General features: G+C 31.0%; 2 protein-coding genes across 2 annotated transcripts; one reads left to right on the forward strand and one right to left on the reverse strand.

The window, feature by feature from the left end:
* Positions 1-11577: 11577 nt before the first annotated feature.
* On the reverse strand, positions 11578-48293 carry LOC135123252 (zinc finger-containing ubiquitin peptidase 1-like). The gene is made up of 8 exons (XM_064047745.1): positions 48195-48293; positions 47839-48088; positions 47492-47791; positions 47245-47446; positions 30878-31323; positions 26317-26663; positions 12196-12419; positions 11578-12142 (listed from the first exon to the last, which is right to left on the reverse strand). Exons 2-8 carry the CDS (start codon positions 48081-48083, stop codon positions 12098-12100), a joined length of 1809 nt encoding a protein of 602 aa, XP_063903815.1. The 5' UTR covers positions 48084-48088; positions 48195-48293; the 3' UTR covers positions 11578-12097.
* Positions 48294-48350: 57 nt separating this feature from the next.
* LOC135123253 (mitochondrial 2-oxoglutarate/malate carrier protein) lies at positions 48351-49880 on the forward strand. The gene is made up of 4 exons (XM_064047746.1): positions 48351-48544; positions 48648-48949; positions 48998-49325; positions 49374-49880. The coding sequence occupies exons 1-4, from the start codon at positions 48480-48482 to the stop codon at positions 49600-49602; spliced, it is 924 nt and encodes a 307-aa protein (XP_063903816.1). The 5' UTR covers positions 48351-48479; the 3' UTR covers positions 49603-49880.
* The last annotated feature ends 11068 nt before the right edge of the window (positions 49881-60948 follow it).

Consider the following 60948-nt stretch of genomic DNA (forward strand, 5'->3'; position numbering starts at 1 on the left):
ACTTCTCAGTGTTCGAATTTCTGAATTTATCAATTTTTATTTCTTTACATTTTCACTTTTTTTTATTGTGATTTTTACATTTTGTAGATTTTTCAATTTCATTTTCGTTTTGTAAGTTTTCAAGTTCCTATTTTTAAAGTGTTTAAATTTTTCAGTTTTTCAATCTTTGAGTTTTTTTTTGTTTTTTGAATTTTCAATTTGTAATTTTTCGAGTTCTTAATTTTATATTTTACAATTTTTTGGTTTTTCAGCTTCTGCATTTATCAATTTTTCGATTTGTAATTTCCTCGATTTTTCACTTTTGTGATTTTTCAGTTTTGTAAATTTTTCAATTTGATCTTTATTTTGCAAGTTTTCGGGTTTCTAATTTTAAAATGTTTCAACTTTTCAATTTCTGCATTTTTCAATTTTTCAATCTCTGAGTTGTTGAGTTCTTATATGTTTCAATTTGTAATTTTTCGAGTTGGTTATTTTATATTATCTAATTTTCCGATTTTTCAACTTCTGAATTTATCAGTTTTTCGATTTTTTACTTTCTCGATTTTTAATTTTGGTTTTTCACTTATTTTTCGATTTCTCAATTTTTTATTTATTCAGTGGTACGATAAAATAAAGCTATTATTATTACGATTTTGCAATTTTTCAATTAGATTTATGTATTCATTTTTCAGTTTTTTGATTTTTCGCTTTCTCAGTTTTAAAATTTTTCGATATTTTAGTGCTTCGATTGTAGTTTTTCGTTTTACCAATTTTGAAGTTTCGAATTTGATAATTTTTATTTTTCAATTTTTCGATTTTTAAATTCATCGGTTTTTCAATTTTGCGATTTTTAATTTTATGATTTTTCAATTTTAAAATTTTGCTATTTTGCAGTTTTTAGATTTCGATTTTTGCAAGTTTTCGACGTCTGATTTTTAATTTTCTCCATTTTTGGTTTTCCAATTTTTCAATAAAAAGACAAATTTATTCAAACCGAAATTTTAAAGAATTGTGAACTTGGACATTTTGTATTATTTTATCTGTCGCTTCCGTTTTTAAATTTGTAACTTTTCGATGTTATATTTTACAATTTTTCGGTTTTTCAATTACCGAATTTATCAATTTTTTAATTTTTTAGTTTCTCGATTTTTAATTTTTGACTTTTTGTATATTTTTCGGTTTTTTAATTTTTCATTTATTCAGTTCTACGACAAAATAATTTTCCCAATTTTAAAATTTTTCGATATTTTAGTAATTCGATTGAACAATTTTTCGTTTTTCCAACTTTTTTAAGTTTTGGATTTGTGGATTTTTATTTTTTCAATTTTTCAATTTTTAAATTTATCGATTTTTAATTTTTTGATCTTTCGTTTATACTATTTTGCAATTTTTCTAGTATTCATTTATTAAATCTTTATCGATGTTTCGATTTTAGTTTTGAAATTTTTCGAATTTCCAGTTTCTCGATTTTTAATTTTGACTTTTCGTTTATTTTTAGATTTTTTAATTTTTCATTTCTTCTGATCCTTCACTTTCTTAATTTTAATTTTTTTCGATATTTTAGTGATTTGAACAATTTTCATTTTTTCAATTTTTTTAAGTTTTGAATTCGTCGATTTTTATTTTTTAATTTTTCGATTTTTAAATTTATGATTTTTTAATTATGCGATTTTGCCGTTTTCGAGTATTTATTTATTGGATCTTTGTATTTTTCAATTTTTTGATGCTTCGGTTTTAGTTTTGAAATTTTTCAAATTTTCAGTTTCTCGATTTTTAATTTGGCAATTTTTAGATATTTTAATTTTTCATTTTTTCGATTTTAGTTTTCTTATCTTTCCGACTGTCCAGCTGTTTCATTTTTTCGTTTAAAAATTTATGAAAGTAAAGACTGAAAATCGAAAAATTATAAAACTGAAAAATGAAAAAATTGAAAATTCGAGAAATTGCAAAACCGTAAAATCGAAAAAACCGAAAAATTGAAGAAATGAAAAACGAGATTTTTTAATTTTTTAATTTCCCATTTTTCGATAATTTCTCGAATTTTCATTTGTTTAATTTTACAGTTATTGTTCGATTTTTGTTTTTTGATTTTCAATGAAGTTATTATTATTATTATTAATGTAATTGTTCAATATTTCAATTAGATGTATCTATTATTTTTTGAGTTTTTTGATGTTTCAATTTCTCTGTTTTTAATTTTTAAATTTTTCGATATTTTAGTGACTCAATTTTACAGTTTTTCGTTTTTCCAATTTTTAAGTTTTTTGATTTTTAAATTCATTGATTTTTCATTTTTGTACATTTTTCAATTTGATCTTTATTTTGCAAGTTTTCGGGTTTTTAATTTTAAAATGGTTAAATTTTTTAACTTCTGAATTTTTCAGTTTTTCAATCTTTGAGTTATTTGTTTCTTAAATTTTTCGATTTGTAATTTTTCGAGTTCCTAATTTTATATTATCTAATTTTTCGATTTTTCAACTGGTGAATTGATCAATTATTGGATTTTTATCTTCCTAGGTGATGAATTTTTGGATTTTTCGTTTATTTTTCGATTGTTCAACTTTTCATTTTCCAATTTTTCGATTTTTTAATTTTCCGCTTCTTCAGTTTTTCGCTTTTTTATTTGCTAATTTCTTTTAATTTTGTATTTTTCGATTTTAATTTCGCCATTGCTTAATTTTATGATTTTTCAGTTTCGCGATTTTTCGTTTCTCGATCTTTAATTTTTTATTCCCTATTTTAATAGTACTCAATTTTACACTTTCGATTTTTTAAACTTCCTTCCTTTCTTCCATTTTACGATTTTGCAATTTTTTGATATTTCGATATTATAGTTTTGATATTTTTCGAGAATTCAGTTTTTCGTTTTTTATTTTTTTAATTTTTCGTTTAAAAATTTAAGAAACAAAATATTGAAAAATTGAAAAAATAAAAATTATACTAAAATTGAAAAACGCGAAAAGCGTAAAAATAAAAAAAAAAGAAAATTTGAAGAAACGAAAAACAAAATTTTTATTTCCAACTTTTAGTTTTTACAATTCTTATATATTTCAATTTCTCAATTTTTTAATTATGCGACTGTGCAATTTCTCGAATTTTCATTTTCTTCATTTTACAATTATTATTGTTCGATTTTTCTTTCTCAGTGAAGTTATTGTTATTAATACGATTTTGCAATACATATTTCAATTAGATTTATGTATTAATATTTAAGTTTTTTGATGTTTCAAATTCTCTGTTTTCAATTTTTACATTTTTCGATATTTTAGTGTTTCAATTTTACAATTTTCGTTTTTCCAATTTTTATAAGCTCTGAATTTGTCATTTTTTTATATTTTTTTCAATTTTTGATCTTTGCATTGTCAGTTTTTTGATTGTGATTTTTAAATTTTGCAGATTTTTAAATTTGATTTTCATTTTGTAAGTTTTCAAGTTCCTATTTTTAAAATATTTAAATTTTTCAGTTTTTCAATCTATGAGTTTTTTTCTTTCTTAAATTTTCAATTTGTAATAATTCGTTATTTTATATTATCTAAGTTTCCGATTTTTCAACTTCTGAATTTATCAGTTTTTCGATTTTTTACTTTCTCGATTTTTTATTTTGGTTTTTCACCTATTTTTCGATTTTTCAATTTTTCATTTATTCAGTTGTACGATAAAATAAAGCTATTATTATTACGATTTTGCAATTTTTCAATTAGATTTATGTATTCATTTTTCAGTTTTTTGATTTTTCGCTTTCTCAGTTTTAAAATTTTTCGATATTTTAGTGCTTCGATTGTAGTTTTTCGTTTTACCAATTTTGAAGTTTCGAATTTGATGATTTTTATTTTTCAATTTTTCGATTTTTAAATTCTTTGATTTTTCAATTTTGCGATTTTTAATTTTATGATTTTTCAGTTTTACGATTTTGCAGTTTTTCAGTTTTTAATCTTTTAGTTTTTCAAATTTAACAATTTTTCAATTTTTAAATTTTGCTATTTTGCAATTTTTAGATTTCGATTTTTGCAAGTTCTCGACGTCTGATTTTTAATTTTCTCGATTTTTGATTTTTCAATTTTTCAATAAAAAGACAAATTTATTCAAACCGAAATTTTAAAGAATTGTGAACTTGGACATTTTGTATAATTTTATCTGTCGCTTCCGTTTTTAAATTTGTAATTTTTCGGTTTTTCAATTACTGAATTTATCAATTTTTAATTTTTTTAGTTTCTCGATTTTTAATTTTTGACTTTTCCTATATTTTTCGGTTTTCTAATTTTTCATTTATTCAGTTATACGAAAAAATAATTTTTTTCAATTAGATTTATGTTATAATTTTTGAGTTTTTTGATTTTTCACCTTCCCAATTTCACAATTTTTCGATATTTTAGTAATTCGATTGAACAATTTTTCGTTTTTCCAAGTTTTTTAAGTTTTGAATTTGTGGATTTTTATTTTTTCTATTTTTCTATTTTTAAATTTATCGATTTTTAATTTTTTGATCTTTCGTTTATACTATTTTGCAATTTTTCCAGTATTTATTTATTAAATCTTTATCCATGTTTCGATTTTAGTTTTGAAATTTTTTGAATTTCCAGTTTCTCGATTTTTAATTTTGCAGTTTTCAGGTATTTTAATTTTTCCAATTTTTCGAGTTTAGTTCTTTTTTCGTTTAAAAATTTTAAAAAGTAAATACTGAAAATCGATAAATTATAAAACTGAAAAATGAAAAAATTGAAAAATCGAGAAATTGCAAAAAACGAAAAAGAAAATTTTTATTTTTGAACTTTTCATTTTTTTATAATTTCCCGAATTTTCTAAATACTTGAAAATTCGAAAAATTTTGCAGTTATTATTGGATTTTTGTGTTTTGAATTGCCATAAATTCATTTCAATTAAATTTATTTTTTCGTTTTTCCAATTTTTAAGTTTTGTCCATTTGTATCTTACAACTTTTAGATTTTTTGTTTTTCAGTTTTTTATTTTTAAATTTATCGATTTTTCATTTTTGTGATTTTTCAGTTTCGTACATTTTTCAATTTGAGTTTTTTTTGCAAGTTTTCGAATTTCTAATTTTAAAATGTTTCAATTTTTCAACTTCTCAATTTTTAGTTTTTCAATCTTTTGTTTTTAAATTTTTCAGTTTATAATTTTTCCACTTCTTAATTTTATATTATCCAATTTTTCGATTTCTCAGCTTCTGAATTTATCAATTTTTCAATTCTTAACTTCCTCAATTTTGAATTTTTGGATTTTGCGTTTCATATTTTTAGATTATTCCACTTTTTAATTTTTCGATTTTTGACTTCTTTAATGTCGCGCTTTTTAATTTGCAATTTTTTTTAATTCTTCAATTTTTGGATTGTATCATTTTTATTAGATTTTGAAAATTTCATTTTTCAGATATTTTAAATTATGAATTTTTCGATTTTTCGTTTGTCGATCTTTACTGTTTGACTTTTCCCCGTTCCGTTTTTTTATTCGCAATTTTTCTAGTTCTCAATTTTACATTTTTCGATTTTTTAAAGTTCCTTCGTTTCTTCCATTTTACCATTTTGCAATGTTTGGATACTTCGATTTTACAGTTTTGATAGTTTTACGAGTTTTTAGTTTCTCCTATTTTAATTATTCGTTTAAAAATTTAAGAAACAAAATATTGAAAAATTGAAGAAACGAAAAATAAATTTTTATTTTCCAACTCTTGGTTTTTACAGTTCTTAAATATTTAAATTTTTCGGTTTTTTAATATACAATTTTTCAATTTCTCGAATTTTCATTTGGTTAATTTTACAATTATACAATTCGAATTAGATTTATGTATTAATATGTTTGAATTACTCTGTTTTCATTATTAAATTTTTCGATATTTTATACTAGTGTTTCAATTTTACAATTTTCGTTTTTCCAACTTTTAAGCTTTGAATTTGTCATTTTTTTTTATTTTAGCAATTCGTAAATTTTCTACTTCTCAGTGTTCCAATTTCTGAATTTATCAATTTTTATTTCTTTACATTTTCCCTTTTTTTATTGTGATTTTTAAATTTTGTAGATTTTTCAATTTCATTTTCGTTTTGTAAGTTTTCAAGTTCCTATTTTTAAAGTGTTTAAATTTTTCAATTTTTCAATCTTTGAGTTTTTTTTTGTTTTTTAAATTTTCAGTTTGTAATTTTTCGAGTTCTTAATTTTATATTTTACAATTTTTTGGTTTTTCAGCTTCTGCATTTATCAATTTTTCGATTTGTAATTTCCTCGATTTTTCACTTTTGTGATTTTTCAGTTTTGTAAATTTTTCAATTTGACCTTTATTTTGCAAGTTTTCGGGTTTCTAATTTTAAAATGTTTCAACTTTTCAATTTCTGCATTTTTCAATTTTTCAATCTCTGAGTTGTTGAGTTCTTATATGTTTCAATTTGTAATTTTTCGAGTTGGTTATTTTATATTATCTAATTTTCCGATTTTTCAACTTCTGAATTTATCAGTTTTTCGATTTTTTACTTTCTCGATTTTTTATTTTGGTTTTTCACCTATTTTTCGATTTTTCAATTTTTCATTTATTCAGTTGTACGATAAAATAAAGCTATTATTATTACGATTTTGCAATTTTTCAATTAGATTTATGTATTCATTTTTCAGTTTTTTGATTTTTCGCTTTCTCAGTTTTAAAATTTTTCGATATTTTAGTGCTTCGATTGTAGTTTTTCGTTTTACCAATTTTGAAGTTTCGAATTTGATAATTTTTATTTTTCAATTTTTCGATTTTTAAATTCATCGGTTTTTCAATTTTGCGATTTTTAATTTTATGATTTTTCAATTTTAAAATTTTGCTATTTTGCAGTTTTTAGATTTCGATTTTTGCAAGTTTTCGACGTCTGATTTTTAATTTTCTCGATTTTTGGTTTTCCAATTTTTCAATAAAAAGACAAATTTATTCAAACCGAAATTTTAAAGAATTGTGAACTTGGACATTTTGTATTATTTTATCTGTCGCTTCCGTTTTTAAATTTGTAACTTTTCGATGTTATATTTTACAATTTTTCGGTTTTTCAATTACTGAATTTATCAATTTTTTAATTTTTTAGTTTCTCGATTTTTAATTTTTGACTTTTTGTATATTTTTCGGTTTTTTAATTTTTCATTTATTCAGTTCTACGACAAAATAATTTTCCCAATTTTAAAATTTTTCGATATTTTAGTAATTCGATTGAACAATTTTTCGTTTTTCCAACTTTTTTAAGTTTTGGATTTGTGGATTTTTATTTTTTCAATTTTTCAATTTTTAAATTTATCGATTTCTAATTTTTTGATCTTTCGTTTATACTATTTTGCAATTTTTCTAGTATTCATTTATTAAATCTTTATCGATGTTTCGATTTTAGTTTTGAAATTTTTCGAATTTCCAGTTTCTCGATTTTTAATTTTGACTTTTCGTTTATTTTTAGATTTTTTAATTTTTCATTTCTTCTGATCCTTCACTTTCTTAATTTTAATTTTTTTCGATATTTTAGTGATTTGAACAATTTTCATTTTTTCAATTTTTTTAAGTTTTGAATTCGTCGATTTTTATTTTTTAATTTTTCGATTTTTAAAGTTATGACTTTTTAATTATACGATTTTGCCGTTTTCGAGTATTTATTTATTGGATCTTTGTATTTTTCAATTTTTTGATGCTTCGGTTTTAGTTTTGAAATTTTTCAAATTTTCAGTTTCTGGATTTTTAATTTGGCAATTTTTAGATATTTTAATTTTTCATTTTTTCGATTTTAGTTTTCTTATCTTTCCGACTGTCCAGCTGCTTCATTTTTTCGTTTAAAAATTTATGAAAGTAAAGACTGAAAATTGAAAAATTATAAAACTGAAAAATGAAAAAATTGAAAATTCGAGAAATTGCAAAACCGTAAAATTGAAAAAACCAAAAAATTTTTCGATAATTTCTCGAATTTTCATTTGTTCAATTTTACAGTTATTGTTTTTTGATTTTCGATGAAGTTATTATAATTATTATTAATACAATTTTTCAATACATATTTCAATTAGATGACTTATTTTTTGAGTTTTTTGATGTTTCAGTTTCTCTGTTTTCAATTTTTAAGTTTTTCAATATTTTAGTGACTCAATTTTACAGTTTTTCGTTTTTCCAATTTTTAAGTTTTTTAGTTTTTTTATTTTTAAATTTATCGATTTTTCATTTTTGTGATTTTTCAGTTGTGTACATTTTTCAATTTTGGATTTTTCGTTTATTTTTCGATTGTTCAACTTTTAAATTTGCTATTTTTTTTTAATTTTTAACTTTTCAAATATTTTAAATTTTGAATTTTTCGATTTTAATTTCGCCATTGCTTAATTTTATGATTTTTCAGTTTCGCGATTTTCCGTTTCCCGATCTTTAATTTTTTATTCCCTATTTTAATAGTACTCAATTTTACACTTTCGATTTTTTAAACTTCCTTCCTTTCTTCCATTTTACGATTTTGCAATTTTTGGATATTTCGATTTTATAGTTTTGATATTTTTTGAGGTTTCAGTTTTTCGTTTTTTAATTTTTCGTTTAAAAATTTAAGAAACAAAATACTGAAAAATTGAAAAAATAAAAATTATACTAAAATTGAAAAACCGGAAAAGCGTAAAACAAAAATGAAAATTTGAAGAAACGAAAAACAAAATCTTTATTTCCAACTTTTAGTTTTTACAATTCTTATATATTTCAATTTTTTAATTATGTTTTTTTCTTATTTTATTAATTTCACCAATTTTCATTTTCTTCATTTTACAATTATTGTTCGATTTTTGTTTCTCAGTGAAGTTATTGTTATTAATACGATTTTGCAATACATATTTCAATTAGATTTATGTATTAATATTTAAGTTTTTTGATGTTTCAATTTCTCTATTTTTAATTTTTTTAATTTTCGTTTTTCCAATTTTTATAAGCTTTGAATTTGTCATTTTTTTTTATTTTTTAGCAATTCGTAAATTTTCTACTTCTCAGTATCCCAATTTTTGAATTTATCGATTTTTATTTTTTTCAATTTTTGATCTTTACATTATCATTTTTTTGATTGTGATTTTTAAATTTTGTAGATTTTTCAATTTGATTTTCATTTTGTAAGTTTTCTAGTTTATATTTTTAAAAAGTTTAAATTTTTCAGTTTTCCAATCTTTGAGTTTTTTTTGTTTCTTAAATTTTCAATTTGTAATTTTTCGAGTTCTTAATTTTATATTTTACAATTTTTTGGTTTTTCAGCTTCTGCATTTATCAATTTTTCGATTTTTAATTTCCTAGATTTTGAATTTTTGTATTTTTCGTTTCTTATTTTTCAACTGTTTAACTTTCGAATTTTTCGATTTTTTAATTTTCCGCTTCTTCAATGTGTCGCTTTTTTATTTGCTAATTTCTTTTAATTTTTCAATTTTTGGAATTTACCATTTTGATTAGATTTTTAATTTTTCACTTTTCAGATATTTTAAATTTTACATTTTTCGATTTTTTTTATTCTTTCGTTTCTTCCATTTCACGATTTTGCAATTTTTGGATGTTTCGATTTAAAAGTTTTCATATTTTTCGAGTTTTCAGTTTCTCGTTTATTATTTTTTTAATTTTTCGTGAAAAAATTTAAGAAACAAAATCTTGAAAAATAGAAAAATTATAAATTATAATTAAAGTGAGAAATTCCAAAACCCTAAAATTTAAAAAATCGAAAAATTGAAAAAACGAAAAAAAAAATTTTTTATTTTTTAACTTTTAGTTATTACAATTCTGAGATATTTCAATTTTCCAATTTCATAATTATGCGATTTTGTAATGTTTTGAATTTTTATTTGTTTAATTTTTCAGTTATTGTTTCTCGATTTTTGATAAAGTTATTATTATTAATAATACAATTTTGGAATATATCAATCAGGTTTATGTATTAATACTTGAGTTTTTTGATGATCCAATTTCACCTTTTAAATTTTTAAATTTTTCCATATTCTTACAATTTCCGTTTTTCTAATTTTTAAGTTTTGAATTTGCCGATTTTTTTATTTTACCAGTTCGTAAATTTTCTAGTTCTCATCTTCAACCTTTGAATTAGTCGATTTTTACTTTTTCAATTTCTTTAAAATGTTTCAATTTATCAACTTTTGAGTTTTTTAGTTTCTTAAATTTTTGAATTTGTAATTTTTCGAGTTATTACTTTTATCTTTTACAATTTTTCCTTCCTGGATTTTAAATTTTTGGATTTTTCGTTCCTTATTTTTTGATTGTTCAACTTTTCAATTTACAAATTTTCCGATTTTTTAATTTTCCGGTTTAATTTTTCGATTTTTTAGTAACTAATTCTCTCAACAATTATTCAATTTTTGGGTTAAAAACTGAAGAAACGAAACATGAAAAATGAAAAATTGTAAAATTAAGAATTTAAAAATGGAGAAATTGTAAAATTGTAAAATTAAATAAATCCAAAAATTGAAGAAAAACTAAATATGTATTTTTCAAGTGCTCGTTTTTAGATATGTATGTATTTTTGGACTTTTCGATTTTTCATTTTCCAGTTTTAATCTTTTAATTTAACATTTTTTCGGTTTTTTGTTTTTAAAATTTTTGGATTTGCAATTTTCCTGTTTCTCAATACACTTTTGGATTTTTAAATTTTTCATTTATTTAATTCTACAACAAAATAAAATTGTTAATGTTATTACGATTTTGCAAATCGGTTTATGTACTAATTTTTGAGTTTTTTAATTTTAAATTTTTCGATGCTACAGTTTTGCGATTTTACAATTTTTTAGTTTTGAATTTCTTGATTTTTCAGTGTTATCAGTTTGTAAATTTTTGAATTTGTCGACTTTATTTTTTCAATTTCTCGATTTTCACTTTTTCAATTTTAAAATTTTCAGATTTTCCATTTTTGCGATTTTTCAAGTTTACGATTTTGCAATTTTGTAAAAGTAAAAAACTTTCAAAACGAACGCCCCGGTTTTCATTTCAAATCCGAAATAACGGGTGTTTAATTTAAAAATCACTCCAAGTAGGCGTTGGAATTACATTTGACACAAACGGCATGTCTGTTCTTATATTATATAACATCCATTTGGCAGAAACATAACCTGCTGCATATGTTATAAGAACAGACATACCGTTTCTATCAAATGATATTCCAACGCCTACTCTAAGTGATTTTTCAATTCAACATCCGCCATTTAAATATCGTGTGATCAAAAAGTTTTTAGATTTAGAGTTGGCTTTGGAAATATTTGTCATGTCTTTGATTAAACTTTGATTTTGACATTTGCATTTTAATCAAAAACATGACAAATATTTCCACGGTCAACTATAGTCTAAAAACTTTTTGATCTCTCGTTATTTAATTGATTGAGTTGCGAATACAATATTAATCTTCTCACATCTGCTTACAGATGGCGCTACTAGATTTTTTGTAACATTAAAAGATCCCACTTCTTATTCCGTATTAAATTAAATTCAAGCAATCCTATAATTTGGTGCATCTATTTACAGGATTACTTCTCACTTGGTTTAAATTCAGATCGATGGGTTTCACAATATACCATATGGAACTTCGCCACCCTAACAAAACAAGCTGGAAGGGACCGATTTCGGCAAATAATACAAACACCTTCAATGAATCTTTAATAAACCATGACTTTCTCTTACTTTGTACATTTGTAATGAGGTGTATATAGGTAAAATTCAAAGGTGATAATATTAAATAACAACAAAACGTAACCTACGACTAGTATGACAAAAAAGTAATAAATAAAAGAGCAACAAGCACTTCGACAAAACTACAACAGTGTCAAAAAAACCCAAGAAAAAAACAATTCCCTAAAGCTCTTAGTCAAAATAGTTTCATCAACTGTTAACAGTAATATCAACTTTTGTTTCAATATTGTTCAAGAATCACTCGATTTGCGTCAAGGTGAGCTCTACCAACCTCAAAACAAAAAAAAATAGAATCTATGCCCACCCTTACCTACTTATTGACATCTCGAGGCCATGAGATCAAAAAATAAAACGCTGTAACAGTGGCAAGAATCACACAAGTTCCCCCATATTGTAATTTTTTTTAATATGAACAGCAGAGGTGGTGAAAAGTGGATATATTTATTTATTGGTTACTTTCGGAGACGTTCAACCTCACCGGTCCTGCGGTATTCGGGTGCCCCTCAAAATTTTACTTTGCTGCGGAAAGTCAGGTTAAGTTATTTTTCGAACAAATTCACAAAAATATTTACCTGATACTGTTGATCTGAGTCGATGGTTCCGACGACCGCCACGATCTGGTACTGGCGCGCTTTCATCGCCGCTTCGCTCTTCCGGAGGAGGCGCAGCGCCACCGCCGAGCTGTTGGTGTCGCCGAACTGCGCCATCTGCTGGGGCGAGTGGCTGGGGTCGAGGACGAGGAGGATGAGCCCGCCGTCGCGGTGGACCTCGATGCCCATGATGGTGCGGCTGTGGCCTGCGTTCAAAACGTATTGAATTAGTGGCGAAAGCGAGCTCGTTTTTGTTGTGTGACGTCACAACCATTTTCAAGTGTGGCAACTGCTTACAAAAAAATTTATTAAATTATTTACATTTCGAACTGCATTGTTTTAATATCCTTTATTAATTATACATTACCGACTGCAGTTTTATGGTTCAAGGAGAAACGTTGACTTTTTTTCAAGTGAGTATCGGTTTTTAATAAATAAAATGGCAAGCAGGTGAGTGAATGCCCTGACCTAAATTGACTCTTTTTCATTGAGTGTTGTTTTACTTATTTTTAATTTTACTTAAACTAGATAACTTGATAAGTAAAAATAGGAAATCACTTTTCTATTATCTGTTTTTGTAATTATCAAACAAAAAAATGTGTGTGTGGCTTTGTTCACGTAATATATGCAAAATAAGGTCACACCGATACGTTTTATGTTAACACAACGTAAAGTTCACTGATTAAAAAATATAAATGCGAAACAGTATCGAAGTCTACTAGTCCAGCACGTAGCACCGGTCAAATTCCTTACGATAATTAAAAGTAAACAAAATTTTATTATAGCAAAAAAATATGAACTTCGCCTCAAACATATTACAATTTCCGCTATTCGCTAAAAATGTCATGAAAGTGTTGAACGTCTATGCAAATGGAAATTAATTACAAACAAGTTATGAAAATGGATTGCTTTTCGCAGTACAAAGTGTAATTATCGCCCGAGTAACGACAGTTATAATGCATATAATAAGTTGGCTAAATTTACATTCACAATTTTTTTTAAAGTGAAATTTTTCCAATGGTCCTCTCTTCACCAAATTTCGACCAATTTTTGACATTTCCGAAACTTAACTAAATTAATTTTCTTGTAGATTTCGAGCTCTAGAACTCACTTCCGGTCTTGTTTTTTTGATAACTCCAACTGTTTATGCGGAATCGACCGTTGAAATATCGAAATTTTTAGAAATCTTCAAAAATTCCCATTTCGTACCGATTTATTCGAAAATGTTGCTCGGTGACCACCAACACGCTATATTTTTGGAATCAGCATGTCGAGATCTACGTCCCTGAATTTTTTCACATTTTTTAGACAACTTTTTTAAAATTGAAATTTTTCGGTATATCAGTTTTAGTATTTTTCAATTTTTCGATTTTTAAAATTTTTTATTTTGCCATTTTTCAACTTTTCGATTTCATGAGTTCTCGAGATTCCAATGTTTCGATTTTTCAGTTTCTCAAATTTTCAAATTTTTGACTACTCGATTTCCCAATTTTTCGATTTGTCATTTTTTCAATTTTGAGCCTTCCTGAATTTTCGATTTCTCAATTTTTCGATTAATCGATTTTTATTTTCATTTTGCGATTGCTAAATTTTCCGATTTTTCGATTTTTCATTTTTTCGATTTCTCAATGTTTTAATTTTTCAGTTTTTCTGTTTCATTTTTCAATTTCTTGGTTTTTTGATTTTGCTATTTCCCAATTTTTCAACATCGACTTTTCGATTTTTTCATTTCGTGCTTTCTCGACTTTTCAATGTTTCAATTTATCCACTTCTCGATTTCTCAATATTTCGATTTTCAGTTTTGGATTTCAATTTTTCAATTTTGGATTTATCAAAATTATTTTTCAATTTTCATTTTTACACTAAATAAAATAAGTCAGTGAAATGGAGAAATAAGGTGGGTGGGGCTAAATTTAGGTTACTTCCAGTTTTATGAGCAAGCAGTAGCCCCGCCCATCCACCCTTTTTTAATAGAAGATATATCATCTACCAAAATCAATCTTATCTGAACAAGTACTAGCCCCGCCCACCCGCCCTCTATATTCTTGGAAGGTATGTCATCTGCCAAAATCAGTCTTATCTTAACAATTTCTAGCCCCGCCCACCCACCCTCTATATTCTTGGAAGATGTGTCATTTGCCATAATCACTCTTATCTTAGCAATTACTATCCCTCCCCCCCTCCATTCTTATTCTAACGACTAATTTTTAGTACTGTTCATTATAAGATCTTTCATTTCATACAGATCGAATAAAATCAATCACTGAAAAGGAGAAAGGGTGGGTGGGCGGGGCTACTAATTGTGTTCTTTTGTCGAGTAGGAGTGGAAACTAATAGAATAGAATCTACGATGTGAAAAAAGTAAAAAAATTTAACCATTTCTGAAAATATATAAGAACCACAAAGTACATTCTTGAAACAATTGGTTGAAAATGTTAAAAGTGCCAAAATCAATCTTATCTTATCAAATAGTAGCCCCGCCCACCCGCCCTCTATTTTCTTGGAAGGTATGTTATTTGCCAAATCAGTCTTGTCTTAGCAAGTACTAGCTGCGCTCACCCCCCTCTTCTCATTCTAACGACTAATTTTATTTCTGTTCAGGATAAGAGCATTCATTTCATTCGGATAAAAACAGTCACTGAAAAGGAGACAAGGTGGGTGGGCGGGGCTAATTATGTTGTTGTGTCGAGAGGGAGTGGAAACTAATAATTAATAGAATCTCGGATGTGAAAAAAGTAAAAAAAAAACCCTAATCGTAACTTTTTTTGTTTTAGTATTTGCTATAAAATTTATTTCTTATTTCGTGCACCTGACCTGATCTAACTTCTCTATTGTCCCAAATAAACTAATTTTAAATATTTGTGTAGATATATAACAATTACAAAGTACTTTCTTGAAACAATTGTATTTTGTGAAACAAAAATTGACAATAATTGTCTTTTTTATTTACAAAATTTTCATAGCGATTGATTTTGACGAAACTGTAAAAATTGATGTACATATTTCAATTAGTGATTTTGGAAAAACGGTAGGAATTTCAGAAGAAACGAAGCCGAAAATGAGTTCTGGATATCGAAATCTCAAAGAAAATGTTTTTATTTAATTTTCGGATACATGTCGTTGAAAAATGGTCGAAAATGTCAAAAGTGCCAAAATCAATATTTTCTTATCAAATTTTCAAAAATTCGCATTTAGTACCGATTCTTTCGAAAATGTTGCTCGGTGACTATCAACACGCTATATTTTTGGAATCAGCATGTCGAGATCTACGTCCCTGAATTTTTTCACAATTTTTAGACAACTTTTTCAAAACTGAAATTTTTCCAATGGTCCCCCCTTCTTCAAATTTCGGTCAATTTTTGACATTTTCGAAACTTAACTAAACACATTTTCTTGTAGATTTCGAGCTCTAGAACTCACTTTCGGTCTCGTTTCTTTGATAACTGCAACCGTTTTTCCGGAATCGACGGTCGAAATATCGAAATTTTTAGAAATTCTCAAAAATTCGCATTTGGTAGTGATTCTTTCGAAAATGTTGCTCGGTGACCATCAACACGCAATGTTTTTGGAATCAGCATGTCGAGATCTACGTCCCTGAATTTTTTCACAATTTTCAGACAACTTTTTTAAAAGTGAAATTTTTCCAATGGTCCCCCCTTCTTCAAATTTCGGTCAATTTTTGACATTTTCGAAACTTAACTAAATGCATTTTCTTGTAGATTTCGAGCTCTAGAACTCACTTTCGGTCTCGTTTCTTTGATAACTGCAACCGTTTTTCCGGAATCGACCCTCGAAATATCGAAATTTTTAGAAATTCTCAAAAATTCGCATTTCGTGGTGATTCTTTCGAAAATGTTGCTCGGTAACCATCAACACGCTGTTTTTGGAATCAGCATGTCGAGATTTACGTCCCTGAATTTTTTCACAATTTTTAGACAACTTTTTTAAAACCGAAATTTTTCCAATGGTCCCCCCTTCTTCAAATTTCGGTCAATTTTTGACATTTTCGAAACTTAACTAAATACATTTTCTTGTAGATTTCGAGCTCTAGAACTCACTTTCGGATTCGTTTCTTTGATAACTGCAACCGTTTTTCCGGAATCGACCGTCGAAATATCGAAATTTTTAGAAATTCTCAAAAATTCCCATTTCGTAGTGATTCTTTCGAAAATGTTGCTCGGTGACCATCAACACGCTATGTTTTTGGAATCAGCATGTCGAGATCTACGTCCCTGACTGTTTTCACAATTTTTAGACAACTTTTTTAAAATTGAAATTTTTCGGTATGTCAGTTTTAGTATTTTTCAATTTTCCGATTTTTAAAATTTTTTATTTTGCCATTTTTCAACTTTTCGATTTCATGAGTTCTCGAGATTCCAATGTTTCGATTTTTCAGTTTCTCAATTTTTCAAATTTTTGACTACTCGATTTCCCAATTTTTCGATTTGTCATTTTTTCAATTTTGAGCTTTCCTGAATTTTCGATTTCTCAATTTTTCGATTAATCGATTTTCGATCGTTTTCCATTTTTAATTTTCCGATTTTTCGATTTTGGGCTAATTTCCCGACTTTTCGATTTCTCAATGTTTTAAATTTTCAGTTTTTCTATATTTCATTTTTCAATTTTTTGGTTTTTTGATTTTGCTATTTCCCAATTTTTCAACATCGACTTTTCGATTTTTTCATTTCGTGGTTTCTCGACTTTTCAATGTTTCAATTTATCCACTTCTCGATTTCTCAATATTTCGATTTTCAGTGTTGCAATTCAATTTTTCAATTTTTGATTTATCAAAATTATTTTTCAATTTTCATTTTTACACTAAATAAAATAAGTCAGTGAAATGGAGAAATAAGGTGGGTGGGGCTAAATTTAGGTTACTTCCAGTTTTATGAGCAAGCAGTAACCCCGCCCACCCACCCCTTCTTCGTTCCAGTGACTACTCTTAAAATTGTTCGGTACTAGGATGGCAAGTTTTAGTCCCGCCCATCCACCCTTTTTTTTATAGAAGATATGTCATCTACCAAAATCAATCTTATCTGAACAAGTACTAGCCCCGCCCACCCACCCTCTATATTGTTGGAAGATGTGTCATTTGCCATAATCACTCTTATCTTAGCAATTACTATCCCTCCCTCCCTCCATTCTCATTCTAACGACTAATTTTTAGTGCTGTTCATTAGAAGATCTTTCATTTCATACAGATCGAATAAAATCAATCACTGAAAAGGAGAAAGGGTGGGTGGGCGGGGCTACTAATTGTGTTCTTTTGTCGAGTAGGAGTGGAAACTAATAGAGTAGAATCTACGATGTGTAAAAAGTAAAAAACTTTAACCATTTCTGCAAATATATAAGAACCACAAAGTCCATTCTTGAAACAATTGGTTGAAAATGTTAAAAGTGCCAAAATCAATCTTATCTTATCAAATAGTAGCCCCGCCCACCCGCCCTCTATTTTCTTGGAAGGTATGTTATTTACCAAATCAGTCTTGTCTTAGCAAGTACTAGCTGCGCTCACCCCCCTCTTCTCATTCTAACGACTAATTTTATTTCTGTTCAGGGTAAGAGCATTCATTTCATTCGGATAGAAACAGTCACTGAAAAGGAGACAGGGTGGGTGGGCGGGGCTAATTATGTTGTTCCGTCGAGAGGGAGTGGAAACTAATAGTTAGTAGAATCTCGGATGTGGAAAAAGTAAAAAAAAAAAAAAAAACGCTAATCGTAACTTTTTTTGTTTTAGTATTTGCGATAAAATTTATTTCTTATTTCGTGCACCTGACCTGATCTAACTTCTCTATTGTCCTAAATAAACTAATTTTAAATGTTTGTGTAGATATACAGGCTGACTGCGAAATACATGCAAAAAAAAAAATGGGCAATAGCTCACAATATCATTATGCCACTGGCAAAAATTCACGGTCCTAAGTGGTAGCAGTGTCAGTTGAAATAAAATGTAAATTGTTATACGCGCCGCTGGTAATGTTTCGTGACCTACATAATTACTGCAATGAATGGGCAGGCGACTCGGAATAAGAACCAAAAAAGTAACTTTATCAGGCACTTTTTTAATCGCAACGTGAAAAACACGAAAAGGGCCAGTCATTATCGAGCGGTCGTTGAAATCGGTGTATGGTCCAGTTTTCCAATGCAGAGTGTGTCGATATGGTGGTACAGCATCTCCGAGATCATGTTACCTTCAACCTCAAATTTACGATCGTGGTCGTGATGGGGCAGAAAGGAGAATTTGGATTTTCGCAGTTTGTAGTGCATCCTACATTAAAAGAACACGGCCACATCCGTACCATGTTGACAAACTGCACGGTTTGGAGTCCACTGATTGTCCACGTTGTGTAACTCACTTTTTGTCCGATGGCACTCCACATAGTCGTCAACAAGTACGATTTCAAGAGACGGTTTTCGGGAAAGGTGTATTGGTTGGATGAAACAATTCGTTTGTGGAAATCAACAGTGTCCAGAAATTATCGAAGAGCTTCAACAAGTGAAAGTGGCAGCCGATACTCCGGTGTTTTTCTGCCTATCAACAAACCTCTTGCGACGCTCTGACGCCTGTATTGCTAGTCAAGAACAACATTTTCAACATTTCTTGTAAAAAGGTAGTAGCATTCTAAGTTGCTCTTATTTCTGTTCCAATAAACAATGTAAAATCGTTGTGACAAGGACCAAACATCCGTCAGAATCAAAATTACCAAAAAACTTTCACACTGACCTTTAACGATGAATGAGTAAATGAATGAACGAATGATAAGCAGCAAAAAGTCGGTTTTACTTTTAATTGAAACTGAAAGTGTTTGGGTCGTTTTTAGTCGAACGTTTTTCCAACTCTGTTTACAAGGTGGCTCAGTGCCTTCGTGTCGAGGGTGGTTCATGGGGGTTTTGCCCCATTCGATTTTTAATTTGTTTTTTTCTATATTTCGGCTCTACTAGGGTAGGGGATGCCGTGGTTAAAATATTTGCACATATTTCGCAGTCACCCTGTATAACAATTACAAAGTACTTTCTTGAAACAATTGTATTTTGTGAAACAAAAATTGATAATAATTGTCTTTTTTATCTACAAAATTTTCATAGCGATTGATTTTGACGAAACTGTAAAAATTGACATATTTCAGTTAGTGATTTTGGAAAAACGGTAGGAATTTCAGAAGAAACGAAGCCGAAAATGACTTCTGGATATCGAAATCTCCAAAGAAAATGTTTTTATTTAATTTTCGGATACATGTCGTTGAAAAATGGCCGAAAATGTCAAAAGTGCCAAAATCAGTATTTTCTTATCAAATTTTCAAAAATTCGCATTTCGTACCGATTCTTTCGAAAATGTTGCTCGGTGACCATCAACACGCTATGTTTTTGGAATCAGCATGTCGAGATCTACGTCCCTGAATTTTTTCACAATTTTTAGACAACTTTTTTAAAAGTGAAATTTTTCCAATGGTCCTCCATTCATCAAATTTCGGTCAATTTTTGCATTTTCGAAACTTTACTAAATAGATTTTCTTGCAGATTTCGAGCTCAACTCACTTCCGGCTTCGTTTCTTTGATAACTGCAACCGTTTTTCCGGAATCAACCGTCGAAATATCGAAATTTTTAGAAATTTCCAAAAATTTTCCAAAAAACTGGTTAAAATTGGTTTAATCGACCGAAAATTGGTGTCAAATTGTAGATGATCTTCAGCTAGTTACCATTATGAAATCGCTGCCACGAAATCTGGTCCAGTAAACACGAAAAGTGAATTCAAAATTTCCAAAAATTTTCCAAAAAAGTAGTTAAAATCGGTTTAATCGAACCAAAATTGGTGTCGAATTGTAGATAATCTTCCGCTGGTTACGATTCTGAAATCGCCGCCACGAAATCTGGACCAATAAACACGAAAAGTGAATTAAAAATTTACAAATTTTCCAAAAATGTGGTTAAAATTGGTTTAAGCGACCGAAAATTTTCAAAAATTTGCATTTCGTACCGGTTCTTTCGAAAATGTTGCTCCGTGACCATCAACACGCTATATTTTCGGAATCACTATGTCGAGATCAACGTCCCTGAATTTTTTCACAATTTTTAGACAACTTTTTTAAAAGTGAAATTTTTCTAATGGTCCCCCCTTCTTCAAATTTCGGTCAATTTTTTACATTTTCGACACTTAACTAAATACATTTTCTTGTAGATTTCGAGCTCTAGAACTCATTTTCGATCTCGTTTCTTCGGCAGCTGCGAGCGTTTTTCAGCAATCGTCCCTCGAAATATCGAAATTTTTAGGAATTTTCAAAAATTCGCATTTCGTGCCGATTCTTTCGAAAATGTTGCTCGGTCACTATCAACACGCTATATTTCTGGAAGCAGCATGTCGAGATCTACGTCCCTGAATTTTTTCACAATTTTTAGACAACTTTTTTAAAATTGAAAATTTTCGGTATGTCAGTTCTAGTATTTTTCAATTTTTCGATTTTTAAAATTTTTTATTTTGCCATTTTTCAACTTTTCGATTTCATGAGTCCTCGAGATTCCAATGTTTCGATTTTTCAGTTTCTCAATTTTTCAAATTTTTGACTACTCGATTTCCCAATTTTTCGATTTGTCATTTTTTCAATTTTGAGCCTTCCTAAATTTTCGATTTTTCATTTTTTCGATTTTCAGTTTTGCAATTCAATTTTTCAATTTTCAAATTTAGGTTACTTCCAGTTTTACGAGCAAGCAGTAGCCCCGCCCACCCACCCCTTCTTCGTTCCAGTGACTACTCTTAATATTGTTCGGTACTAGGATAGCAAGTTTTAGCCCCGCCCATCTACCCTTTTTTTTATAGAAGATATGTCATCTACCAAAATCAATCTTATCTGAACAAGTACTAGCCCCGCCCACCCGCCCTCTATATTCTTGGAAGGTATGTCATTTGCCAAAATCAGTCTTATCTTAACAATTACTAGCCCCGCCCACCCACCCTCTATATTCTTGGAAGATGTGTCATTTGCCATAATCACTCTTATCTTAGCAATTACTATCCCTCCCCCCTCCATTCTCATTCTAACGACTAATTTTTAGTACTGTTTATTATAAGATCTTTCATTTCATACAGATCAAATAAAATCAATCACTGAAAAGGAGAAAGGGTGGGTGGGCGGGGCTACTAATTGTGTTCTTTTGTCGAGTAGGAGTGGAAACTAATAGAATAGAATCTACGATGTGAAAAAAGTAAAAAAATTTAACCATTTCTGAAAATATATAAGAACCACAAAGTACTTGAAACAATTGGTTGAAAATGTTAAAAGTGCCAAAATCAATCTTATCTTATCAAATAGTAGCCCCGCCCACCCGCCCTCTATTTTCTTGGAAGGTATGTTATTTGCCAAATCAGTCTTGTCTTAGCAAGTACTAGCTGCGCTCACCCCCCTCTTCTCATTCTAACGACTAATTTTATTTCTGTTCAGGATAAGAGCATTCATTTCATTCGGATAAAAACAGTCACTGAAAAGGAGACAGGGTGGGTGGGCGGGGCTAATTATGTTGTTCTGTCGAGAGGGAGTGGAAACTAATAATTAATAGAATCTCGGATGTGAAAAAAGTAAAAAAAAAAAAACGCTAATCGTAACTGTTTTTGTTTTAGTATTTGCTACAAAATTTATTTCTTATTTCGTGCACCTGACCTGATCTAACTTCTCTATTGTCCCAAATAAACTAATTTTAAATATTTGTGTAGATATATAACAATTACAAAGTACTTTCTTGAAACAATTGTATTTTGTGAAACAAAAATTGACAATAATTGTCTTTTTTATTTACAAAATTTTCATTGCGATTGATTTTGACGAAACTGTAAAAATTGATGTACATATTTCAATTAGTGATTTTGGAAAAACGGTAGGAATTTCAGAAGAAGCGAAGCCGAAAATGACTTCCGGATATCGAAATCTCCAAAGAAAATGTTTTGATTTAATTTTCGGATACATGTAGTTGAAAAATGGTCGAAAATGTCAAAAGTGCCAAAATCAGTATTTTCTTATCAAATTTTCAAAAATTCGCATTTCGTACCGATTCTTTCGAAAATGTTGCTCCGTGACCATCAGCACGCTATATTTTTGGAATCAGCACGTCGAGATCTACGTCCCTAAATTTTTTCACAATTTTTTGACAACTTTTTTAAAAGTGAAATGTTTCCAATGGTCCCCCCTTCTTCAAATTTCGGTGAATTTTTGACATTTTCGAAACTTAACTAAACACATTTTCTTATAGATTTCGAGCTGTAGAGCTCACTACCGGCGTCGTTTCTTTGATAACTGCAACCGTTCTTCCAGAATCGACAGTCAAAATATCGAAATTTTTAGAAATTTTCAAAAATTCGCGTTTCGTACCGATTCTTTCGAAAATGTTGCTCGGTGACCATCAACACGCTATATTTTTGGAATCAGCACGTCGAGATCTACGTCCCTGAATTTTTTCACAATTTTTAGACATCTTTTTCAAAACTGAAATTTTTCCAATGGTCCCCCTTCTTCAAATTTCGGTCAATTTTTGACATTTTCGAAACTTAACTAAACACATTTTCTTGTAGATTTCGAGCTCTAGAACTCACTTTCGGTCTCGTTTCTTTGATAACTGCAACCGTTTTCCCGGAATCGACCATCGAAATATCGAAATTTTTAGAAATTCTCAAAAATTCGCATTTCGTAGTGATTCTTTCGAAAATGTTGCTCGGTGACCATCAACACGCTATATTTTTGGAATCAGCACGTCGAGATCTACGTCCCTGAATTTTTTCACAATTTTTAGACAACTTTTTTAAAAGTGAAATTTTTCCAATGGTCCCCCTTTCTTCAAATTTCGGTTAATTTTTGACATTTTCGAAACTTAACTAAATACATTTTCTTGCAGATTTCGAGCTCTAGAACTCACTTTCGGCTTCGTTTCTTTGATAACTCCAACCGTTTATCCGGAATCGACCGTTGAAATATTGAAATTTCTAAAAATTTTCAAAAATTCGCATTTCGTACCTTTTCTTTCGAAAATGTTACTCTGTGACCATCAACACGCTATATTTTCGGAATCACTATGTCAAGATCTACGTCCTTGAATTCTTTCACAATTTTTAGACAACTTTTTTAAAAGTGAAATTTTTCCTTCAAATTTCGGTCAATTTTTGACATTTTCGAAACTTAACTAAACACATTTTCTTATGGATTTTGACCTCTAGAGTTCACTTCCGGTCTCGTTTCTGTGATAACTCCAACCGTTTTTCCGGAATCCACCGTTGAAATATCGACATTTTTAGAAATTTTCGAAAATTCGCAATTCGTACCGATTCTTTCGAAAATGTTGCTCTAGAACGCACTTTCGGCCTCAATTCTTTTGATAACTGCAACCGTTTATCCGGAATTGACCGTTGAAATATCGAAATTTTTAGAAATTTTCAAAAATTCGCATTTCGTACCGATTCTTTCGAAAATGTTGCTCCGTGACCATCAGCACGCTATATTTTTGGAATCAGCACGTCGAGATCTACGTCCCTAAATTTTTTCACAATTTTTTGACAACTTTTTTAAAAGTGAAATGTTTCCAATGGTCCCCCCTTCTTCAAATTTCGGTGAATTTTTGACATTTTCGAAACTTAACTAAACACATTTTCTTATAGATTTCGAGCTGTAGAGCTCACTACCGGCGTCGTTTCTTTGATAACTGCAACCGTTCTTCCAGAATCGACAGTCAAAATATCGAAATTTTTAGAAATTTTCAAAAATTCGCGTTTCGTACCGATTCTTTCGAAAATGTTGCTCGGTGACCATCAACACGCTATATTTTTGGAATCAGCACGTCGAGATCTACGTCCCTGAATTTTTTCACAATTTTTAGACATCTTTTTCAAAACTGAAATTTTTCCAATGGTCCCCCCTTCTTCAAATTTCGGTCAATTTTTGACATTTTCGAAACTTAACTAAACACATTTTCTTGTAGATTTCGAGCTCTAGAACTCACTTTCGGTCTCGTTTCTTTGATAACTGCAACCGTTTTCCCGGAATCGACCATCGAAATATCGAAATTTTTAGAAATTCTCAAAAATTCGCATTTCGTAGTGATTCTTTCGAAAATGTTGCTCGGTGACCATCAACACGCTATATTTTTGGAATCAGCACGTCGAGATCTACGTCCCTGAATTTTTTCACAATTTTTAGACAACTTTTTTAAAAGTGAAATTTTTCCAATGGTCCCCCTTTCTTCAAATTTCGGTTAATTTTTGACATTTTCGAAACTTAACTAAATACATTTTCTTGCAGATTTCGAGCTCTAGAACTCACTTTCGGCTTCGTTTCTTTGATAACTCCAACCGTTTATCCGGAATCGACCGTTGAAATATTGAAATTTCTAAAAATTTTCAAAAATTCGCATTTCGTACCTTTTCTTTCGAAAATGTTACTCTGTGACCATCAACACGCTATATTTTCGGAATCACTATGTCAAGATCTACGTCCTTGAATTCTTTCACAATTTTTAGACAACTTTTTTAAAAGTGAAATTTTTCCTTCAAATTTCGGTCAATTTTTGACATTTTCGAAACTTAACTAAACACATTTTCTTATGGATTTTGACCTCTAGAGTTCACTTCCGGTCTCGTTTCTGTGATAACTCCAACCGTTTTTCCGGAATCCACCGTTGAAATATCGACATTTTTAGAAATTTTCGAAAATTCGCAATTCGTACCGATTCTTTCGAAAATGTTGCTCTAGAACGCACTTTCGGCCTCAATTCTTTTGATAACTGCAACCGTTTATCCGGAATTGACCGTTGAAATATCGAAATTTTTAGAAATTTTCAAAAATTCGCATTTCGTACCGATTCTTTCGAAAATGTTGCTCCGTGACCATCAGCACGCTATATTTTTGGAATCAGCACGTCGAGATCTACGTCCCTAAATTTTTTCACAATTTTTTGACAACTTTTTTAAAAGTGAAATGTTTCCAATGGTCCCCCCTTCTTCAAATTTCGGTGAATTTTTGACATTTTCGAAACTTAACTAAACACATTTTCTTATAGATTTCGAGCTGTAGAGCTCACTACCGGCGTCGTTTCTTTGATAACTGCAACCGTTCTTCCAGAATCGACAGTCAAAATATCGAAATTTTTAGAAATTTTCAAAAATTCGCGTTTCGTACCGATTCTTTCGAAAATGTTGCTCGGTGACCATCAACACGCTATATTTTTGGAATCAGCACGTCGAGATCTACGTCCCTGAATTTTTTCACAATTTTTAGACATCTTTTTCAAAACTGAAATTTTTCCAATGGTCCCCCCTTCTTCAAATTTCGGTCAATTTTTGACATTTTCGAAACTTAACTAAACACATTTTCTTGTAGATTTCGAGCTCTAGAACTCACTTTCAGTCTCGTTTCTTTGATAACTGCAACCGTTTTTCCGGAATCGACCGTCGAAATATCGAAATTTTTAGAAATTCTCAAAAATTCGCATTTCGTAGTGATTCTTTCGAAAATGTAGCTCGGTGACCATCAACACGCTATGCTTTTGGAATCAGCATGTCGAGATCTACGTCCCTGAATTTTTTCACAATTTTTAGACAACTTTTTTAAAAGTGAAATTTTTCCAATGGTCCCCCCTTCTTCAAATTTCGGTCAATTTTTGACATTTTCGAAACTTAACTAAATACATTTTCTTGTAGATTTCGAGCTCTAGAACTCACTTTCGGTCTCGTTTCTTTGATAATTGCAACCGTTTTTACGGAATCGACCGTCGAAATATCGAAATTTTTAGAAATTCTCAAAAATTCGCATTTCGTAGTGATTCTTTCGAAAATGTTGCTCGGTGACCATCAACACGCTATATTTCTAGAATCAGCATGTCGAGATCTACGTCCCTGAATTTTTTCACAATTTTTAGACAACTTTTTTAAAAGTGAAATTTTTCCAATGGTCCCCCCTTCTTCAAATTTCGGTCAATTTTTGACATTTTTTAAACTTTCGTTTCTTTGATAACTCCAATAGTTTTTCCTGAATTGTTCGTTGAAATATCGAAATTTTTAGAAATTTTCAAAAATTCCCGTTTCGTAAAGATTGTTTCGAAAATATTACTCACTAGTGAGCCCATAAACCCACCTTGATGCTGCAAATACAGCGGCGGCGTGAACTCCCCACCCACGCTGTTCTCAAAATACTTCAAAACCCAATTAAACAACTCCGGGTGGCTGCCTCCAGGTCCCGTCGGCCTATGAAAATCCACCAGTTGACATTTAATTCTGAGGAACGACAACAGCGTCACCACTTCCGTGGCCCCGATCCACTTCCTGGTGTTCACCAGCCGGCAGCCCAGCTGCTCGGAACCCTGGATATCGAACCCTTGCGCCCACGCCTGCTCTATGAGGCTCTGGAGGCGGGATATGCTCGGAACGGAACTGCGCGGCGGCTTCTGGCCCTGCCATAGTTTGTACAACCTCTCGTTATACCTGCCGGGAAAAAAACGAGAATAGTATAGTATAAAAGTATCCAATCATTTAAAATCGTAAAGCCCAACATTTCATCTACTTCTTTATATTATCAAAATACACGGAGTATCCGAAACAAACTAGGCCAACTTTCAATTTCGGTTTTAGATTTAACTTATGACATTATTTGCATCACAGAGACTTGGTTACAAGACTCTATTTCTGATTCCGAAATTTTCCCTCCTCACTTATACACAATTTTTAGATGTGACCGTAATTATAATGCATTGAACTTGTCCAGAGGAGGTGGTGTTTTGCTTGCTTTGAGAACCCATATATCTGTGACAATTGTTGATTTAAGTCAATTACGGAATGATCTAGATATGATTGAAATTGTAGGTTGTAAATGTTTTTTAAATGGTACCTTTTTACACATTTTTGTTGTTTATTTTTGTAGAACTCCATCACTTAATGAGTTGTTAAGGTTTTGTGAATATTTTGAAGATAACTTTAATACAAATGAAAATTTCTTATTACTGGGTGACTTTAACGTTCCAGAATTCATAATAAACAATGATAATATTCTTGTTAATACTCTTAATAATTTTTGTAAATTTTTAAATTTAGAGCAATACAATGTTATTAAAAATAGAAACAGCAGGCTACTAGATCTTGTTTTTGCTAATGTTGATTGTTCTGTCAAACACGATGATTCCCCTTTAATTGTAGAGGACAGCTACCACCCTGCTCTCTCTATTGTGGTTAACATAACTAACACTACATTTAATAGCTTCCCCACTAATAATTCACCTAATACTAGTGTATATAACTTTAAAAAAGCCAGGTTTCACTTCCTCTATCATGATCTGTGTAACATTGATTGGACAGTTTTAAATACTTCTGATGACATTAATATTCTAACCGAGCGTTTTTATGACATTTTATATCAAGTTTTGGATAAGCATGTTCCAGTATATCATAATCATCAAGATAAATTACAGTATCCACCTTGGTTCGATCTCTCTATTATTAAAAATATTAAATTTAAATCTTATTATCACAAAAAATTTGAACAGTCACTTAACGAATTTTACTACTCTAAATTTAAATATTACCGTAAGATTATTAAAAACCAAATAAAATCTGCTTACAAAAAATATACTGACTCTATGCAAACAAATATTTCCAAAGATCCTAAAATATTTTGGTCTTATGTTAAATCAAAAAAAGGTCTTACAAGAATTCCGGGTAAGATGGCTTACAATGATAATAATATCTGGTTGACCGAGCTTCACTCGGCTCGTTTGGTAGTATTAGATCAGCAGATTAGGACAGATAAATATGCGTATAGTATGCATTTTGAAGTACACGCGCTAGTTAAAAATACACATTAAAAAAGAAATTCCATAAGCAGTCTTTGTTTTAAATAGTGATAAGTGACATGTAGAGATTAAAGAATGGAAAACTGGAATTATTGCTTGACATTTTTATTAAAATCTCATTTGTTACCCAAGTTCTCTCTCTGTCGTTCTCTTTTTTTCCTAGTTCTCTCTCTCGACTCTAGAAAAAGGTCACAACCACTGTCTTACTGCCAGAATGGTTTCGCCTCTGATGTGATTAACATACTGAGTTACCGTGCTCTTTTGCGTTATTTCTAATTTCTCAATCTCAACCCTGCTCCCGAAGATGCCACTTACGAAAGTGTGCGAAAAGTTGAGCCCAAAAACTGAAATAATACGGTACCATCCCGGAAAACGATCACATATTGACCCTGACCGTCGAACCTCTGAAATGAATGCTTGACAACATAACCTTAACTCAACGCACTTTCGTGTGCCTTTTATCCGCTCACTGTTTAGTTTTCCGTAAATTTTGTCACCTCAGAGGGTGAATTTTAACGTCCTCTATACAGTGGAGTATGTTTCGGTACGTACAATTGAAGATAAAAAGGTACGTCAAACGTACTGTCAGACTGTCACCCAAACTTCTCTTATAAAACAATCTCGTGTTCGTGTAGTGTCATCCGATGTTACCTAGCAACGAATATAATTCACTGCCTGAAAATTGCTGAAAATGTATGAAGCTGTAATTTTCAGAAGTTAAAACTATGATGAATCGATTTCTTGACCCAAAAAACCCCCAACCTGTAAATTTCATCGAAATCGTTAGAGCCGTTTTTGAGAAACCCATTATATATATAGATATATATTTATATATATATATACAAACTTTGCTCGTTTAATAGTATAAGATATTAAATTCACTTAATGACATAGTTAATGCATTCGCTATGTATTTTCAGACTTCTTACACTTCGTCGCAAAATTCATCGTCACAAAAATTTACAACTGGAGTTCACTCTCTTCCCATAAATATCAGTAAAATCACTGATAAAGACATCTTGTCTGCTTTACGTAATATTAAAAATTCTTTTACAGCAGGGCCAGATCAAATACCAAGCTTTCTATTACGTGACTGTGCAGGTTTGTTTGTCCAGCCTCTGTCAATAATCTTTAATGTTGCTCTTAGTACTGGTACTTTTCCCTCAAAATGGAAAACCTCTAAAGTTACCCCGATATTTAAATCAGGTGAAAAATCGAATGTCAGTAATTATCGACCAATATCCATAATTTCAAACTTCGCTAAAATCTTTGAGATAGTTCTGTACTCGCATATCTATTTTCATATTCAGAATTACATAACACCTCAACAGCATGGTTTTATGAGTAAACGCTCCACTGAAACAAATCTCACATGTTTTTCACAATTTCTTTCAGAGGCACTTGACAATCAGTCCCAAGTTGACACTGTTTACACAGACTTTGCAAAGGCCTTCGACCGAATTGATCACAGGTTATTATTGTTAAAGTTAGAATCGTACGGTTTTTCTGGTAAATTTTTGGAACTTATAAGATCATACTTAAGTGATAGATTGCAATACGTTTTTTACAATGGTTTTTCATCATTCTTCTTTAAGGCAGTATCCGGTGTTCCCCAGGGCTCCAATCTTGGGCCCCTACTTTTTTCTGTTTTTATCAATGATCTCCCTGATTCACTGAATTGTCACATTCTATTATATGCAGATGATGCTAAGCTTTTTTGTATTATAAATGATCTTAATGATGCTTTGCAACTTCAGGAGGATTTACATAAACTTACAATTTGGTGTTCTAATAATAACTTCTTCTTGAATATTAGTAAATGTAAAATTGTGTCATTTGGTAATAAAAAATCTCTTATTGTATTTGATTACACAATAAATGGAGAACACGTCACCAGGTGTGATGTTGTAAAAGATTTGGGAATTTATTTTGATTCTCGGCTCTCTTTTCGGTTCCATATTGATGAAGTAGTAAAACATTCACTATCTTTGCTTGGATTTATAATTAGACAATGGCGTGACTTCACTTCTACTGAACCTATGAAAATGCTGTTTAATACGTACATTATATCACGCTTACAGTATGGTTGCCTAATTTGGTATCAAATCTATTATTGCTATATTAATGTCATCGAATCAGTTAAAAAAAAATTTCTTAAATATTTATGGTTTAAAAAATATGGCACCTACCCTGCTAGAGGATGTGACAATTTGATACTTCAAAGAGAGTTTAATATACCGTCTTTACATGCTAGAAGAGAAGTTAGTGCTGTAATGTTTCTTTTTAAAATCGTCAATTATAAAATTGACTGCAGTGAACTTTTGGCCAAAATCTTCTTTTATGTACCACGTGTAAATAACAGACACTCTTTACCTTGGCATCTATCCACCGCTCGCACAAATATTTTGGTAAAAAGCCCGATTAATGTTATGTGTAGTAATTTTAACAACAAACTGAGAGATTGTGACATTTTTTAATATAAATCTAAAAGATCTTAAGTATTTAGCTTTAAGTATCTTCGCAAGAGAGTAATTATTAATTATCACTTATGTTTAGAATTATTATTATTATTATTAATATTATTATTTTTTTTACTTTATCTTATCTTTTTCGTCTGTTTTCTACTTGCTAAGTAACTCTTAATTTAGACTTATTATTCAGGTATTCGGTATATTTATTTGTATTTATTTATTTACTTTTCTTTTTTTTGTATTGATAATATACTTTCGTTTGTATCAATTGCTCTGTAATAGGTTCATATGAGCTGTTGGGCAATAAACATATTATTATTATTATTATTATTATTAAAAATTCTCTTTTGAACACATAGACTAGAAGTCTTAAAACACCTACCCGGTGTGGGTCAGCAGGCTCGAGATCAGCATCTGCGTGTTCCTGTAGCCGCACCCCCATCCCCTGTCGCCGTACGAGGAGGCGTAGTGGTCGACGCACGTGCACAGCAGCGTGCGGACCACGTTGGGGGCGTTGCTGCTCATCGCGCGCACCCTCGGCACTATGCTTCTCGTGACCGAGCTGCCGTCGTCGATGCCGCAGCTCTCGGCGGCGCGCAAATCCAGCGTCCGCTCGTAGTAGTCGGCGACGCTCATCTCGCCGGCGTAGACCGCCCGCTGCATGTTGGTCACCGACTGCTCGCGGAAGTTACCCTGATTGTCCATTCCGTACTGGGCCCTCAGCATCTCGAACTCGCGCTGTTCGCGCTCGCGCAACGCCGCTCGCTCCGCCGGCTGCGGAGAGCCGGCCGGGAAGTGGCTCTCGACGTGGCGGGCGGCGCTCTCGCTCTGGAACAAAAACACAAACAAATTAAATCAGAGTCATCGACTTGTGTCAAGCTAAAAACACTAGCGTTTACGGAATTGTCATATTTGTTCCCATTGTTTAAATTATTTTTTTATTAAGACTATAGTTTCTGATACTTTTAAAGAGAATAAAAAAATACTTTATTGCGATTTTTTGTGAACATCTGGACTGTTAAAAAATTGCAAGAAAAGAATATATATATTTTTTAAATATGTTCGATATTTTAGGTCTATATTACCGAAGTTTCTAAAAAATCTTACGTAATTAATTGTGAAATTAATTTAACCTTGACTTTTTCGCAGCAAATTAAAAATATGTAAATTTGGATTATTACACCAAAAGTCAAAATTTAGACAGAACTTTCCTCCACCTGAAATTTCTTAAAAAACATACATTATGTATACAAGTTAAAATAATGACGTACGTGGACTGGTAAACTACTGATAAAGAAGCATGCTGTGGATTTGTTTCAAATGAGTTTTTAAAGAAACATACATCCTTATTATGAATACAATTTTGTGGCATGTCATCAACTTTTTGGCAAAGAGAAGAGAAACGACAACAAAACGCAGCAAAAAGTGGCGAAACTAAAGACTAATAAAAAACGATAAAAACCGTGATTAAATATGGAACAAAAAAAGGTGCCACAACACGACGAAATAAGCAACCAAAAAAATAAAAAAACTCACCAAAAAGACGACTAAAAGGGCAAAAAAGGCGACAAAGAGGCAAAAAATGGTATCAAAGCGGTCCATAAAAACGCAACAAAACTACTAAAATGCTAATAAAAAAAATGGGGCAAAAAATGCGATAAAAAATTAAAAACCACTCTCAAAAAAAAAAAAAAATAAAAAGAGACAAAAAATGGTTCATAACAGGTGAGAATAAAGGGGGTCAAAAGGCGACAAAAATGATTAAAAAACAATATAAAAAGTAGGACTAGTATACAGTTACAGTGTAACAGAAAAAAATAAGATTTCACATTCTTAAAAAAAAAACATTTGGCGACCCCGAGAAAGTTTTAATTTTTAAAAAAGGCAGTTGGTACCCCCGAGAAGGTTTTACATTTTTAAAAAAGACATTTGAGGCCCCCGAGAAGATTTTACATAAAAAAAAGACATTTGGCGCCCCCGAGAAAGTTTTACATTTTTAAAAAAGACAGTTGGAATCCACAAGGTTTCACATTCCTTAAAAAAATACATTAGGGGCCCCCGAGAAGGTTTTACATTTTCAAAAAAGACAGTTGGAACCCCTGAGAAGGTTTCATATTTTTTAAAAAAGACATTTGGCGCCCTTGAGAAGGTTTTACATTTTTTTACATTAAAAAAAAAGAGAGTTGGGACCCCCGTGAAGGTTTCACATTATAAAAAACACATTTGGGGGCCCCGAGAAGGTTTTATATTTTTAAAAAAGACAATTGGGACCCCCGAGAAGGTTTCACATTCCTTACAAAAAATACATTTGGGGCCCCCGAGAAGGTTTTACGTTTTTAAAAAAGACAGTTGGTACTCCCGAGAAAGTTTTACATTTTTAAAAAAGACAGTTGGCAACCCCGACAAGGTTTCACATTCTTTAAAAAAATACATTTGGGGCCCATTTAAAAAAGACATTTGAGGCCCCCGAGAAGATTTTACATTGAAAAAAAAAAAGACATTTGGCGCTCCCGAGAACGTTTGACATTTTTAAAAAAGACAGTTGAGACCCCCGAGAAGGTTTCAGATTATAAAAGACACATTTGGGGCTCCCGAGAAGGTTTTACATTTTTAAAAAAGACAATTGGGACCCCCGATAAGGTTTCGCATTCCTTAAAAAAAGACATTTGGGCCCCCCGAGAAGGTTTTACATTTTTAAAAAAGACAGTTGGAATCCCTGAGAAGGTTTCATATTTAAAAAAAAAAAGACATTTGGCGCCCTTGAGAAGGTTTTACATTTTTTTACATACAAAAAAAAAGAGAGTTGGGACCCCCGAGAAGGTTTCACATTATAAAAAATACATTTGGGGCCCCCGAGAAGGTTTCACATTCCTTATAAAAAATACATTTGGGGCCCTCGGGAAGGTTTTACGTTTTTAAAAAAGACAGTTGGTACCCCCGAGAAGGTTTTACATTTTTAAAAAAGACAGTTGGGATCCCCGACAAGGTTTCACATTCCTTAAAAAAATACATTTGGGGCCCATTTAAAAAAGACATTTGAGGCCCCCGAGAAGATTTTACATTGAAAAAAAAAAAAAGACATCTGGCGCTCCCGAGAAGGTTTTACATTTTTAAAAAAGACAGTTGGGACCCCCGAGAAGGTTTCAGATTATAAAAGACACATTTGGGGCTCCCGAGAAAGTTTTATAGTTTTAAAAAAGACAGTTAGAACCCCTGAGAAGGTTTCATATTAAAAAAAAAGACATTTGGCGCCCTTGAGAAAGTCTTACATTTTTTACATACAAAAAAAAAGAGTGAGTTGGGACCCCCGAGAAGGTTTCACATTATAAAAAACACATTTGCGGTCCCCGAGAAAGTTTTACATATTTAAAAAAAGACAATTGGGACTCCCGATAAGGTTTCACATTCCTTAAAAAAATACATTTGGGGCCCCCGAGACGGTTTTACGTTTTAAAAAAAGACAGTTGGTACCCCCGAGAAGATTTCACATTTAAAAAAGACATTTGAGGCCCCCGAGAAGATATTACATTGAAAAAAAAAAAAGACATTTGGCGGTCCCGAGAAGGTTTTACATTTTTAAAAAAGACAGTTGGGACCCCCGAGAAGGTTTCAGATTATAAAAGACACATTTGGGGCTCCCGAGAAGGTTTTACATTTTTAAAAAAGACAGTTGGAACCCCTAAGAAGGTTTCATATTTTTAAAAAAAGACATTTAGCGCCCTTGAGAACGTTTTACATTTTTAAATAAAGAGGGGCATATATAAGAGTTAAATCAAGTAAACATAGAATTCTTTGAAATGACGTCATCAAATTGTTGGTAGGGATGATTAGCAAAATTTTGGTTACCATTTAACCATGTACATGATATTTCTAATATATACTAAGTGACATGGAAAGCAGAACACCCAGTAATAGTAAGAATATTTTAATAATTTTTTGTATAAATTTGTATTAGTGTAAGATAAATAAATGATCAGTTTTTCTGCCGTATCCGTAGTAGTAGTACTTGTCAAGATGAGACTGATTTTGGCAAATCACATATTCGCTACAAAAATAAAGGGTGGGTGAGCGGGGTTAGTATCTGCCACGATAATTAAGACGATCTCTACTGAAAAAATAATTAAAAAACGGGAGTTTTTTTCCTCCGAACACTTCAAAAATTAGCCATTGTTTATGAATTTAGATTTGTAGAAGTTATTTTCGGTTCCATTTCTTCGAAAATTCCAACAATTTTACCAGAAATGATCAAATGAAAAAATGTCAATTTCCGAGGCAAAAACTCAGTATCAAACAAAATTTTTCAAAAATTTCTGTTTTTTTAAATAAAAAAATTCTTTGAGTATTTTTAACCAACTTTTCAAAACTCTCAAATTTTCAGTACCTTTCTCCGCCGTATACATTTTTTTAGCGTTTTTCGAGCATGGATCGGAAATTACTCAGACATTTTCTTGTAGATTTCAACTGGTTCTTGTAGATTACAACTTTTGAGTTTCATATTATTATCTTCAAAATTCCAAATCATTTTTCCAAAAATGATAAAATGAAAAATGACAATTTTCAAGATGTATATTTGAAAAATTTCATGAATCACTTCAAATTTTGATCATTTACTTCTATTGCCGTATTAACCACGTATATCAAAAATTATAAAAAAAATGCTTACTATTACTGGGTGTTCTGATTTTCATATCACTGAGTATACATACATACAAAATTTAACAACAATCGGTAGAGCAGTTTAGAAGATTACGTGTCTAATAAAAGTGGATACAGACACCAGACAGACAGACAAACCGACAGAAACAGTAGACTATTTTTTTGTACTCTAGGGATCATGAAACGTCGAGAAAATATAAAAGTGGCCATTCGTCCGATGGACTCGATTACTGTACTTCCTTAGCTAACGCTCGAGAAGTAAAAAGATGACTAAAAGGGAAAAAAGGCAACAAAATGTAATAAGAAACGCACAAAAGATATTAAAAAAAAGGTTATAAAAAAATTGAAGGAAAAAAATAATATAGGTAATGTACATTTAATTTTCCGACAAAAAACACGATAAAAAAGGTGCTTAAAAAAACAAGACGACAAAAAAAAGAGAACATACCAAGGGGGCGACCAAAAATAGCGACAAAAAAACACAAAAAATTCGATAACCAAAAGGGCAAAAAGGCAATTTTATTAATGCGAATAAAAGTTCATAAAAATGCGATAAAACGTCGATAACGATAAAAGTTGATGTAGGTAATGCACATTTAATTTTCCAGAAAGCACCCAGAATATGAGAAAATTGTGACAAAAAGTCTATAAAAAAATACTATAAGAAAAGTCAATAAGAACCGCGACAAAAATACTCAAAAAAGACGATTATTAAAATCACTGCAAAAAACTAAAAGGGCAAAAAAGGTGACAAAAAAGTCCACAAAAATGCGACAAAATAAGGTTCATAAAAACGCTACAAATTACTAAAAAGAGATTAAAAAAGAGGCAAAAAATACTTAAAAAAAGATTATTAAAAATGAAATAAAAAATAATGTGTGTATGGTTACTTTTCCAGAAAACATACAGAAAACAAATTAAAAAATGCGATAAAAAAAGTGATAAAAAAGGACCAAAAACGGCGACCTAAAAAAAATAAAAAATGAAGAACAAAACAACAAAAAAAAAAAGACCAAAAAATTGGTCGAAGGTAATTTCAACAGAACTTTCCTCGCCTCTGAAGTGCAGCCAAATAAATCCCACTTTTTCGAAAAATTTAATTTTGTTTTTGCAATTTTGATTTTCTCATATCCTCTATAAAGTAAAATTTAGTGCTGTAAATAATGATCCCACAGCTTTTTTGACTCGAATTTTTCAGTTCTTCAATTACCCATTTTTTTGTTTCATTTTTTCGAATTGAGTTTCTCGAGTTTACAATTTTTAATTTTTCCAATTTCAATTTTTCGTTTCAGTTTTTTATGTTCTTTATTTTTACAATTTTTCGATGTTCTGATTTTATAATTTTTCGTTTTTTCAATTTTTCGTTTCGTCAATTTCATTTCTTCGGATTTTCGAAAAAAAAAAAAAACTAGAAAATACAAGTTATTCTACGTGGCTTACATTAGCAGTTATAGTCCAAAATTATTGAATAATATAATTGAGACTATGTTTTTTATTATAATATCTCTTGTTCTTTGTGCCAAAAAATTGTTGAATGAAAACTATGTACATAAAGAAAAAAAATAATAAAGATTAAGCCCCACCCACCCGCCCCGATGTCAACTGTGATGAGTTTTTCATTCCAAATCAGATCGAGAGGCGGAGTTTAACTGTAACATTAAAATTTCTCTTCAAAATTTTACCCTTTAAAAAACATATTTCGTATGGTAATTCCTTGTACAGAAATGAGGATTTTGCAACTAAGGTCCACGGTGAATACAAGATTCATCACAATTGGGAAGGGGTGGGTGAGGGGGCTTATATTTTGTCCATTTTTTCTTAATATCGAAGTCTTTCTTCCCAGCAAGAAATTGAAAACATGTTAAATATCCATTGTTGTTGAAAGAAAACTCTATATATAAAAAAAAAAGATAAATCCCACCCACCCGCCCCGATCTCAATTGCAATGAATTTTTTATTCGTTTTTAGACCGAGGGGCGGAATTTAATTGTAACATCAATATTTCTCTAAAAAAAATACCATTTTCAACATCTTTTAAGTTTCTTGTTGTGAAAAGAAGGCCACCGGTATCATAAAAAAGGCAAACAAATCTGTCAAATTAAACAAAGCATAATCAGGTCATTATAAGTACGGTAAAAACGGGCGTTACAAATCGAATACCTGCAAAATCAAAAAAACGAAATATGTATTGTAAAATACGAAATACTGGAAATTAAAAAATTTGAAAAAACGGATAATTGAGAAATCCAAAAATTGCAAAATTTGAAAACTTGAAAATTGGAAAATAGCCAAAAACACTAACAATACAATTACAAAAAGGGCAAAAAGTTAATAAAAATGCGATAAATCGTCCATAACGACAAAAATTAATGTAGGTAATGTATATTTAATTTTCCAAAAAGCAGCATACGAGAAAACCGCGACAAAATGACAATAAAGGACCAAAAAAACGCGCAAAAAAACACAAAAATAAAACAACCACATAAAGATCAACATAGAAAGTCCATAGGAAACGCGACAAAAATAGTAAAAAAGGCGATTATTAAATAATGAGACAAAAATACGATAATAACCACGATAAAAAAGGTGTTTAAAAAAGGGGACAAAAAACGACCAAAAAGCGACAAAGAAACCACTGCAAAAAACATAAAAGCAAAATGGCAAAAAAGTAATGAAAAAGGTGCTAAAGAAAAGCAACAAAATACTCCACAATTATACAAATAACAGATGAATCCTCAAAAATTGTATTTTAGGGCCCAAAAAGCGACTAAAGAGATAAAAAAATGAACATTAAACAACAAAAAGACAAACAACGTAAAAAAAAGATAAAAAAATAGAACGAAAAAGGACAAGAAAAAGCCAAAAATGTGACAAAGATAGCTACAAAAAAGCCAATAAAAATGCGACAAAAAACTAGACAAAAAAAGGTGATAAAAATGGGAACAAAAAAAACTACTAAAAAAAAGCCAATAAAAAATAACCAAGACACAAAAAATACCAAATAAGGGACAAAAATGAGAAAAAAAAAATTAGACAAAAATATGAAATACACCGCAGATGTATGGATTTAGCCTGCAAAATTTTAAGATGATGTCATTAAATTGTTATTTTTTATCATCAATACAATATTCCAAAAATATGTATAAAATTTCGCAAGAAAATAAAATACTTTTTCGTAATTTAGGGATTATGAAACGTCGACAAAACTTGAAATTAACCATTCGTCAAATGGACTCCATTACGAGGAGAGTGGAAATACCATATGATCGAAAAAAACCTCCTCCAGTAGGCCGTGCAATTTATATTTAAAGTCATCATGTTGGCATTGCAGCTATTTGACGCTTTATTTGACAGTTATTTAACAGCATCTGTCAAACTGCACAAGGAACGTGTTGGTGTTGCCAACATTATTACTTTAAAAATAAATTGCACGGCCTACTAGACGAGCTTCATTGCGGAACAGAGGATAAATTAGTCCAAGTTCCAAAGTAACAGGTTCGTTAGTTAACGAACTTATTTATTTAATTTACTTGTCAAAGAATCTATGTTTCACAAAAAAATAAGTAGTTCTATTTTGAAGAAAATTTTAAATTTCTGCAATAAAGTCGAGAAATGGGAAAATCAAAAAATAGAAAAATTGAACATCTAAAATTTAAAAAATCGAAAAATTGATGAATTGAGAAATGGAAAAATCGAAATATTGAAAAATCTAAAATATAAAAATTGAGGAATCGAAATCTGTACTGAAAAATCCCAAAACTGAAATATCGAAGAACTGATAAATCAAAAAATAAAAAAAAAAGAAAACTGAAGAATCGGAAGTTTTAAAAATCCCAAAATTGAAACAAATTGAGAAATCGAAAACCAGAAAAATGAATAATTCAAAAACTGGAAAACTGAGAAGTGGAAAAAACGAAATATCGAAAACTCAAAAAATAGAAAAATTGAAAAGTCGAAAACTCAAAAAATTGAAAAATTGTCAAACTGAAATATTGGAAAATTGAGAAATCGAAAAATATAGAGACACTGAACATTTGAAATTTTGAAAAATAGAAAAACTGAAGAATCGAGACATCGAAAAGTCGAAACATCCAAAAATCGGGAATTGAGAAAATAAAAAATCGAAAAGTCGAAAACTCGAAAAAATGAAAATTTAGAAACGCCAAAAATTGAAAAATCGAAAAACTGAAGAAGTAAAAAACTGGAAAATCAAGAAGGTGAAATCGAAAAGTCGAGAAATGGGAAAATCAAAAGAAAAATCTAAAACTGAAATATGGGAAAATTGAGTAATCGAAAAATTAAAAAATCGACAAATCAAAAATTCGAAAATGTATCCCAAAACTGAAATATCGAAGAACTGATAAATCAAAAAATTAAAAAAAAAGAAAACTGAAGAATCGGAAGTTTTAAAAATTCCAAAATTGAAACAAATTGAGAAATCGAAAACCAGAAAAATTGAATAATTCAAAAACTGGAAAACTGAGAAGTCGAAAAAACGAAATATCAAAAACTCAAAAAATAGAAAAATTGAAAAGTCGAAAACTCGCAAAAACTGAAAAATTGTCAAACTGAAATATTGGAAAATTGAGAAATCGAAAAATATAGACACTGAACATTTGAAATTTTGAAAAATAGAAAAACTGAAGAATCGAGACATCGAAAAGTCGAAAAATTCAAAATTTAAAAAAATTGGAAAGTTGAATGAAAAGCCAGAAAAATCGAAACATCCAAAAATCGAGAATTGAGAAAATAAAAAATCGAAAAGTCGAAAACTCGAAAAAGTGAAAATTTAGAAACGCCAAAAATTGAAAAATCGAAAAACTGAAGAAGTAAAAAACTGGAAAATCAAGAAGGTGAAATCGAAAAGTCGAGAAATGGGAAAATCAAAAGAAAAATCTAAAACTGAAATATGGGAAAATTCAGTAATCGACAAATCAAAAATTCGAAAAACCGAAAAACTGAAACATCTGAAAGTTAAAAACCCGAAAAATTGAAAAATTGAAGACCGAAAAATAGAAAATCGAGAAATTGAAAAATCTAAAACACAAAAAATTGAAGAATCGAGAGGTTAAAAATCCCAAAACTGAAGAATTGGGAAACCGCAAAATCGAAATTCTAAAATATCGAGAAATTGAAAAACAGAAAAACCCGAATTTATATTTAAAGTCATCATGTTGGCATTGCAGCTATTTAACCCTATATTTGACAGTTATTTACCCGCATCTGTCAAACTGCACTAGGAACGTGTTGGTGTTGCCAACATTATTATTTTAAAAACTAGCTGACCCCGTGAACTTCGTTTCACCTACAATTTAATTATGAATCTGCAAAACCGAATGCTTTGAAATCTTGCAGATGTTTTAAACATATGATAAGCATAATAAATTTTTATTCAAAATAATACTTACTTCCTCCAAAAAATTGATGACGTCAGCCCACAATTTTGACAAATGAATCCTATCTAAAATGTCCAAAATAGGATGAGACTATACTTGTGATTTCCATTCATAATTTTTGGTTTTGCTTATAGGGGGTGTCTCAAAAAAGTTCATCACTGAGTCAATTTATTTTATTGATTGAATCAAGAATTGCAAAACTGAATTTTGAAATATTGCAGACGTTTTGAAGTTACTGTTTGACATGGTAGGTTTTTAATCAAAATATATCTGTTTATCAAGCCTAAAAACTTGATGACGTCATCTCAAGATTTTGCCGAACAAATCCTATCTAAAATGTGCAAAACATCATCAGTATATTTTCGTAATTTATCATTGCATGCATATTTTTTAGATTTGCTTTTACAGTGACTCAAAAAATATATGGATCAGTCAATTTATTTTAGTGAATAACTCAAGAGTTGCAAAAATGAATACTTTGAGATCTTGCAGACGTTTTAAAGTTATTGTAAGCATGGTAAATTTTTAAGAATATTTATTTATTCCCCCCAAAAAAATAGATGGAACGGCCCACTCGATTTTCACAGGTAATTTTGGGAATTCAATACAGTTATTTTTAGTATTACATTGCACCAATCCAAGGTGGTACACGTGTTGATCGTAAATGTTGATTAGGTCATCACAAAATTGTGTGAAGAAAAGACTCAACTCGAAAATGCTGAATATGTTTCATTACACTTTTGGTGCGAAGGACGTTCTGTCGAAACAACGTTCGATCAAATTTTTGACAATGGTTGATATAAATAAAACTCAGTAGATGCTCATACTCTAAATACGAAGTGTCTACTCGAATATCAAATCAAAATATTTCTAGTTTTTCTAGATGATGCTAATACTTCAGTAGGTAACAGTTGATGCTCAAGTAGTATCTCGATACAAGAAAAACGGAAAACAGTGACAGTGTTCAACCATCAAGGCAAAAATCGAGTCACCAAAATATAAGTTAGTATGGGGTAGACACCTTGAGTTGGGAATCTCTATGATCAGTGTTAGAAAGAACGCACTGCACAATTTATGCATAAATAAAAGCTAATTATATTACGACTTCAGTTTTAATTTATCGAATTCCGTGATTCCTTCACTCGACAATGTTTAAATTTTGGGAAAATTTTCGAAACGATTGAAGTCGGTTGATCAAAGCTATACATTTGCATGATATAAATTAATAAATTTTAAACATAATTAATATCACTTATAATGTTTAAATATGATAAGCATAAATATATATGATAATTAAACCGAAACTCGTTCTAAAAGCCCGAAATTATTAAAAACAAATCAATTTGTTTAAACATTGTTAAATTATCCCCGAAAATGTGCATTTTCCCGGCCAAAATATGAAAAATAATTTTTGCAATCTCATCGTGACGTACGATGACGTCACTGTCACCTGAGCTACCTGTCCGAAGGTCACGTTTCGCGGTCCTTTGTGTTCAGTATTAATTTCTGTTTGATGGCGGCAAGATCGTCGCTTCATTTTGGCGTAAAAGTGGGGCGTTTTAGCGAATTTCTACTTTATTATTAATAAATATTGCGGAAAGTATGTTGTGTTAGTGTTGTGAACACGAACGAAAATGGATATTTTTCCGAAAAGGACCGAAAACAGGGTAAGTACGATTTCAGTTTTAATTTATTGGGTTCGGTGATTCGTTTACTCGACAATGTGGGAATATTTTGGAAACGATTGAAACTGGTTGATCAAAGCTATACATTTTCACGATATAAATCAATAAATTTTAAACATAATTATTATCATTTATAATGTTTAAATATGATGAGCATCAATATACGATAATTAAACCGAAACTCGTTTTCCTACAAACCCGAATTTATTAAAAACAAATCAATTTGTTTAAACAGTGTTAAATTATCCCCGAAAATGCCCATTTTCTCGGTCAAAATATGAAAAATAAATTTTGCAGTGTCATGCTGACGTACGATGACGTCAATGTCACGTGAGCTACCTGTATAAAGGTCACGTTTTGCGGTCCTTTGTGTTCAGTATTAATTTCTGTTTGATGGCGGCAAGATCGTCGCTTCATTTTGGCGTAAAAGTGGAGCGTTTTAGCGAATTTCTACTTTATTATTAATAAATATTCGGAAAATATGTTGTGTTAGTGCTGTGAACGCGAACGAAAATGGATATTTTTCCGAAAAGGACCAAAAACGAGGTAAGTACGACTTCAGTTTTAATTTATCGGATTCCGTGATTCGTTTATTCGACAATGTTTAAGTTTTGGAAAAATTTTCGAAACGATTGAAGTTGGTGGGTCAAAGCTATACATTTTCGCGATATAATTAAATAAAATTTAAACATAATTAATATAATTCATAATGTTTAAATATGATAACTATTAATATATGATAATTAAACCGAAAACCATTTTCCTAAAAACACGAGGTTAGCAAAAACGAATTAGTTTGTTTAAACATTGTTAAATTAGCCCCGAAAATGTACAATGTACAAAGGTCACATTTTTCGGTCCTCTGCGTTTACTTTTGATTTTGGTTTGGTGGTAGCAACATCAGAGTCCGTTTTGGCTTAAAAGTAGGGCTCTTTTCACGAATTTCTAATTTATTAGTAACAAATAATAGTGAAAATGTGTTGTATTAGTACTGTGAACACGAACGAAAATGGATATTTTTCTGAAAAGGACCGAAAACAGGTTAAGTTCGAGTTCAGTTTTAATTTATCGGATTCCGTGATTCGTTCGGTCGACTATGTTTAAATTTTGGGAAAATTTTCTAAACGATTGAAATCAGTTGATCAAAGCTATACATTTTCACGATATAAATAAATAAATTTTAAACATAATTAATATCATTTATAATGTTTAAATATGATAAGCATAAATATATATATTAATTAAACCGAAACACGTTGTCCTAAAAGCCCGAAATTATTAAAAACAAATCAATTTGTTTAAACGTTGTTAAATTATCCCCGAAAATGTGCATTTTCCCGGTCAAAATATGAAAAATAATTTTTGCAGTCTCATGGTGACGTACGATGACGTCAATGTCGCGTGAGCTACCTGTATAAAGGTCACGTTTTACGATCCTTTCTGTTCAGTATTAATTTCTGTTTGATGGCGGCAAGATCGTCGCGTCATTTTGGCGTAAAAGTCAGGGCCTAAATTAATGTGCACTTCTACACATATTGTGCAGTTCAAAAATGCATTTGTGCAGCTGGAAATTGCAATTTGTGCAGAAACTTTTTCACATTATTAATACATATTTTTACTTCCCGAGCGTAAGTTAATAGTACTACCAGTAGTAGTAGTATAGAGGACAGAAGGGGGATTAAAGGTGATTGTGCAGTTGTGCAGTTGGAAATTTTCCTTAATTTAGGCACTGGTAAAAGTGGAGCGTTTTAGCGAATTTCAATTTTATTGTTAATACATATTAAGGAAAATTTGTTGTGTTAAGTGCTGTGAACACGGACGAAAATGAATATTTTTCCGAAAAAGACCGAAAACAGGGTAAGTACGACTTCAGTTTTAATTTATCGGATTCCGTGATTCGTTTGGTCGACAATGTTTACATTTTGGATATATTTTCGAAACGATTGAAGTTGGTGGGTCAAAGCTATACATTTTCGCGATATAATTAAATAAAATTTAAACATAATTAATAGAATTCATAATGTTCAAATATGATAACTATCAATATATGATAATTAAACCGAAATCCATCTTCCTAAGAATACGAGGTTAGCAAAAACAAATTAATTTGTTTAAACATTGTTAAATTAACCCCGAAAATGTACAATTTCTGATCTAAAATATGAAAAATAATTTTTGCAATCTCATCGTGACGTACAATGACGTCACTGTCACGTGAGCTGATAAACGGTCAATTTTTCCATCCTCTGTGTTGAGTTTTGATTCCGGTCTGGTAGCAGCAACACTGGATCTCCGTTTTGGCTTAAAATAGCACGTGTTCGCGAATTTCTAATTTATTGTTAATAAATATTAGCGAAGATGTTTTGTGTTACGTGCTGTGAACACGAAGGAAAGTGGATATTTTTCCAAAAATGCCCGATTTTTTTTTAAATATGTTGTTAATAACATGCATTCAGGACTGATAAAGTACGGCTTTGGAATATACAAAGTGCAGCGTTCATAATTCACAAAATACGGTGTCCTTCACCCATGCTATCAAACCCTAGTCCTCTCTTTTAATGGCAAGACGCACTCCAGACCTCCTCGTATTGTTTGGTTCTTGCTGGACAACAGCAACGAGCGAGCAAAGTCATCGCTCTTTGTTGGCAAACGTGGAGAAATTTGTATATTGTAACTTTTGTAATTGAAGCATTTTGTACTGTATATTGTATGTGTTACTAACTTAACTTGGGTCTTGCCAATTTAGCTCCAGTGGTGCAAATGCTTTGTTTTCACGGTGCATTTGCTTGGGTTTTAATTTTGCAACAGTGCATTCTTTGGTTCCGAGACTGAATTCTCCATGTCGTCAGACGCTTTGGCCTGGGGGGTTCTTTTGGCCCTTAGATGCTGGGTTGCATCGTTCTTTGAGAATGAGGTAAGACGACCTTGGATTTATGCGGCTGCGTTCTCCCTTGGGCGTGTGAGCGCTGCGACCAATAGATTTCGTCCCGAGTTCCATCGGTGTGCTTGCTTGGGTTTTCATTTTGCAACATTCTCAATTTTTGGTGCAATTTCTTCCGATGGTGTATTGGGTACTAACTTTGCATTTGTATTGTATCTGAATTGTATCTGTATCTGTAGTGTATTCTGTATTGTAGCTAGATTGTAGGTACCTGTATTGTATTTCCGTTGTATTGTACTGTATAACGTTCTATCCCTCATTAACAATTCCTAGCCCTCTCCTTCCCTAGCGAGATCTGCTCCAGACCTTCCCGTGGTTCTTGCTGAGCATCAACTATCGAGGACAGAAAATTCAAATTCAAAACCAGCAAAGTTTCACAAAAATCATGAAAATCGCTCGTTGGTGGCCAACGTGGAGCAAAAGAGACTTTTCTAACTCAACTAACTTTGTTAACTCTATATTCTTAAGGAAACAAAAATATAAATATATTACATTTAATTTATCATTTATAAGGACAAATAGTCATTTGGCACGCCGATGCTCATTTTTAGATTAAATGCTCACAAAACGCGTAAATGTTCAATTTGTGTCCGGGGAGATACAATGTTTGCAAGTAGATACACAGTACATCGGGTAGATGCTCAGGTAATAATGAAGTAGGTATTTCGTACTTCGAATATGAGTATCTACTCAGTTTTATTCATACCGTCCAATGTCTTGCTTCAATGTTTGATTATGATGTTGATTATGAGCACAACGCTGATCAACTGATTGACTTTGATTGACTTCGTGGACTTATGTCAGCTTGTCGTCTTCTCGGCATTGTAATGAACTTCATAAAACGACACAGAATTATTTTCACAGTCAATCAAATCTGTAAATTTTGTCTTGAGAATTTTAAAATATTGAAAACTTCAAATTAAATCCTCGAATAACGGTAAAGTTTGAAGTTTTGTCGAAACCAACAAACTGAACATAGGTAAATAGAATGGCAGATCAAAATTAATAAGACACTTTCGCAATGCGTAACTAAATTCACTTTAACTAAGACTTTTCTTAAAATAAACGACGTTTTTTTTACGAAAAAACAAAGAACGATTTGAAATGCAATAATACTTTTTTCACAATCGCACGGAAGAGATAGTTTTGTATGACACGTCAGTTGGGCGACAGATCCGTCAGGAACGCCAACTATTCAAATTCATTCGAAGTGGCGATTCCCATGCAAAATTTTTAATTTTTTTTTATCTTTTAGCCGTCTCATTTTTTATAAATTTTCTTACATATAAACCTTGTCCTGACAATAAGGAACACGTAAAAAAAAGAATCGCAGCCGTTCTGAAGTTATGAGCGTACATACATTTCAGCGATTCATTTTTATTAATATAGATAAATTGCGCGGCCTACTAGACGAACTTTTTTTCGATCATATGGCACTTCGAGAAGAATACACCAATAAAACGCCGCAGTAAACGTAATAACGTCACACAGATGGTAACTAACAGTGAAAAGTTGGAAAATTACAAAAAAATTAATAGCTTTTTCAAAAGATAAATTAGTCCAAGTTTCAAAGTAGCAGGTTCGTTAGTTTACGAACTTCTTTATTTAATTTACTTGTCAAAGAAGAGAGACACAACATCGACGGCTATCTTTCACAAAAAATAAATATTGAAGAAAATTTTAAGTTTCTGCAATAATTTCCCTCTCGTTTTATTCGAGTCATTAAAATCCCCCAAATAGGTACGGAAGACCGCGCTTTCGAGTATTGACGTTTTTCATGAACGCCACAAAAACCGTTAAATACGACAACTACATAAGTAGAGCGGCACTTGTCCACAAAAAACAACTCAATAGCGCTTATTCACTTGAAACATTTTTTGCCCAACTCCCTCATTACCTACACAACGTCCTATTGATTTTCCCATTGTAACCCATGGTCATTGACTTACATTGATCCGTTGCCGTTGACGTTTTGCCAAAAAAATGTGGGTTACTATACTGATAAGTCAAAGAACCCCAACACAAACAACCAAAGCCCATTACCTTATTAACCGCAACGAATAAAACTTACATTACTTTCGTTGTCAAGATTAATCCCACACACCGGACACGCGTGTGTGGCGGGACTCGCCGGAGACAGCACGTCTCTGTGCTCAATATTGACATGCAGCTCCAAATCCGGAGCCGAATTGAACGACTTCACACACAGCGGACACGCGAAGACCTCGCCGGTCGTCCCCCCGACGGACGGCGACGTCAGATCGAAGTGTCTCCTGGAAGTCCAAAATTACGCGGGACCCCAAACCGAACGGTCGTACCTATTCACGTGCTCCTCCAACTCATTCGGACTCGTACTCGTGTAGCTGCACATCGGACACTGCAGCTTCGGCGCGGAACTCTTCAACTTCAAGGCTAGACTGGACCGCAGGGGCGAGCCCTGACCGTGGCTGGAATTCTTCGGACTCAATTCGCCGCCCCCGTTCACTTTCGGGGACAAGTTAATGTTATTAATGTTACTCTTACTGCCGCTATTGATGTTGTTGACGTGGTTGGAGTGGCCGGGTAGAGACGGGACGTTCCAGTTGTGGCTGCTCTCCCCGTTGATGCCGTTGTACTCGCTGCAAGCAAACCGGGTAGAGAACGCGGGTCGCCTCGGGGGGCCTACCTCGGACTGACGTCGTCGATGAAGGTCATGTTGGACTCCGACTCGGGGGTCAGGTAGTCCAAGTGGGCCTGGTTGACGTGCAGGATGAGCTCGGCGGGCGAAACCGCCGACAGTTCGCAAAAGGGGCACACGGCATTGCCGTCCACGTGCGCTGTGCGTGTGTGGGTCCTGAATTCGTCCTCGCTCAGCCCCTCCAAGCCGCAGATCTCGCAGGAATAGAAGAAATCAGGGATGTTGCTCGCCATCCTGTCTGTGCGAAAATTTTGAGGTTATTTTGGCGGCGGACGCGGAAACTCGCGGGGATTGTAGCTGAAACGGCGGATTTGCGTGTGAGTGTGTGTTGTCAGCCCCCTTACCTGCTTTCCCTGCGATTCTACCCCGATTTTCCGACCCTTACCACTCATTTGACAGTTTGATTAGTGACCTACTTCTGCAACCCGCATAGCAAATCTGCATAATGGATTGCCTACGTTGGTACGATTGCCCCACCACAAGATGAAGGAAAGGTGGATTTTGATGACCTTTATAACCTCTACACCGACAAATCGTAAATATTCGCTGTGATTTTACTCAAATACGCTCACTTACAAGTCATTTTCTGGTGACACTTTAACGCGGCGGGTCGCAGTGAAGGTACAACGATGACTGACACCAAGGAAAAAACGATGCCAAAATACGTAAAGTTCCTCTTCGGGGGCTCGGCGGGGTAAGTCTCGCTTATTTCGGGGCTAATTTTACCAAAATCGGCCCAAAATTCACTTTTAGTGACATCAAGTTGGCACTACCAACCCGCCATTTTTGAATTTCAGCATGGGGGCCACTCTGTTCGTGCAGCCGTTGGACTTGGTCAAAAACCGGATGCAACTGGCGGCCACGCAACAAGAACGAGCCACGAGTGTCCAAGTTATTAAAAAAATCATCACGAATGAGGGGGTTACGGCCATGTATACGGGGCTGTCAGCGGGATTGCTCCGGCAAGCCACTTACACAACGACGCGACTGGGGGTTTACTCGTGGCTGTTCGAGACGTTCTCACAGGAAGGCAAGCCCCCGAGCTTCCTGGCCAAAGCGGCCTTGGGGATGGCAGCCGGAATGGTCGGAGCGTTCGTAGGTACTCGCTCCCTCTAAACACCAATTGTTTGCTAACTTCGCCCCCTAGGCACCCCTGCCGAAGTGTCGCTCATTCGCATGACCGCCGACGGGCGCCTCCCCGCCAACGAAAGACGCAACTACAAAAACGTCTTCGATGCGCTTTTGAGGATAACGAAGGAGGAAGGGCTGCTCACGCTATGGAGGGGCGCCATACCCACCATGGGTCGCGCCATGGTAGTGAACGCGGCCCAACTCGCCACATATTCCCAAGCCAAACAAATACTTTTAAACACAGGGTTCTTTAGGGACGGGATTTTGCTGCATTTCTGCGCCTCCATGATTTCCGGGTTGGTGACAACAGCGGCTTCCATGCCGGTGGATATCGCCAAAACTAGGTACGTCATGGCCTGAACTCACCCATCAAACTAAAACCACCGTTTCAGGATCCAGAACATGAAAACCATCGATGGTAAGCCAGAGTATAAGGGCGCGGTGGATGTTCTAGTCAAAGTCGTGAAAAACGAAGGGCCGTTCGCGTTGTGGAAGGGCTTCACTCCATACTACTTCAGACTGGGGCCGCATACAGTCCTCACTTTTATTTTCCTGGAGCAGATGAATGGGGCGTACAATAGAATCGTACTAGGGAAGTCTGGAACAGGAGGGCAGTTATAGGAAGGGTTGAATGGGTGGAAATAACTACGCTTATCTATATATTTTTCCTTCATTTTATTTTATTTTTTTTTTAAGTAAGGTTTTATTTACATATCGCTGCACTTTAGTAATAATGCACAAAAAACGTCGCCAATAATGTGTCAGGTCATTATGTAATGGAATTTTTAAAATAAACTGGAACCTTGGCCAATTTTCGCCATTTCCTAGTCACGTGTATGTTAATTTTCCAGTGGGAATGGTGTAATGTGGACCATCAATAAAACAAAATTATTTAAAAACTGGTTGATTTTTTTATTTCGTGGAGTTAACAAATGATTTCGTAACAATTGTTGATCGACGTTACGTCATGTGATAAATATTTTTCCACAATGAGATAATAGGTATCAAATCACGAATTGGTGATAATAGTATTAATAAAAAGTAAACAAACAGTTTAGTTTTGATCACGAAATCAACTTATCGAGTTATCGATATCCTCATGGACGTACTCACTTAATTTTGATTTAACTAATGATTTACACATTCCGTGTAGTCCTAAATCAAAGTTTACTTTATTTTTAGACGAGTTACCAAGGCATAGTTTACAAATAATGTATTTTTTATTGGTTAAACGTGCACATATGCGAGTTTTACTATTGTTGTTATCAACAACAAAAACAAAATTAAAAATTGTTTAGAGAAATTAAATTAGAACAAATGCTGCATATGCAACCAATGATACACCGAACTCTAAGTCCGATTTAATTTCATCGCGATCTTGTTACCTTTGGAATCTTATTAAACGTCAAGAATTGCCAGTGGCGTAACCGGAAGGGTTTTTTGGGGTTCGCGTTGTGACTATATTTCTTTCAGTTTTGAGATTTCGACAGAACTTCCCTCGCCCTTGAATTAAACTACAACAAATCCCGCTTCTTTGGAAAATTCTAAAAAACTCTTGCGTATTTTGAAATCGGAATGTCAATAAATCGACAAATCAAAAAATTGAAAAATCGAAAATTAGAAACATCAAAAAATTGAGACACATTAAAAATTTGAAAAATTGAAGAACTGAAAAGTCAAGAAATTGAAAAATCTAGAATATAAACAATCGAAAAATTGAAGAAACGAAACGAAAATTAGTAAAATGGAAGAATCTAAAATTTATAAAGTCGAAAAATGTAAAAATTGAGGAATCGAAATATTTACTAAAAATCCCAAAATTGAAACTGCAAAAACCTGAATCGGAAAATTCAAAAACAGAGATTTAAAAAAATCGGGAAAATTGAAAAATCGAAAACCTGAGAATCTGAAAAATTGGAAAATCGAGAGGTCGAGAAATCTAAATACGTATCGAAAAGTTGGACAATAAATCAAAAAATAGCAAAAGACAAAAAATCGAAAATTAAAGAAATCGGAAAGTTGAAAAAGCAAAGCCTGAAAAATCGAAAAACTGAAGAAGTAAAAAACTAAAAAATCAAGAAGGTGAAATCGAAACATCGAAAAGTCGACAAATCAAAAAATAGAAAAATCTAAAACTGAAAAATCGTAAAACTAAATCTTGGAAAATTGAGAAATCGAAAAACTGAAGAACTGAAAAATAGAAAAATCGAGAAATCGAAATATGTACTGAGAAATCTCAAAACTGAAAATCGAAGAACTGATAAATCGAAAAATTAAAAAAAAAATGAAGAATTGAAAAATTTTAAAATCCCTAAACTGCAACTTCGAAAAATTGAGAAATCGAAATTCTAAAAAATGGAGAAATTGAAAAATTGAAAACCAGAAAAACTGAAAAGTCGAAAAAACGAAATATTGAAAAGTCAAAAAATATAGAAAGAAAAATCGAAAATTCGAAACACTGAAAAATCGTTACCTGAAATTTCCGAAAATTGAAAAATTGAAAAATAGACATTGAAAATTTGAAAATTTTAAAACTCGAAAAATGAGAAAATCAAAAAATCGAAAAGTCGAAAACTCGAAAAAGTGAAAATTTAGAAAGGCCAAAAATTTGAAAAATCGAAAAATTGAGAAATCAAAAATCTGAAGTAATAACTGGAAAATCAAGAAGGTGAAATTGAAACATCGAAAAGTCGAGAAATGGGAAAATCAAAAAATAGAAAAATCTAAAACGGAAATATCGGAAAATCGAAAATTCGAACAATTGAAATTCTAAAAAATGGAGAAATTGAAAAATTGAGAAGTCGAAAAAACGAAAAACTTAAAAATCATTAACTAAAATATTGGAAAATTGAGAAATTGAAAAACTGAAGAATCGAGACATCCGAAAAGTCGGGAAATGAGAAAATCAAAAAATCGAAAAGAGTGAAAACTCGAAAAAGTGAAAATTTAGAAACGCCAAAAATTGAAAAACGGAAAACTGATAAATCAAAAAATTAATAAATTGGGAAATCAAGAAGGTGAAATCGAAACTTCGAAAAATCGAGAAATGGGAAAATCAAAAAATAGAAAAATTGAACATCTAAAATTTAAAAAATCGAAAAATTGATGAATTGAGAAATGGAAAAATCGAAATATTGAAAAATCTAAAATATAAAAATTGAGGAATCGAAATCTGTACTGAAAAATCCTAAAACTGAAATATCGAAGAACTGATAAATCAAAAAATTAAAAAAAAGAAAACTGAAGAATCGGAAGATTTAAAAATCCCAAAATTGAAACAAATTGAGAAATCGAAAACCAGAAAAATTGAATAATTCAAAAACTTGAAAATTGAGAAGTCCAAAAAACGAAATATCGAAAACTCAAAAAATAGAAAAATTGAAAAGTCGAAAACTCGCAAAAACTGAAAAATTGTCAAACTGAAATATGTATTGGAAAATTGAGAAATCGAAAAATATAGAGACACTGAACATTTGAAATTTTGAAAAATAGAAAAACTGAAGAATCGAGACATCGAAAAGTCGAAAAATTCAAAATTTAAAAAAATTGGAAAGTTGAATGAAAAGCCAGAAAAATCGAAACACCCAAAAATCGAGAATTGAGAAAATAAAAAATCGAAAAGTCGAAAACTCGAAAAAGTGAAAATTTAGAAACGCCAAAAATTGAAAAATCTAAAAATTCAGAAATCAAAAACCTGAAAAATCGAAAAACTGAAGAAGTAAAAAACTGGAAAATCAAGAAGGTGAAATCGAAAAGTCGAGAAATGGGAAAATCAAAAGAAAAATCTAAAACTGAAATATGGGAAAATTGAGTAATCGAAAAATTAAAAAATCGACAAATCAAAAATTCGAAAAACCGAAAAATTGAAACACCTGAAATTTAAGAACTCGAAAAATTGAAAAATTGAAGACTGAAAAATTGAAAATCGAGAAATTGAAAAATCTAAAACACAAAAAAAAGAAGAATCGAGAGGTTAAAAATCCAAAAACTGAAAAATTGGGAAACCGAAAAATCGAAATTCTAAAATATCGAGAAATCGAAAAACAGAAAAACTCGAAAAATAGAAAAATTGAAAAACTGGAAAATTAAGAAGTCGAAAAAATGAAATGACGAAATGTCAAAAAAATTGAAAATTCGAAAACTTCAAAAACTGAAAAATCGGAAAATTGAGAAATCGAAAAATATGGAGGCATTGAAAATTTGAAATTTTTAAAAATCGAAAAACAACAATCGAGACCCCAAAAAGTCGAAAAATTGAAAATTTAAAAAATAGAAAAGTTGAAAAATCAAAATACCTGAAAAATCGAAAAATCGAGAAATGGGAAAATCAAAAAATCAAAAAGTCGAAAATGCGAAAAAGTGAAAATTTAGAAACGCCAAAAATTGAAAAATCGAAAAACTGAAGAAGTAAAAAATTGGAAAATCAAATCAAGAACGTGAAAACGAAACATCGAAAAGTCGAGAAATGAAAAAATCAGAAAATAGAAAAATCTAAAACTGAAGTATCGGGAAATCAAATACCTGAAAAATCGAAACTTTGAAAAATGGGGAAATCAAAAAACAGAAATCTAAAACTGAAAAATCGTAAAACTAAAATAGCGGAAAATCGAAGAAAAGAAAAAAAACTCAAATATCGAAAAATTGAGAAATAGAAAGTTGAAAATCAACAAATCGAAAATTCCAAAAATTGTTACACAACTTTGAAAATCTCTGTCAAAGATAAAAATAACATTTATTCGAGAGAATTATAAAAAATTATCAGTTCGATATTTTCTATAAAAATTTCAATACCCCTGTTGTAAAGAAAGAATTGTTAACAGTACAATATCGTTAACATTTAAATTTAAATTTTTGTACTTAGTATCAATGGTTGTATATAAATATAATTATTTTATTGTTGTATTATGTGATTTTGTAATATGTATCCACTATAGACATTTTCATTGTCTGTTGGAAAATAAATTCTATTTATTATTATTATTATTATTATTATTATTATTTTTTCGATTTTTTTTTTTAACTTTTTAATTATACGACTTTTTGATGTTATAATTTCTCGATTTTTCGATTTTTCTACTTCTCGCTTTTAGATTTTACTGTTTTCCAATTTTTCGATTTTTAAAATTTTTGGTTTTTCGAGTTTTCTGTTTTTCGTTTTTTAAATGCTTCGATTTTTTAGTTTTGTGTTTTTTATTTTCTTTTTATTTTCGATTGTTCAACGAAGAAACGAAATGAAAATTAGTAAAATGGAAAAATTTTAAATGTATAAAGTCGAAAAATGTAAAAATTGAGGAATCGAAATATTTACTCAACATCCCAAAATTGAAACAGCGAAAAACTGAAAAATCGGAAAATCGAAAAACAGAAATTTAAAAAAATGGGGAAAATTGAAACATCGAAAACCTGAGAAACTGAAAAATTGGAAAATCGAGAGGTCGAGAAATCTAAATATGTATCGAAAAGTAGGAAAATAAATCAAAAAATACCAAAATTCGAAAACTCGTAAATCTGAAATATCCGAAAATTGAAAAATCGAAGAACTGAAGAATCAAGAAACTGAAAAGTCTGAAAAATGGAAACATCGACAAATCGAGAAATGGAAAAATCAAAAAATCAAAAAGTCGGAATTTTGAAAAATTAAAAAATAGAAAAATAAAAAATCAAAAGCCTCAAAAATCGAAAAACTGAAAAATCAAGAAGGTGAAATCGATACATCGAAAAGCCGACAAATCAAAAAATAGAAAAATCTAAAACTGTAAAATGGAAATATTTACTGAAAAATCCCAAAACTGAAAATCGAAGAACTGATAAATCGAAAAATTAAAAAAAAACACAAAAATTCAAAATTCAAAAACGCCAAAAACTGAAAAATCGTAAAACTGAGATATTTTGAGATTTTTCAGATTTTCCATTCTTTAATTTTTCTTTCATTTTTTCTTTCCTCATTCAATTTTTCGAAATTTCAGTTTTAGGACTTTTCAGTTTGTTTATTTTTCAATTTTTTTATTTTACAATTTCTCAATTTTTCAATTTCCCGATTTTCAATTTTTCTCTTCAATATTACGATTTTTCAATTTTTCAATTCATCGATGTTCTGTTTTTCCCATTTCTTGACTTTCGACTGTTTGGGTTTTCCACTTCTAAAATTCTTCAAGTTTTCGGTTTTTCAGGTTTTTGATTTTCAATTTTTCTATTTTTCAAGGGTTTCGATTTTTCGACTTAAATTTTTTGATGTTTGGATTTCTCAATTTTTCAATTTTTTAATATCAGTTTTTGGATACTTCAGTTTTTCTTTCATTTTTCAATTCTTCGAAATTTCAGTTTTAGGATTTTTCAGTTTTTTAATTATTCAGTGTTTGATGTTTCATGTTTTATGATTTTTCGATGTTTCAATTTTACGCTTTTCCTTTTTCTCCTCTTCAATTTTACGATTTTTAAATATTTGGTTTTTGGAATTTTTCAAATCTGACTGTTATAAACTCTCAGTTTTTCAATTTTTCAACTTTTTAGGATTTTTATTTTTCAGTTTTTAAGGTTTTGAGTTTTCTACTTTACTTTTTTGACTTTTTGATTTCTCCATTTTTCAATTGTTAATTTCTCAGTTTTTGGACATTTTAGTTTCGAGATTTTTCAGTTTTTCCATTCTTCAGTTTTTCTTTCACTTCTCGATTTTTCGAAATTTTAGATTAGGATTTTTTCATTTATTTATTATTCAATTCTTCGATTTTACAATTTCTCAATTTTCAATTTTTTTCTTCAATTTTTCAATTTTTGACTTATCTAAATTCTTAATTTTTCGATTTCTCAATTAATGGATGTTTTGTTTTTCCCATTTCTTGACTTTCGACTGTTTCGATTTTCTACTTTTTCAATTCTTCAATTTTTCGATTTTTCAAGTTTTTGATTTTTCGATTTCTCAATTTTTCAATTTTCTAATTTCTCAGTTTTGGAATTTTTCAATTTTCCTTTCATTTTGCAATTTTTCTAAATCTCAGTTTTGGGATTTTTCAGTCGTTCATTTTGCAATTTTTCGAAATTTCAGTTTTGGGATTTTTCAGTTTATTTATTATTCAATGTTTAGATTTTTTACAATTTTACAATTTCTCGATATTGGAAAATTCAGAAATCGAAAAATATTGAGGCACTGAAAATTTGAAATTTTGAAAAATCGAAAAACTGAAGAACAGCGACATCGAAAAGTCGAAAAATTGAAAATTTTAAAAATTGAAAAGTTGATGAATCAAAAGCTTGAAAAATCGAAGCATCAATCAAGAAATGAGAAAATCGAAAAGTCGAAAACTAGAAAAAGTAAAAATTTAGAAACGCCAAAAATTGAAAAATCAAGAACTTGAATTTAAAACATCGAAAATCGAGAAATAGGAAAATCAAAATATAGAAAAAATCTAAAACTGAAATATGGAAAAATTGAGAAATCGAAAAAACGAAATATCGAAAAGTCAAACAATAGAGGAATTGAAAAGTCGAAAAACTTAAAAATAGTTAACTAAAATATCGAAAAATTGAGAAATAGAAAGTTGAAGATCAAGAAATCGAAAATTCCAAAAATTGTTACACAACTTTGAAAATCTCTGTGTCAAAGATAAAAATAACATTTATTCGAGAGAATTATAAAAAATAATCAGTTCGATATTTTCTATAAAAATTTTAATACTCCTGTTGTAAAGAAAGAATTGTTGAAACTACAATATCGTTAACATTTAAATTTAAATTTTTGTACTTAGTATCAATGGTTGTATATAAATATAATTATTTTATTGTTGTATTATGTGATTTTGTAATATGTATCTACTATAGACATTTTCATTGTCTGTTGGAGAATAAATTCTATTTATTATTATTAATTTTTCGAAGTTCCGAATTTTTGATTTAGCAGTTTTTGATTTTTCAATTTTTTATTTGAATTTTTCGATTTTTTCACTTTTTAATTATACGACTTTTTGATGTTTTGATTTCTCGATCTTTCGATTTTTCTACTTCTCGGTTTTAGATTTTACGGTTTTCCAATTTTTCGATTTTTAAAATTTTTAAATTTTTCGATTTTAAATTTTTGGATTCTTCGATTTAATGGCATTTCGATTCCGCGATTTTTCGGTTTTTCGACTTCTCGATTTTTTGAATTCTGCATTTCTTGATCTTTCGATGTTTCGATTTCTTAATTTTTCAACTTTTCGACTTTTAGATTTTTTGATTTTCCCATTTCTCGATTTCCCGACTTCTCAGTTCCTCAATTTTTTGGTTTTTCAGTTTATCTTCGTTTTTTCAGTTTTTCCATTCCTCCGTTCTTTCGATATCTCAATTTCAGGATTTTTTAGTTTTTTCATTCTTCAATTTTTCGATTTTTTAATTTTTACATTATTCGATTACTCAATACTTCAACTTTGAAATTTTTCAGTTCTTCAATATTTTGATGTTTCGATATTTCGATTTTTCAAATTTGCATTACTTCCATTTTTCATTTTTTTAAATTTTTCCGATTTTCCAATTTTTCAACATTTCGATTTTTTAAATTTTGGATTTTGCGATTCCTCGTTTTTTTATTATTCATTTATTCGGTTTTCCAATTTTTTATTTAAATTTTTCGAATTTTTTTTTCGATATTTCTGTTTTTATTTTTCGGTTGTCCAATTTCTCTCTTTTTCGATTTTTCGATAATTAAGTATAACGATTTCTGCAAATTTAAAATTTTTTGATATTTCGATTTAATGACATTTCGATTTCTTGATCTTTTGGTGTTTCGAATTCTTGATTTTACGACTTTTCGACTTTTAGACTTTTTTATTTTCCCATTTCTCAATTTCCCGACTTCTCAGTTTCTCAATTGTTCAATTCTTTAATATTTTTTCGATTTTTCAGTGTTTCCATTCCTCCGTTTTTCGATATTTCAATTTCAGGATTTTTGATTCTTCAATTTTTCGATTGTTCGATTACTCAATGCTTCAATTTTGAAATTTTTCAGTATATCAGTTATTCAATTTTTTATTTGGCCATATTTCGATTTTTCAAATTTTCAAAACTTCAATTTCTCAATTTTTCAACATTTTAATTTTGCGAATTTTTCAATTTCTGGATTTTTCTTTTTCGATGTTTCGATTTTTCGATTTTGCGATTTCTAGATTTCTCGTTTTTTTTTATTATTCAGTTAATGGTTTTTCAATTATTTATTAATTGTGGGGGGGGGGTCATGAACCCATAAATTTTGATTAAAGTTTTACCATGCTTCCGATAACCTTAAAACGTTTGCAATATTTCAAATCATCGATTTTGTAGTTAAATTGTGAAATATTGTTATAAAATTTTTACTTTTTCCCAAAAATCCGGATGCCTATGGTAAAAACTCAAAACGGATTCATAAACAACAAATGGAGGAGTATGTTATTTTGTACAATTTAAATAACATTTACTATTACAAACATTGGAGATGACAAATTTGACAACAATCGGTCCCATAGTATAGAAAATTATGATCTGTTTAATAAAAATCGACACAAACCCGAACAGACGGCAGACAGACAGACGGAAAAAGTAGTCAGTTTCTGCCGTAAATAAACATCTTTGAGTGCTGATGCAGCCGATAATTGTATTATTCGCGTTCTATAATTGCAACGATTAGAAATATTTTACACTAATTTTGTTATAAAATCATGTTTCAGTGGTTCAGTGTGTCGCAATTTTAGCCGCATAGCATGACTCACTTTCATTTATGACCTATTATTATTAGACGAAATTATTATTACCTCGGTTTATGATAACAAATATTAAGTATGCGGTTATCTACTCCACAAAGTCGACGATTTGGCTAAAATAATAAACATTTTGACTTTTCGGGTCATGACATTTTCAAGAAAAGGTCACACTGCAAACTGTGCAACGAACATAATTATTATTATTTTCAAAAAATTATCAAAATAAAAAACCTAGATCGATTCTGTCATTCTGAATCACGTACAAAAAACCTTGCCAACTATGCTTTAAATCAACACTTCATTCACTGACGTCTGGAGCGATTGTGCAACGACAGTTCAAAAATAAGCAGACCACATTTTTACCACTTCCTCATCACGTGATTACACCTTTACACTTACGGCAATAAATACCAAAAACCTATCCACTGCAGACTTTTATTTTTATTTTTGGAGTCCATAGATGGAGAAAACATATAAACAAACGAAACAATTCCAATACAAACGAGATCGTAAAGTCACAACAATAGAATGAAATAAAAAATAAGCGTATTTTATTGCAGAAACAGTCAACGTTGGTCCAGTCGCTGGAAACCAAATTAATTAATAAAACATTTTTTTTTATTCCAGCCGACCTGACCACTACCAATAAAAACAAACGTGTTTTGTACCTTCTCTGTGAGAAATCGATCGATACGTAATCGCTTATATTTGACAATTAATACCAACTAGGTCATTCCGACTCAGTTTTGGTACTCTGAAAGTGACAGTGGCAACTTTCACCAGTCTAAACCACATTGCGACTAATGTAATTGACTAAAAATCTTCAAAGTACTGAATCTGATACGGAATCGCCCGACTATAAATATCTTTAGAAAAAAGTCGAACTGCACACTATGAGATACAAATTTGATTACAACAACCGTTTCGGATTGTTCTGTGATGCTCATTTTAAGCAAGAAAAGTTTGTTCGTGGTGTTTATCCCGATTTGGGTTAAACTTGGCTCAAATTGTCAGTTTTGGCCAAAATTACCCCACGACAGACAACTGAAATAGAAGTCGGGAAGACAAAAAATAAATACAAAAAAAAAACAGTCAGTCGAGAAATCCTACACTTAGAGCTGACGTTTGTACAGTGGGGGTCAAAATTGATGCACGCCGTCCGCGGGTTGAGTTTAGATGTACTAGTGAAAACGCTCCAAACTGTTTGAGCATTTATGTCGAATTTCATTGTTGAAATAGATTCTGCTAACCTCAAAAATTCGTTGGGTAACTAAGAGCATCTTTCCAAGCATTCTGAATTATTATAATCGATGGAACAAGAAAATAATGAAGAGAGTCTTTATTACGGCCAGTTTACTATAATTTATTTTCACCACTGTTTTAGCAGAGATGCAGGAATTTTTTAAATAATAAATCGGAGTACAAAGTAAAATTTTTCTGCCAAAACTTATAACGGGACATTTAACCTTATTCAAAATAATATAATTTTCCATTCACCATCTATCTAGATAACTAAGATCAGATTGCAACAGATGAGTTTCGTCCGTTCCTTTAACAGATCTATATTCACGTCATTTATGAAAACTGAAAACAGCTGGGTTTCCAAAATTGATCCTTGGGAAATGCCTGACGTTACAGACTCTATTCTCGAAAGACAGCCACTGACTCTAACTTGTTGACTTCTAAGAGAAATATAACTTTTAAACCATGATAGTAGTGAATCTGAGATGTCATAGGCAGTAAGTTTTTGAATACGATTGGGGTGATTTACCTTTCAAATGGCTTGCTTAAATCAGCTGGGGTGCGATTTTGTTTCTCGATCGAAAAAAACTCGAGAGCGATAAAATCTCGTTTGCTGATTGGTTGAGAGGCTGAGTTGGTGAGACATTTCTGTCACATTTCTCAATTCTGTCACGAAATCAAGTCTTCATGGAATGATATTTTCTCGATAGCTCTGAATGAAGTGATAAATTTTGGAGACATAACCTCAAAATTTATGTCAAAATAGAAGTTCAAAATCGTAATTCTGAGTTATAAGTTCTTAAAATTAAGGTAATTGTAACTTTTTGAATATTTAATAAGCTTATATGCAAAGAATAAATGCAAACTTTCCATTTAAAAGCTACGCAATGACATTTATCGCAAGTGATAATTTATCACTTCGATCAAGAAACAAAATCCCACCCCAGTATACAAAGAATCAACCTCTAGCCCGATACTCATACAGTTAAAAAAATTTACAAAATTAGAAAGAACATAATAA

This window comes from Zophobas morio, unplaced genomic scaffold (assembly GCF_036711695.1).
Source record: "Zophobas morio isolate AGI-343-1 ecotype UQ-CSIRO unplaced genomic scaffold, CSIRO_AGI_Zmor_V1 ptg000006l, whole genome shotgun sequence".
NCBI classification, from domain to species: Eukaryota; Metazoa; Arthropoda; class Insecta; order Coleoptera; family Tenebrionidae; genus Zophobas; species Zophobas morio.

Excerpts from the sequence above, each read along its gene's own strand:
- LOC135123252 (XM_064047745.1), bottom strand. The coding sequence starts at position 48,083 with ATGGCGAGCAACATCCCTGATTTCTTCTATTCCTGCGAGATCTGCGGC. Across the intron at positions 31,324-47,244 it reads ATCTTGACAACGAAAGTAAT|AGCGAGAGCGCCGCCCGCCA; the intron begins GTAAGTTTTATT and ends TTTTTGTTCCAG. Across the intron at positions 12,420-26,316 it reads GCTGTATTTGCAGCATCAAG|GCCACAGCCGCACCATCATG; the intron begins GTGGGTTTATGG and ends TTTTGAACGCAG.
- LOC135123253 (XM_064047746.1), top strand. The coding sequence starts at position 48,480 with ATGACTGACACCAAGGAAAAAACGATGCCAAAATACGTAAAGTTCCTC. Across the intron at positions 48,545-48,647 it reads CTCTTCGGGGGCTCGGCGGG|CATGGGGGCCACTCTGTTCG; the intron begins GTAAGTCTCGCT and ends TTTGAATTTCAG. Across the intron at positions 48,950-48,997 it reads AATGGTCGGAGCGTTCGTAG|GCACCCCTGCCGAAGTGTCG; the intron begins GTACTCGCTCCC and ends TTCGCCCCCTAG.